Source organism: Bufo bufo, chromosome 3, assembly GCF_905171765.1.
Source record: "Bufo bufo chromosome 3, aBufBuf1.1, whole genome shotgun sequence".
NCBI lineage: Eukaryota > Metazoa > Chordata > Amphibia > Anura > Bufonidae > Bufo > Bufo bufo.
Window position 1 is genome coordinate 704479895 of NC_053391.1, and position 72089 is coordinate 704551983.

The 72089-nt window shown below is 47.2% G+C and overlaps 1 protein-coding gene across 2 annotated transcripts; it reads right to left on the reverse strand.

The window, feature by feature from the left end:
- Positions 1–6316: 6316 nt before the first annotated feature.
- On the reverse strand, positions 6317–44201 carry APBB1 (amyloid beta precursor protein binding family B member 1). 2 transcript variants are annotated; one of them, XM_040426693.1, is made up of 15 exons: positions 44087–44200; positions 33440–33484; positions 32322–32968; positions 31864–32054; positions 21625–21707; positions 18324–18381; positions 18092–18217; positions 16007–16134; positions 15901–15906; positions 15672–15786; positions 15508–15592; positions 14346–14429; positions 10701–10813; positions 9674–9850; positions 6317–6515 (listed from the first exon to the last, which is right to left on the reverse strand). In XM_040426693.1, the coding sequence occupies exons 3-15, from the start codon at positions 32953–32955 to the stop codon at positions 6354–6356; spliced, it is 1962 nt and encodes a 653-aa protein (XP_040282627.1). In that variant the 5' UTR covers positions 32956–32968; positions 33440–33484; positions 44087–44200; the 3' UTR covers positions 6317–6353. The 2 variants fall into 2 exon arrangements, with proteins under 2 accessions (XP_040282627.1, XP_040282628.1); XM_040426694.1 differs by lacking the exon at positions 15901–15906 and having other exon boundaries at positions 6354–6515; positions 44087–44201.
- Positions 44202–72089: the final 27888 nt, after the last annotated feature.

Below are 72089 nucleotides of genomic sequence, written 5' to 3' on the forward strand. Positions count from 1 at the left end.
GCTGTACAGACATTCTCATCCCTTATATATCACTGACATATTCCACAGCTCTGTACAGACATTCTCATCACTGATATATCACTGACATATTCCACAGCGCTGTACAGACATTCTCATCACTTATATATCACTGACATATTCCACAGCACTGTACAGACATTCTCATCACTTATATATCACTGACATATTCCACAGCTCTGTACAGACATTCTCATCACTTATATATCACTGACATATTCCACAGCGCTGTACAGACATTCTCATCCCTTATATATCACTGACATATTCCACAGCGCTGTACAGACATTCTCATCACTTATATATCACTGACATATTCCACAGCGCTGTACAGACATTCTCATCACTTATATATCACTGACATATTCCACAGCGCTGTACAGACATTCTCATCCCTTATATATCACTGACATATTCCACAGCGCTGTACAGACATTCTCATCACTTATATATCACTGACATATTCCACAGCGCTGTACAGACATTCTCATCTCTTATATATCACTGACATATTCCACAGCGCTGTACAGACATTGTCATCACTTATATATCACTGACATATTCCACAGCGCTGTACAGACATTCTCATCACTTATATATCCCTGACATATTCCACAGCTCTGTACAGACATTCTCATCCCTTATATATCACTGACATATTCCACAGCGCTGTACAGACATTCTCATCCCTTATATATCACTGACATATTCCACAGCGCTGTACAGACATTCTCATCACTTATATATCACTGACATATTCCACAGCGCTGTACAGACATTCTCATCACTTATATATCACTGACATATTCCACAGCGCTGTACAGACATTCTCATCCCTTATATATCACTGACATATTCCACAGCTCTGTACAGACATTCTCATCCCTTATATATCACTGACATATTCCACAGCGCTGTACAGACATTCTCATCACTTATATATCACTGACATATTCCACAGCACTGTACAGACATTCTCATCACTTATATATCACTGACATATTCCACAGCTCTGTACAGACATTCTCATCACTTATATATCACTGACATATTCCACAGCGCTGTACAGACATTCTCATCCCTTATATATCACTGACATATTCCACAGCGCTGTACAGACATTCTCATCACTTATATATCACTGACATATTCCACAGCGCTGTACAGACATTCTCATCACTTATATATCACTGACATATTCCACAGCGCTGTACAGACATTCTCATCTCTTATATATCACTGACATATCCCACAGCGCTGTACAGACATTCTCATCACTTATATATCACTGACATATTCCACAGCGCTGTACAGACATTCTCATCACTTATATATCACTGACATATTCCACAGCGCTGTACAGACATTCTCATCACTTATATATCACTGACATATTCCACAGCGCTGTACAGACATTCCCATCACTTATATATCACTGACATATTCCACAGCGCTGTACAGACATTCTCATCACTTATATATCACTGACATATTCCACAGCGCTGTACAGACATTCTCATCACTTATATATCACTGACATATTCCACAGCGCTGTACAGACATTCTCATCACTTATATATCACTGACATATTCCACAGCGCTGTACAGACATTCTCATCACTTATATATCACTGACATATTCCACAACTGTACAGACACTCATCACTTATATATCACTGACATATTCCACAGCGCTGTACAGACATTCTCATCACTTATATATCACTGACATATTCCACAGCACTGTACAGACATTCTCATCACTAATCCAACAAAGGTGGTTCCACAGCACCAGTCACCAGACATGGGGTTCAGGATTCTAATCCCACAAAGCATGTGAGGCTGCCAATCATTCACACCAGTTGTCAGGTCACATTATCAGTCGCAGATTTCCCTATAGAAATGCTGTTTCATTTTAAAAACAGTAACTAAAATTACAGCAAATTCAAAGCATCCCAGCAAGGGAACAGCATGTGTGAACACGAAGCTGCCAGCATCCTGTTTTGGGACTGTTTCCTGCCATAACTAATTGCACCAGAAGAAAGCTGTCCCTTCATGAACCAAATCTAAAGAGGAAATCCAGCAAGTCGAGGACTAATCCTAATGTGTCACCTTTGTCCTGTTGGGACGCTGGTACAGGACACTGATCACAGCCAAGATGAGAAGCCGTGCTACAAGGAGGTCCCCAGTATGGTCCTCTGTGTGGTGATGTGAGGACCAGTCAATTATTGGCAAGGGCAGATACTGCATCCTCATGGATCTCATCATCCTCTCAAACATTAGCACTATCGAATAGACTTCCTTGTGGCACAGTGATGATCACGGCAAGGACTGCACCTGAAAATGTCTTCACTAGCCACACACACTACATATCAGGCACCCTAATGGTAGCGGTCAGGGAAAAGAAGGATCAGGCGGCCTCACGTGCTTGTACCCAAGGAAGAGGCATCTGTAGGGGACAGGAGTGTCTAGATGTGACTTATTCTCCTCATCCTACTCCATATATACATGCATGCTCGACCACACAGAGGACGAGGTGTGAAACGTGAAGGCTGGAATAGTCACAGAACTGAAATCTCTTCTGCTAGATGAAAAGCCAGTGTCAAAGACAAACCTAATGTGGAACTTCTGGAAATAACGGGCGCTGACAGACTGCTGCCCTCCTGCCCCATCTAGGCAGCCTTTCTAGCTTAGGACAGATATAGGATTATCCCCTCCAGGTTTATAGGAGATTTATCAAAGATGGTGAAAAGGAAAACTGGCTTAGTGGTCGTAGCTCTAAAAAATTACAAGGTGGAATCCGATTGGTTTCTAGGGGCAAATAAGCCAGTTTTTCTTTACACCAGTTTTGATAAATATCCCCCACTGACAGTGGATTCCCTTCCATGCATCTACTACCCTTTCAGTAAGACGACAGGCTTCGAGGACATGCTCGATTAACTGGACTATAAAGAAGGGACTTCCATCTTCATGCTCTGCTCTTCCTCCTCAGCTCCTTTCTTTCTCAGCCCCTGCCGTCCCTCCTCAGCCCCTGCCCTCCCTCATCTGCTGCCTTTCTCAGCCCCTGCCCTCCCTCCTCATCTGCTGCCTTTCTCAGCCCCTGCCCTCCCTCCTCATCTGCTGCCTTTCCCAGCCCCTGCCCTCCCTCCTCATCTGCTGCCTTTCCCAGCCCCTGCCCTCCCTCCTCATCTGCTGCCTTTCCCAGCCCCTGCCCTCCCTCCTCATCTGCTGCCTTTCCCAGCCCCTGCCCTTCTTTCTTAGCATCTGCCCTTCCTCCCCAGCCCTTGCCCTTCTCCTCAGCCCTTGCCCTCCCCTCCTCAGATGCTCTCTCAGCCCCTGCCATCCCTCCTCAGCCGCTTTCTTTCTCAGCCTCTGCCCTTCTTGCTCAGCATCTGCCCTTCCTCCTCAGCCCTTGCCCTCCTCAGATGCTCTTTCTCAGCCCCTGCCGTCCCTCCTCAGCCCCTGCCCTCCCTCATCTGCTGCCTTTCTCAGCCCCTTCAACTGCTGCCTTTCTCAGCCCCTGCCCTCCCTCCTCATCTGCTGCCTTTCTCAGCCCCTGCCCTCCCTCCTCATCTGCTGCCTTTCTCAGCCCCTGCCCTCCCTCCTCATCTGCTGCCTTTCTCAGCCCCTGCCCTCCCTCCTCATCTGCTGCCTTTCTCAGCCCCTGCCCTCCCTCATCATCTGCTGCCTTTCTCAGCCCCTGCCCTCCCTCCTCATCTGCTGCCTTTCTCAGCCCCTGCCCTCCCTCCTCATCTGCTGCCTTTCTCAGCCCCTGCCCTCCCTCATCTGCTGCCTTTCTCAGCCCCTGCCCTCCCTCCTCATCTGCTGCCTTTCTCAGCCCCTGCCCTCCCTCCTCATCTGCTGCATTTCTCAGCCCCTGCCCTCCCTCCTCATCTGCTGCCTTTCTCAGCCCCTGCCCTCCCTCCTCATCTGCTGCCTCTCAGCCCCTGCCCTCCCTCATCAACTGCTGCCTTTCTCAGCCCCTGCCCTCCCTCATCATCTGCTGCCTTTCTCAGCCCCTGCCCTCCCTCATCAACTGCTGCCTTTCTCAGCCCCTGCCCTCCCTCCTCATCTGCTGCCTTTCTCAGCCCGTGCCCTCCCTCCTCATCTGCTGCCTTTCTCAGCCCCTGCCCTCCCTCCTCATCTGCTGCCTTTCTCAGACCCTGCCCTTCCGTCTCAGACCCTGCCTTTCTCAGCCCCTGCCCTCCCTCCTCATCTGCTGCCTTTCTCAGCCCCTGCCCTCCCTCCTCATCTGCTGCCTTTCTCAGCCCCTGCCCTCCCTCCTCATCTGCTGCCTTTCTCAGCCCCTGCCCTCCCTCATCTGCCTTTCTCAGCCCCTGCCCTCCCTCATCTGCTGCCTTTCTCAGCCCCTGCCCTCCCTCCTCATCTGCTGCCTTTCTCAGCCCCTGCCCTCCCTCCTCAGATGCTGCCCTGCCTGCCCTTCCGTCTCAGACCCTGCCCTTCCGTCTCAGACCCTGCCCTTCCGCCTCAGACCCTGCCCTTCCGCCTCAGACCCTGCCCTTCCGCCTCAGACCCTGCCCTTCCGCCTCAGACCCTGCCCTTCCGCCTCAGACCCTGCCCTTCCGCCTCAGACCCTGCCCTTCCGCCTCAGACCCTGCCCTTCCGCCTCAGACCCTGCCCTTCCGCCTCAGACCCTGCCCTTCCGTCTCAGACCCTGCCCTTCCGTCTCAGACCCTGCCCTTCCGTCTCAGACCCTGCCCTTCCGCCTCAGACCCTGCCTTTCCGCCTCAGACCCTGCCTTTCCGCCTCAGACCCTGCCCTTCCGCCTCAGACCCTGCCCTTCCGTCTCAGACCCTGCCCTTCCGTCTCAGACCCTGCCCTTCCGTCTCAGACCCTGCCCCTCTTTCTTAGCTTCTAACCTTGCATGTTTCAGGGGGTTTATTTTATGCTGAACTCTTGTAGAGACATCTGGTGGTAAGTAGAGGGCGCCACTATAACAGCAGGTGGAAGCTGCAGGCAGAGAAGACACGCACGCGCCCGATCTGTCAGGTTAGGCTTTTATTTCATTAGATTGGATATAACAGAGGATTTTAGTGTTAACAATGACAGTACTGCACAAACAGGGGTCCAGCTGCCACTCGGGTGCGTGTTCCAGGACACCGCACACACCATTCATACACTGGCATGCTCTGGTATACCAGCTCATCACATAGACCAGTCATACATCAGTGTGTTCCAGAACTAGGGTATATCAGCGTTTCACGCACAGCAGCTTCTATATGACACATGTCTGATCGCTCACATACATGGTCTAAGCAAACATGGGAGAGAGGGTCAGCTGGATCAGAAACCGTTTCCAAACCTCAATCTCACAATGTATTAAATTATATAAAGAGAAAAGGTGCAATAAATACAACTACAACTGTAAATAACCTTATGGGGCTCTCAGATGTTACCCTCTGCCGCGGGAACCTTCCGCTGGCTGAATTCTAGAGGCGTAGAGTTATAGTAATTCTGGAGAAACATCTCCATCCTGCTTTCATCCAAGGAACACGCAACATGAACAGAGACCAGGGTTTGCTTCGATGTAGTGTTATCACACACAGAGCAGCAGCTACATGGTTTAGTGCCGCGTTATCCTCCAACCGCGGCGAGGTGACTGCACGCTGGGGGTGTTAATGACGCACCACCACTGTACCAAGGTGCAAACCCAGGTCACAGCTGCATGGGTTCACACCAAGTAGAGTGGGGTCGCATCACAAATGTCTTGATGCTAAGAACGGCAACGTCAAGATCAGCACCAGTAAGGGACTCATTGGGACTGCAGAATGAAGTCAGATTTTGGTCATCACTGGCAGGTTCCCACATCAGGCCACTATTGAAATCTGCTATGCTAGTGGCTTTTAAGATGCGGGGCAATAGAGCCCCCATTCTGCTCTGCATGGCGTGCTGAAGAACTACACGTCATCCACCAGAAGAGGGACGGCTCTGCCCCAGGCCAGAGGTCATCGATGGAAGGTGGACACTGTGCTATCAAAACTACGAGGTCATGACTGCTCCAATAGATGCCATGTGGGAGCAGTCCGAAAACTGAGTTTTCAGGCTGCACACGCGTGATATTAATGTGTTAGACGTTACACCACACAGACACATTATCTACACAAGCACAATAACAACCTCCCAAAGACAAGGTCCCGGCAGATTTCGGTCGCCTTATTGCTCTTCAGAAGGCCTCATACAGGGTCCTGGTATTCCAGAGGTAACCCCATCACTAGAGTGTCTTTCTGCCCTTACAATAGCGGGATACAAGACTAAAGAACATACATGCTGCACCCAGCAGACCGCGCAGGGCGGGGGCAGATGTCACAGAAGAGTCAAGGTGTCTGTCCTCCAGGACGCTTGGTTTTGAAGGAGCCGATCAGGGACTGCACTCCTCTTCGGACACTGGAGCCGACGCGGCGGGCAACTGAGTCAGGAGGAGCGGGCAGACAGGAGACGCTCTGAGGCCGCGCGTCCAAGCACTTCTGATATCGCAGCTGAGGAAAACAGAGAGAAGGTTAGAGCGAGGAGGGAGCAGAGACTGAGAACGACCCTGGGAGGCAGAGATGATGAGGATTGTAATCCTATAATGATTACTACAAGGCCGGAGCGGGGACAGCCAGAAATGATGAGGATTGTAATCCTATAATGATTACTACAAGGCCGGAGCGGGGACAGCCAGAGATGATGAGGATTGTAATCCTATAATGATTACTACAAGGCCGGAGCGGGGACAGCCAGAAATGATGAGGATTGTAATCCTATAATGATTACTACAAGGCAGGAGCAGGGACAGCCAGAAATGATGAGGATTGTAATCCTATAATGATTACTACAAGGCCGGAGCGGGGACAGCCAGAGATGATGAGGATTGTAATCCTATAATGATTACTACAAGGCCGGAGCGGGGACAGCCAGAAATGATGAGGATTGTAATCCTATCATGATTACTACAAGGCAGGAGCGGGGACAGCAGCGGATACAGCCAGAAATGATGAGGATTGTAATCCTATAATGATTACTACAAGGCCGGAGCGGGGACAGCCAGAGATGATGAGGATTGTAATCCTATAATGATTACTACAAGGCCGGAGCGGGGACAGCCAGAAATGATGAGGATTGTAATCCTATAATGATTACTACAAGGCAGGAGCGGGGACAGCCAGAGATGATGAGGATTGTAATCCTATAATGATTACTACAAGGCAGCAGCGGATACAGCCAGAAATGATGAGGATTGTAATCCTATAATGATTACTACAAGGCCGGAGCGGGGACAGCAGCGGGGACAGCCAGAAATGATGAGGATTGTAATCCTATAATGATTACTACAAGGCAGGAGCGGGGACAGCAGCGGGGACAGCCAGAAATGATGAGGATTGTAATCCTATAATGATTACTACAAGGCAGGAGCGGGGACAGCAGCGGGGACAGCCAGAAATGATGAGGATTGTAATCCTATAATGATTACTACAAGGCAGGAGCGGGGACAGCAGCGGGGACAGCCAGAAATGATGAGGATTGTAATCCTATAATGATTACTACAAGGCAGGAGCGGGGACAGCAGCGGATACAGCCAGAAATGATGAGGATTGTAATCCTATAATCATTACTACAAGGCAGGAGCGGGGACAGCAGCGGGGACAGCCAGAAATGATGAGGATTGTAATCCTATAATGATTACTACAAAGCAGGAGCAGGGACAGCAGCGGATACAGCCAGAAATGATGAGGATTGTAATCCTATAATGATTACTACAAGGCAGGAGCGGGGACAGCAGCGGATACAGACAGAAATGATGAGGATTGTAATCCTATAATGATTACTACAAGGCCGGAGCGGGGACAGACAGAAATGATGAGGATTGTAATCCTATAATGATTACTACAAGGCAGGAGCGGGGACAGCAGCGGGGACAGCCAGAAATGATGAGGATTGTAATCCTATAATGATTACTACAAGGCCGGAGCGGGGACAGCAGCGGATACAGACAGAAATGATGAGGATTTTAATCCTATAATGATTACTACAAGGCCGGAGCGGGGACAGCAGCGGGGACAGCCAGAAATGATGAGGATTGTAATCCTATAATGATTACTACAGTGGATTAAAGAGGATCTTTCTCCGCTCCTGACATTAGCATATAAACACCTGGCTGTGTTTTTTTATAAATTTTTATTGTTTTCAACAAAATTCACCAGGAAGAAAAGGAGATTATTCCGGATATAATAACCCTCATGTAGAGGGATGTGGCCCTTCTCTAGCACACCATTCTGTACAGTGAAAAGCTTGCCTGAGGGACACACGGTCAGCTTGTGGTGTACGTCTGCTAATGAGCGTCGTCCATCCACGGAAGAAACCAGCAGTCTTTTTATCTTTTTGTGTCTAGACATGTCATCAGATATCAGTGTAACAGTTGGCTTCAACCAATGTACGAGACCCCTCGTGTCTACCAACAAGGCCGCTATCAGAGGGGGTTTATGATCCTCAGCAAAGATATGGAAGAGTATCACCTCCGGAGAGAAGGATATCCCTTGCCCCTGTGTATCAGAAATCCAATCTACCACTTCTCTCCAAAATGTCTGCGTCTAATGGAGCAGATCGGCCTCTGCCAGCCCACATCGAGATGACTGGGGTTCTTAGAAACGCTGGGAATGTTAAAGGGATAGAAATGAAAGCGGGATTTCCTCCACCTGTCCCTGCTCTACACACCCTGCTCCATTCCTTTAAGATGTCTGCTGTTCTTGATATTTTGTGACCAGGATAGTCTCGCGTATTTCCCGTTTCCCTAAGTGTAGGTGCTGCCCTCTTATGGACATCTCCTCTGCGTCGCCATCTCTCAGTTTATTCTGCGCCTCCTATCACTTAATCCAGCTGTTTTACGGACTTCGCTCCATGCTATCACGGTATCTCCTGTAATTACTGAGGACTGCGATGGTATGGCGGATCTCCGCGTCTAACAGGTTTACCAGTGACCATGGGGGTGCTAGAGTAATAATCCAATCTAAGCCGTGTCTATATAAACAGGCTGAGCGTTGGCACGTTTAGTCCCCCAACATAAGTTTAGTCAGGGCTAAAGACAAAAAGCTGAGTGAAGCGCGTTAATACCCCGGTGCGCTCACACCACAGGTAGCGTCTGGAGAGGGTAACGTAGCTCCGGGAAACATAAGTGACATCTTCCCATAGGGGACAGCGAAGATTCTGCCATCTCTTTAGCTATAGTTTTTGTAAGGCATATCGATGACATGAGATATCGCTTATTTTCTTTCCGGATGGGCTGCTCCGTTCCCTCGCTGTGCCCCCCGTTCTGGTTTCCCACCCTGTATGTAAATCCATATCATCGGTACAGGGAGGAGGAGACGGCTAGGTTTCTCAGCTGCGATTGGCCAGCTCACAGCCATGGAGAAGGACACGCCCCCTGAGAAACTCGGCTGTCTCCTCCTCCCTGTACGGATGGTATGGATTTACAGAACGGGGGGCACCGCGAGGGAACGGAGCAGCCCATCGGAGAAAATAAATAGTAAATAAGCAGTATCACATGTGTCATCCATATGCCCTCCACGGCCAGGTAATGTCAGGAGCGGTGAAGTGATGACTATGGGGAGAGGCTGGGACGTGACAGCAGCCATCGTCCCGTCTCACGACCTCCTCTTACCATGCAGGCAGCCTGAACAGCCTCCGACAGATGTGCAGCGTTGGGTTCGCACCAGAACATGTGACAGATGAAGATTCCCGGGGCTTCTGCCATGATGAAAGCAAATGTGTGGACGTCACGTCCGACCCCCATGAAAGAAAGGAATCGGACGCGGCATTCACTGAGAGTCGCCTCCGTCTGAAAGAAAATGCACAATATGTAAGAATTCCCGCAGTGACTGGTGGAGTCATGTGACCTACGGCTAAGGATCCTGACACCATCATATCCGTGGTGCGACAGGTAGCTCCGACCCGACGCCGATATACAGCCCAATTACCCATATACTCCCCATTAACCCCTTAACGACAGCCCATTGTTTTTTTAATGGAGGGCGGTCCAGCTGCTCGCTCAGCAGCGACATCTTCTGGGTTACAGCTTCCTATTCCATAGCAGGGACCAAAGGGAACCCTTAGACTGGGTCACCGATTGAGACCAGGGGACCTCGCCACAGTTCACCTGGGCACATAGGTGTGGAAAGGCCAGAACTGGGGTTAATAAGGTATTCACACCTTAGACATCGCTGCCATCTCCTGTAAATGTCTGATAGGACGGGTCCCTATCTTGGTGGGACGGAGGCAAGAAGACCCCTATTCTGGAGATAGGATAGTACCTTAGATGGGTGCACCATCCTGTCAGATGCCATAATGTTTATGATGACAATACCCCTTTAAGGACAGCGGGCAGGATACATATTGAGATGCTGGTGGAGGGCACAGCTACCGCCTACGAGTACACGAGTCCTCATCTGTGAGCCGGCAGCCAGAACTGTCTGCAGTAGAACACCCATCATCCTCTCAATCCGGCCGCACTAGGCAGCTCTCTAAAAGCCTCCTGTCTGGGCGCTTCTACAATGGCAGACAAATCTCAGACGCACTCATTGATGAAATCAGACTGAAGGCATACACGAGGCTGGAGTATGTCTTAGAGGCCTCCATGCATTAGAGGGGCCACAGTCATCGAATACACTGCTGACCAGAGAGGCTCTTACCTGCTGGTGTAAGACGGTTACGGTCGCTGAGGCCACATTAACAATGACGGGGGTCCAGTCAGCGCGGTCGGTGCTCAGTGCAGTCTGCAGGGTGTTGTTTATCAGGTCCATTCCTACAGGAACAGAGGTACGCTGTCAATAGCCCCTGCCCCCGGGATGATGAATGTGATCAAAATACCCCCTGCCCCCGGGATGATGGGTATGGTCAGTACACCTCCTGCCCCCGGGATGATGGATGTGGTCAGTACACCCCCTGCCCCCGGGATGATGGATACGGTCAGTACACCCCCTGCCCCCGGGATGATGGATACGGTCAGTACACCCCCTGCCCCCAGGATGATGGATACGGTCAGTACACCCCCTGCCCCCGGGATGATGGATACGGTCAGTACACCGCCTGCCCCCGAGATGATGGGTATGGTCAGAATACCTCCTGCCCCCGGGATGATGAATGTGATCAGAATACCTCCTGCCCCCGGGAAGATGGATATGGTCAGTACACCCCCTGCCCCCGGGATGATGGGTAAGGTCAGTACACCCCCTGCCCCCGGGATGATGGGTAAGGTCAGTACACCCCCTGCCCCCGGGATGATGGGTAAGGTCAGTACACCCCCTGCCCCCGGGATGATGGATGTGGTCAGTACACCCCCTGCCCCCGGGATGATGGATGTGGTGAGTACACCCCCTGCCCCCGGGATGATGGATAGGGTCAGTACACCCCCTGCCCCCGGGATGATGGATACGGTCAGTACACTCCCTGCCCCCGGGATGATGGATAGGGTCAGTACACTCCCTGCCCCAGGGATGATGGATAGGGTCAGTACACTCCCTGCCCCAGGGATGAAGGATACGGTCAGTACACTCCCTGCCCCCGGGATGATGGATGTGGTCAGTACACCCCCTGCCCCCGGGATGATGGAAATGGTCAGTACACCCCCTGCCCCCGGGATGATTGATATGGTCAGTAAACACCCTGCCCCCGGGATGATGGAAATGGTCAGTAAACACCCTGCCCCCGGGATGATGGAAATGGTCAGTAAACACCCTGCCCCAGGGATGATGGAAATGGTCAGTAAACACCCTGCCCCCGGGATGATGGAAATGGTCAGTAAACACCCTGCCCCCGGGATGATGGAAATGGTCAGTAAACACCCTGCCCCCGGGATGATGGATACGGTCAGTACACCCCCTGCCCCAGGGATGATGGATATGGTCAGTACACCCCCTGCCCCAGGGATGATGGATATGGTCAGTAAACCCCCTGCCCCAGGGATGATGGATATGGTCAGTAAACCCCCTGCCCCAGGGATGATGGAAATGGTCAGTAAACACCCTGCCCCCGGGATGATGGATATGGTCAGTATACCCCCTGCCCCAGGGATGATGGATATGGTCAGTACATCCCCTGCCCTTGGGATGATGGATATGGTTAGTACACTCCCTGCCCCTGGCATGATGGATGTGGTCAGTACACCCCCTGCCCCCGGGATGATGGATATGGTTAGTACACTCCCTGCCCCCGGCATGATGGATGTGGTCAGTATACCCCCTTCCCTCGGGATGATGGATGTGGTCAGTATACCCCCTTCCCTCGGGATGATGGATGTGGTCAGTACACCCCCTTCCCTCGGGATGATGGATGTGGTCAGTATACCCCCTTCCCTCGGGATGATGGATGTGGTCAGTATACCCCCTTCCCACGGGATGATGGATGTGGTCAGTATACCCCCTTCCCTCGGGATGATGGATGTGGTCAGTACACCCCCTTCCCTCGGGATGATGGATGTGGTCAGTATACCCCCTTCCCTCGGGATGATGGATGTGGTCAGTACACCCCCTTCCCTCGGGATGATGGATGTGGTCAGTACACCCCCTTCCCTCGGGATGATGGATGTGGTCAGTATACCTCCTTCCCTCGGGATGATGGATGTGGTCAGTATACCCCCTTCCCTCGGGATGATAGATGTGGTCAGTATACCCCCTTCCTTCGGGATGATGGATGTGGTCAGTATACCCCCTTCCTTCGGGATGATGGATGTGGTCAGTATACCCCCTTCCCTCGGGATGATGGATGTGGTCAGTATACCGCCTTCCCTCGGGATGATGGATGTGGTCAGTATACCCTCTCCCTCGGGATGATGGATGTGGTCAGTATACCCCCTTCCCTCGGGTTGATATCATTACACCCCCTGTAGAGTTGCTCCAGAGACTCCCAAGCCAAGTTGCGATTCCCAGTTGCTGTGCATCTCTTACAAGAGCTAGTAGTGATATAGCTGTTCCCTACAACACGAGACGAGGCTGCGAGTTGAGGGTAAGAAGAACAACATTTATTGGTGCCACCCTTGGCCTTATATACAAGTCTCCATGGAAGGGGCCCTCCCCCGTGGACCTGATTGAGAACTGCGTGACAACCACACAGACCAATGGAAATAACCACACAATCCGGGACAGTCCCACACAATGTCTCCCCTTTGTCATAACTAGGTCAGACACTGTATGTAACCCAATCATCTCCAGACAGGAAAACCACATTGTTTATAAAAACTCCCGTACAGGACACACAATGCCTCCCCTCTGCCTGGGAGATAATCAGGTCAGAAACTGTATGTAACCCAATCATCTCAACAGACAAACAGAGGGCTTCTGTTACAGGGTCAGTACCCTCCTCCCTGCCCCCGAGATGATGGAGGCGTCATGGGGTCAGTACCCTCCTCCCTGCCCCCGAGATGATGGAGGCGTCATGGGGTCAGTATGTGGACAGTAGCCTCCTACCTGCCCCTGGGATGATGGAGACATCATTGGGTCAGTATGTGGACAGTACCCTCCTCTCTGCCCCCGGGATTATTGATTTGTCATGGGGTCAGTCTGTGGACAGTAGCCTCCTCCCTGCCCCTGGGATGATAGAGGCATCATGGGGTCAGTCTGTGGACAGTAGCCTCCTCCCTGCACCTGGGATGATAGAGGCATCATGGGGTCAGTCTGTGGACAGTAGCCTCCTCCCTGCCCCTGGGATGATGGAGACATCATGGAGTCAGTCTGTGGACAGTACCCTCCTCCCTGCCCCCGGGATGATGGAGACATCATGGAGTCAGTATGTGGACAGTACCCTCCTCCCTGCCCCCGGGATGATGGAGGCGTCATGGGCTCAGTATGTGGACAGTACCCTCCTACCTGCCCCTGGGATGAAGGAGACATCATGGAGTCAGTATGTGGACAGTACCCTCCTCCCTGCCTCCGGGATGATGGAGGCGTCATGGGGTCCGTATGTGAACAGTACCCTCCTCCCTGCCCCTGGGATGATGGAGACATCATGGAGTCAGTATGTGGACAGTACCCTCCTCCCTGCCCCTGGGATGATGGAGGCATCATGGGGTCAGTATGTGGACAGTACCCTCCTCCCTGCCCCTGGGATGATGGAGGCATCATGGGGTCAGTATGTGGACAGTAGCCTCTTCCCTGCCCCTGGGATGATGGAGGCATCATGGGGTCAGTATGTGGACAGTACCCTCTTCCCTGCCCCTGGGATGATGGAGGCATCATGGAGTCAGTATGTGGACAGTACCCTCCTCCCTGCCCCTGGGATGATGGCTGCCAGCACTAGGCTTTTAGCTCACAGTAATGGCTCCTGATCCAGACAGAACTTACCCGCAGGTTTATGGACAGAGACGTTCCCCAAGTAGAATACCTGGAAACGCTGAACAAGTTCATTCTTTGGAGCTGGAAACTCAACTGGAAGAAAACGAGAGAACAAACCTGGAATCAGAGACAGAGCTAATGAGCATTCCCCTCTGGTCACACACCTTTCCCCTCTGGTCACACCCCTTTCCCCTCTGGTCACACCCCTTTCCCCTCTGGTCACACCCCTTTCCCCTCCTCTGGTCACACCTTTCCCCTCCTCTGGTCACACACCTTTCCCCTCCTCTGGTCACACACCTTTCCCCTCTGGTCACACCCCTTTCCCCTCTGGTCACACCTTTCCCCTCCTCTGGTCACACCTTTCCCCTCTGGTCACACACCTTTCCCCTCTGGTCACACACCTTTCCCCTCTGGTCACACCCCTTTCCCCTCTGGTCACACCCCTTTCCCCTCTGGTCACACCCCTTTCCCCTCTGGTCACACCCCTTTCCCCTCTGGTCACACACCTTTCCCCTCTGGTCACACACCTTTCCCCTCTGGTCACACACCTTTCCCCTCTGGTCACACACCTTTCCCCTCTGGTCACACACCTTTCCCCTCTGGTCACACACCTTTCCCCTCTGGTCACACACCTTTCCCCTCTGGTCACACACCTTTCCCCTCTGGTCACACACCTTTCCCCTCTGGTCACACACCTTTCCCCTCTGGTCACACCTTTCCCCTCTGGTCAGACGTTTCTTCTTCGGACCACCATTACATGGGTATTCTGGTAATCTGAAGTTCTCCCACCAGGTCAAGCCTGCGCTCTGCAGCTCTATTCATCTCTATGGGACCTGATGGACACAAATGCTGTACTCGGCTATGCTATAGAAGTGAATGGAGGGCTACTGTGCATGCTGGACTTGCCACTCCATTCATGTCCGAGCCCAGAGAGGTTTGGGTTGCTGGGTAGGAACTACACAGATCGAATAGTTATCCCCATCATGTGGGTAGGGGATGACTTCAAATTACCAGAATGTCCTTTTAAATCTGCGTACACATCTGCTGCAGACGGAACCTGAAATATTTCTGAGGATTTTTATTCCAGGGCACAGAAATGATGCGGGGTGATGACTCTGGGGTCAGCACAAGGACCTCACACTGACTTAGGGGGTCAACCAGGGATCCTGACCTTGGAAAGGGACGTCCACCAGCCGAGATTGGTCCAGTAACAGCCCGTCCATGAGGGATCGAGTGGTTCTTCTTTCAGCCATTATCTGTAGGAAACAATGAGAGTTATAGCACATTCTGGTGATGAGTGGTGGTCGGAAGACCCTCTGTAGCACTCGGACGTACCCGGGAGCAGACGCTGTGCAGACCTGTCGCTATAGCCTTGGCCGGCATCTCACATCGGAACACATGACACTTCAGCAGCTGCGTCAGCTTGTCTCTCGCTACGTAAGCAAAGTCCCTGAGACGAGGAAGAAAGGCGGGCTCAATACGGTCAGACATCACTACAATCTACACTACCCCATAGACACATCATCATGCCTCCAGCATCACACGGGCTCCATAGATTCCATACCTCTCTCTGTGTCCATCAGCAGCAGAGCAAGAAAAAGCAGAGGGGAAGAGGTTTAGTCAAGAGAAAAGTGCTGGTCAAGGGGTTAAAGGAAGAGAGGGGCCCTCACCTGCCATCATCTCGCCCCACGCCCCACACACGGATGCTGACAATGGGCTGTGAGTGCAGCAGTGTCTGTCCAGAGGAGTCATAGAGCTTCAGGGAGTCATCATCCAGCACCAGCAGCATGTCTTTCCCCTGCAGGACACAAGGAAGGACATAAGGGATTCACCTCCTACAATCAAACATCTAACGCAACATCTCCTTTCGGGAATCACAGAATCTCTGCGTTTCCTCCAACCTCCACTAGATTTATGGCCCACAGCATCATCAAGGGCAGTTACTACTACAGTAAAGACCTCACCTACTCAAAGACTCTGGGCCAGAACTTACTTCTGAAACCATCTGGACTGGAGTGCTGAGAAGACTTTAGCTACCTCCAGATGGACAGTACAAAGATCTGTGGAGAACAGAGCTGATTCCATGTGGACTGTACAGAGGGTGAGGAGATCTAAGCTGCCCTTAGGTGGACAGCACGAAGATCTGTGGAGACCAGAGCTGATTCCTTGTGGACTAAACAGAGGGTGAGGAGATCTAAGCTGACCTTAGGTGGACAGCACTAAGATCTGTGGAGACCAGAGCTGATTCCATGTGGGCTGTACAGAGGGTGAGGAGATCTAAGCTGCCCTTAGGTGGACAGCACTAAGATCTGTGGAGACCAGAGCTGATTCCATGTGGGCTGTAGAGAGGGTGAGGAGATCTAAGCTGCCCTTAGGTGGACAGCACTAAGATCTGTGGAGACCAGAGCTGATTCCATGTGGACTGTACAGAGGGTGAGGAGATCTAAGCTGCCCTTAGGTGGACAGCACAAAGATCTGTGGAGACCAGAGCTGATTCCATTTGGGCTGTAGAGAGGGTGAGGAGATCTAAGCTGCCCTTAGGTGGACAGCACTAAGATCTGTGGAGACCAGAGCTGATTCCATGTGGACTGTACAGAGGGTGAGGAGATCTAAGCTGCCCTTAGGTGGACAGCACAAAGATCTGTGGAGACCAGAGCTAATTCCATGTGGGCTGTAGAGAGAGTGAGGAGATCTAAGCTGCCCTTAGGTGGACAGCACTAAGATCTGTGGAGACCAGAGCTGATTCCATGTGGGCTGTACAGAGGGTGAGGAGATCTAAGCTGCCCTTAGGTGGACAGCACAAAGATCTGTGGAGACCAGAGCCAATTCCATGTGGGCTGTACAGAGGGTGAGGAGATCTAAGCTGCCCTTAGGTGGACAGCACTTAGATCTGTGGAGACCAGAGCTGATTTCATGTGGGCTGTACAGAGGGTGAGGAGATCTAAGCTGCCCTTAGGTGGACAGCCCTAAGATCTGTGGAGACCAGAGGTGATTCCATGTGGGCTGTAGAGAGGGTGAGGAGACCTAAGCTGCCTTTAGGTGGACAGCACTAAGATCTGTGGAGACCAGAGCTGATTCCATGTGGGCTGTACAGAGGGTGAGGAGACCTAAGCTGCCCTTAGGTGGACAGCACTAAGATCTGTGGAGTCCAGAGCTGATTCCATGTGGGCTGTAGAGAGGGTGAGGAGATCTAAGCTACCCTTAGGTGGACAGCACTAAGATCTGTGAAGTCCAGAGCTGATTCCATGTGGGCTGTACAGAGGGTGAGGAGACCTAAGCTGCCCTTAGGTGGACAGCACTAAGATCTGTGGAGTCCAGAGCTGATTCCATGTGGGCTGTACAGAGGGTGAGGAGATCTAAGCTGCCCTTAGGTGGACAGCACTAAGATCTGTGGAGTCCAGAGCTGATTCCATGTGGGCTGTACAGAGGGTGAGGAGACCTAAGCTGCCATTAGGTGGACAGCACTAAGATCTGTGAAGTCCAGAGCTGATTCCATGTGGGCTGTACAGAGGGTGAGGAGATCTAAGCTGCCCTTAGGTGGACAGCACTAAGATCTGTGGAGGAGTCCAGAGCTGATTCCATGTGGGCTGTACAGTATGGGGGTCTGAGGAGATGAATATTACAGAGGGTGGCTCTAAAGAGACAGTCACTGAGGTCGGAAGCAGAATGGTTGATATCATTGCTTTTGTCTAATATTACAAAGTGTTTGGTGTGGTAAATGACTTCTGGCGGGAGGTGCTGCTGAGGGGACCTACCTGCCTTAGGCTCTGGTTGTGAAGAGAAAGCTGTCGAATGCAGCTATTCACGGCCACACTACTCCGTCCTGGGGCCAAGTCCTCCTCTGTCATTTCAACCCAACCCAGAGAGCAAACCGGGAACCTCTGTAAGAGACCATGAGCAAGATTCAGAGACTGTCAACAAGAGATTCACAGAGGAGGAGACCTCACAACAGTACACGGCAAAAGAAGCTGCACCTGTGATACATACCTGTGGCCCCGAGTCCGAGATCAGAAGTGGCCCTTTCTCTTCTTCTAAATGAACAGAGCTGAGGAGTAATAGCATATAATTAATGATCTCAAGACATCACTACATCAGGTCAACCCCAAGACTCGCCTGAACATAAGAGGGGTATAATACAAAGTGTGTGTGCTCCTCCCACTGCAGGGTGACCCATACACAAGGAGAATGGATCATAGGGTGTGTGCTCCTCCCACTGCAGGGTGACCCATACACAAGGAGAACGGATCATAGGGTGTGTGCTCCTCCCACTGCAGGGTGACCCATACACAAGGAGGATAGAATATAGGGTGTGTGCCCCTCCTACTGCAGGGTGACCCATACACAATGAGGATAGAATATAGGGTGTGTGCTCCTCCCACTGCAGGGTGACCCATACACAAGGAGAACAGAATATAGGGTGTGTGCTCCGCCCACTGCAGGGTGACCCATACACAAGGAGAACAGAATATAGGGTGTGTGCTCCTCCCACTGCAGGGTGACCCATACACAAGGAGAACGGAATATAGGGTGTGTGCTCCTCCCACTGCAGGGTTACCATACACAAGGAGAACGGATCATAGGGTGTGTGCTCCTCCCACTGCAGGGTGACCCATACACAAGGAGAACAGAATATAGGGTGTGTGCTCCTCCCACTGCAGGGTGACCCATACACAATGAGGATAGAATATAGGGTGTGTGCTCCTCCCACTGCAGGGTGACCCATACACAATGAGGATAGAATATAGGGTGTGTGCTCCTCCCACTGCAGGGTGACCCACACACAAGGAGGATAGATGATAGGGTGTGTGCTCCTCCCACTGCAGGGTGACCCATACACAATGAGGATAGAATATAGGGTGTGTGCTCCTCCCACTGCAGGGTGACCCATACACAATGAGGATAGAATATAGGGTGTGTGCTCCTCCCACTGCAGGGTGACCCATACACAAGGAGAACAGAATATAGGGTGTGTGCTCCTCCCACTGCAGGGTTACCATACACAAGGAGAACGGATCATAGGGTGTGTGCTCCTCCCACTGCAGGGTGACCCATACACAAGGAGAACAGAATATAGGGTGTGTGCTCCTCCCACTGCAGGGTGACCCATACACAATGAGGATAGAATATAGGGTGTGTGCTCCTCCCACTGCAGGGTGACCCATACACAAGGAGAACAGAATATAGGGTGTGTGCTCCTCCCACTGCAGGGTGACCCATACACAAGGAGAACAGAATATAGGGTGTGTGCTCCTCCCACTGCAGGGTGACCCATACACAAGGAGAACAGAATATAGGGTGTGTGCTCCTCCCACTGCAGGGTGACCCATACACAAGGAGAACAGAATATAGGGTGTGTGCTCCTCCCACTGCAGGGTGACCCATACACAAGGAGAACAGAATATAGGGTGTGTGCTCCTCCCACTGCAGGGTGACCCATACACAAGGAGAACAGAATATAGGGTGTGTGCTCCTCAAAACTGCAGGGTGACCCATACACAAGGAGAACAGAATATAGGGTGTGTGCTCCTCCCACTGCAGGGTGACCCATACACAAGGAGAACAGAATATAGGGTGTGTGCTCCTCCCACTGCAGGGTGACCCATACACAAGGAGAACAGAATATAGGGTGTGTGCTCCTTCCACTGCAGGGTGACCCACACACAATGAGGATAGAATATAGGGTGTGTGCTCCTCCCACTGCAGGGTGACCCATACACAAGGAGAACAGAATATAGGGTGTGTGCTCCTCCCACTGCAGGGTGACCCATACACAAGGAGAACAGAATATAGGGTGTGTGCTCCTCCCACTGCAGGGTGACCCATACACAAGGAGAACAGAATATAGGGTGTGTGTTCCTCCCACTGCAGGGTGACCCATACACAAAGAGAACAGAATATAGGGTGTGTGCTCCTCCCACTGCAGGGTAACCCATACACAATGAGGATAGAATATAGGGTGTGTGCTCCTCCCACTGCAGGGTGACCCACACACAAGGAGGATAGAATATAGGGTGTGTGCTCCTCCCACTGCAGGGTGACCCATACACAAGGAGAACGGAATATAGGGTGTGTGCTCCTCCCACTGCAGGGTGACCCATACACAATGAGGATAGAATATAGGGTGTGTGCTCCTCCCACTGCAGGGTGACCCATACACAATGAGGATAGAATATAGGGTGTGTGCTCCTCCTACTGCAGGGTGACCCATACACAAGGAGAACAGAATATAGGGTGTGTGCTCCTCCTACTGCAGGGTGACCCATACACAAGGAGAACGGATCATAGGGTGTGTGCTCCTCCCACTGCAGGGTGACCCATACACAAGGAGAACGGATCATAGGGTGTGTGCTCCTCCCACTGCAGGGTGACCCATACACAATGAGGATAGAATATAGGGTGTGTGCTCCTCCCACTGCAGGGTGACCCATACACAAGGAGAACAGAATATAGGGTGTGTGCTCCTCCCACTGCAGGGTGACCCATACACAAGGAGAACAGAATATAGGGTGTGTGCTCCTCCCACTGCAGGGTGACCCACACACAAGGAGGATAGAATATAGGGTGTGTGCTCCTCCCACTGCAGGGTGACCCATACACAAGGAGAACGGAATATAGGGTGTGTGCTCCTCCTACTGCAGGGTGACCCATACACAAGGAGAACAGAATATAGGGTGTGTGCTCCTCCCACTGCAGGGTGACCCATACACAAGGAGAACAGAATATAGGGTGTGTGCTCCTCCCACTGCAGGGTGACCCATACACAAGGAGAACAGAATATAGGGTGTGTGCTCCTCCTACTGCAGGGTGACCCATACACAAGGAGAACGGATCATAGGGTGTGTGCTCCTCCCACTGCAGGGTGACCCATACACAATGAGGATAGAATATAGGGTGTGTGCTCCTCCCACTGCAGGGTGACCCATACACAAGGAGAACAGAATATAGGGTGTGTGCTCCTCCCACTGCAGGGTGACCCATACATAATGAGGATAGAATATAGGGTGTGTGCTCCTCCCACTGCAGGGTGACCCATACATAATGAGGATAGAATATAGGGTGTGTGCTCCTCCCACTGCAGGGTGACCCATACATAATGAGGATAGAATATAGGGTGTGTGCTCCTCCCACTGCAGGGTGACCCATACACAATGAGGATAGAATATAGGGTGTGTGCTCCTCCCACTGCAGGGTGACCCATACACAATGAGGATAGAATATAGGGTGTGTGCTCCTCCCACTGCAGGGTGAGACAGATAGCAGGCATCCATAGCTATGTCTGGGGCGTCACCTGAGATTTAGGGTGTTGATGTGGCAGGTGACGTCTTCGGCCTCGTGGTGACTGATGTCTGATAACTCCTCCTGCGAGAACTCCTAGAGAAGAAGACAGAATATTTCCTGTTATTCAGACCACCAATGCCAGCTGCTGCCGGCCCTTCTTATGAGCTGCTGGCGGCTCCTCTTACACCCACATGACAACAGATAAAATAAGGAACATGAGTCACCTACAACATGAACATGCAACCTGACCAAAACTACATGGACTTCTGGAGAGCGTCAAGAAGCCGGAAGCACCTAATGGAAGAAATCTACAGGGAGGCGTCAAGGTGACAACGCGTTTCAGAAAGTCCTCAGTCCAGGAAAGAAAAGAACATCAGGGAAATGAGGGCAAAAAGTGGATTTTTTGTACTCACTGTAAAACCCTTTTCTCGTAGTAGGCATAGGGGGACACAGCACCATGGGTATATGTCCAACTACCACTAGGAGGCGACACTAGACAAAGTGTTGGCTCCTCCCCGTTGGGCTATACCCTCTCCACAGACACTAGGCAGATCAGTTTGTACCAAAAGCAGTAGGAGAGAGAAGAAAGGCAAGGAACCAACAACCCCGTACCGGGAAAGATCAAGAGACCAGCCCGGAGAAGCGGAAGTAAAAAACATGGGATCTGTGTCCCCCAATGCCTACTACGAGAAAAGGATTTCACGGTGAGTACAAAAAATCCAATTTTCTTGTGCATGGCATTGGGGGACACAGCACCATGGGACGTCCCAAAGCAGTCCCCGAGGGTGGGAAAAGAACAGCCATGCCACCGATTGGGCATACAGGTGCGGAAGAACCATGTGACCCAACAGGAGAAAAGCACGGAATAGGCAGGAAGCCTCATAAGAAGGGAGAAACCCCAAGGAAGCCACAGTGACGACTGCCAGCACCCCAGGACAAATACCTGGGAGAACGACCCAAATGCAAGAAGAAGGCAAAGTGGAACACCGAGCTCAGCCGAAGGCTGGAGAGAAAGTAGGACAGCACCGCGTATCGGAGATACCTAACATTCTAATAGTCTCAGGTGAAAGCACAAACACCCTGAGGCCAACCCCTGATGGGCCAGGGGAGCAAGGGAACATGGAATCACTGAAGGCCAAACGAGTGAGGGAAGCCATAGCAAGGTTCACATGTGAAGGGAGCAGGTCTCCCCTCACCGCGAAGCAGTTGAAGAAGTTAAGTGTCCTATTGAAAGGTGAAAACCCCAAAGGCGCTAAGGGAAACTGCCAACCCTTGGAAGGGGAGGGGGTTGTAAGTAAAGGCCAGGAAAAAAGAAAAGATAAGATAAGACCTGCATCCCAAAACCAGGAGACGAGGAACGAGCCTCTGAAAACAAAATATTGCTGAGAAGCGCAAGACCGGAGAAACTCTGGCCAAACGAAGTATCAGGGAGATGCAGGCCTAGGAAAACTCAGCAGGGACACACCGGACTGAGAGACATGGGAGGAGAAGGAGAGCACTCCCAACAGACTAATGAGGAAGGTCTAATGAGACCATAAGGTGGAAATGCAGACCGTAGCACTAAACCACTCAATACCAGGTACTTGACGTGGGAGGACGGGAAGATAGACACGAAAACCAAGAGGTCCACAAGGCTATTGGACCCACAAGGGGAACAATCAACCCAGGCCCCTCCCAAACAACGATAATCCTACAGAATCTGTGTGGTCAAATGAACGGGGACAGGGAATCCAGAAAGGAGAACCCGCTATGGGCTCACAAGGAACCAGGAACTGAACCACCAGAGGACAACAAAAACCAGAATATCCAAGAAAAAAATGAAAAGAACCACCATATGGGAAGGGATTGGCCATGGACAACTAGCCATTCTAAGAATAGTGGCTAGCAATCTGCATACATTGTCCCGGGGAGGGCAAGTACAGCGGCTTGGGTTGTACCACTAAAACAACAGACACCCATACACATAAGGAAAGACGAAGTCGCCATAAAAGAAACGGGAGTGACTACACGAAATGTAGAAACCAGCTGCGACCGACATACAGAAGACTCACAGGGGGAGAGAGTACCAGACGGGCGCAGACAATAGCAAGGTCCCAGGGGACTGCCCTCTGTTAGATAGCACAACTGAGCAGAGAATATAAGGGAACACCCGGACCCAGAAGGAACTACGGGACCCTGTCCGATGCCAGAGCAATCAGCAGGAAATTCACCTGCCAGGCAGGAGTGTGGCGCTCAGTGGTCCTGTCCCTGACTCATCAGGGAGGACATCCAGCGAGGATAACGTCGCTGACCCCAGGAGGATTCCGTGTGGCAGAGGACATCCAGTGATGGCCGAAAACTGCTGCAGCGGCCGGTGCACACCAAGCCACGTACCCCAACACGGAGAAGATCCAGTGGAGATCACTGCACTCCACCAGGAATGGTCCGCCCTGTAATAGAAAACAATGCGGGTACTCCTCTATAACATGGGGGACGCGGAGTGCAGCAGACAGCAGTATATAGGGATGGCAAGAGCAACCCTAGCACAAAAGCCAACAACCACCTGGCCATGGTGTAGGGAGCGTGGTTGTATGTGGACCACCCACCAGATCAGCCCTATACTGGGCAATAGACCGACCATGTGGAGGTGGGGGTTGGGCTGGCCCACCCCTGCCAGATATGGTTACCGTGTACATGCTGAACCAGGATGGGGGTTGTGGACAGTGCCTTGAGAAGTAGAAGGAGCACGACAGTAACACAGTGGCAGATGTATGGAAGAACCAAAAAGGGAAGTAACCAACATCCGCAGCTTAGAGCCCGGGGAAGGAAGCACCCAGTAATACAGAAACTGTATGGGCCACAGATTGCACCATAGGGCCCAGCACGTGGGTACTAAAAATACACGCCTAAAACCGAGGTAAAGCGGCTGCATGTTGCACTCTAAGGAGGGTGGAAACAAAGCCACAGCATCCGGGAATGCGACCGCATTTGGAGGGAGCAGGTCCTCGACCTGTAAGGTAGAAATACGGCTGTGTAGTGCAGAGATACAACCAGACAGGTGCAATGGTACGGCATCTGGAGATGGTAGAGGTACTAGGTCTAAGATTAGAGCGATGTGGCCGCATGGGGCACCCTAGGACCAGAGAAGTGCAATGGTACGGCATCTGGAGATGGCAGAGGTACTAGGTCTAAGATTAGAGCGATGTGGCCGCATGGTGCACCCTAGGACCAGAGAAGTGCAACGGCTGCCACGTTAGCAATGGTACCTATATTCCGCTCGGGAAGGGGAAAATAGGGCCGCGCGGTACCACAAAGAACGGCAGGTGCACACCACTATTAAGTAAGTGCAATGGCAACTGAAGGAGGCCCTCTATTTCACCAGAGGGAAACAGGGCCGCATAGTACACCATAAAGCCCGACAGGTGTAACGGCTGCAGCATCGGAGACGGTGCAGGAACTCTACCTAAGAAGGGAGTAAGATGGCTGTTTGGTGCACACTATGATGAGGTAGGTGCAGTGGCCACGGCAATACAAGGTGGCCTCAATATCTCGTCCGGTGAGGGAGAAATAGTGCCGCAAGGTACACCATAAGGCCAGACAGGAGCAACGGCAACAGCCTCTGGAGACAGTGAAGGCACTCTACCATGAAGGGAACAAGGTGGCAGCCTGGTGCCCACTAGAACCAAACAGAGGCAACTGCTACAGCAATTGAGCGTGGCCTCTATATCTCGCCGGGAAGGGAGAAATAGTGCCGCACGGAACACAATAGAGCCCGCCAGGGACATTGGATACAGCATCAGGAGATGGTGTAGGGACTCTACCCATGAAGGGAGCAAGGTGGCTGGAAACAGACAGGTGCAATTGCTACGGCAATTGAAGGCGGCCTGTATATCTCGCCCGGTAGGGGGAAATAGTGCCGCATGGAACACAATAGAGCCCGCCAGGAGTAATGGCTACCGCATCTGGAGTAGGTGTAGGAACTCTACCTATGGAAGTAACAAGTCGGCTGGAAAAGGACAGATGTAATCGCCACGGCATAGAAGCCGGCCTGTATTCTCTGGTACAGGCACTACAAAAGAACCTTTAGAGGCCGAGAAGGGTGGCCGACCCTACAAGTGGCGTCTGCCAGAATTATCAGCTTGCCCAGAACATAGCCCCTGGATAGGGGAACCAGGAAGGTCTGTCGTGTACAGCCTACGAGGGCGTACGTACCAGAGACACCGCGTAGGTGTCCCAGTTGCTAAGCACGGTGACGGCTGCCTTACCTGTGCGGTAATTACCTGTGCAGGGAGGAGAGCGCCATCCGAAAGTCCACTAGAGGGCACCAAACCTGGTAGGGTAGGTACCACCATGCACGTTTGACTTGACCTCACAGAGGGATTCTGCATGGTGGAAGACCGCCTGATGCTCTGTTCCGAGGGAATCGGTGCAGAGGTGTCCCCAGAGGCAACTGACAGAGAAGGCTTCGTCACCAGCCTCAGGCCTGTCCTGGGGCGACCCGAGGATGCCGAGGAGGGGTGGAAGCTAGTTGAGACCACCCGAGGTTGGTCCGTGGACTACTCCTTGCGTGAGAGGAGACCGCAATTTGTAGGTAGCGCTCCAGCGACTCCGCCAGGGATTGGGCGAGTCAGGCATGGTTCCCATGGGTCGACATGGAGGGAGCCCATTCAGGGGGGACCTACACACAAAAGGGTGGGAGGGGGGACAAGGCGACCACATTTAAAGCTCTGTAGACAACGGACGCACGTGAAATACGTGGCGATCCGATAGGGAGGCTAGGAGAGGAGGCCCTCATAGAGCAGCAGGGCTGTCCTATCTGTCCCCGGATGCCACGTTCCCAAGAGGTGCTGCAGCAGCTATAGAGCAGGTGGCAGGGCTGCAGGAGAATGCAGCAATCGAGAGGGGAGGGGGGGGAAGGAGCCTGCGGAGAAATTCAGCCAGAGGCTGCCTACCAGACCCCAGGAGCTGTGCAGCGCACCCCAAGCAGGAGAGCAGAAGATGGCGACCGGAGAGAGCAGGAGCCGACAGCCGGAGGAAGAACCGCCCCTCAGAGAGAGCAGGGAACATGGGGCTGGACTGGCAGGCAGGAGAGGCCCCTCCCAGGCTCCCCCACGGAGGGGAGGTGACGGAGTAAGCCCGGGAAGGTCAGAAAGTGGGTGGGGAGTTTCAGCCTAGTAGGCCCGAAAAGCCGGGGCCTAAATTAGTGGAGCGCGGCCGGGGGGGAACGGCCGCGATCGCGGAAGTGCCCCAGAGCTGCCGCGACGAACGGGGGCCAGGTGGGGGAGAGAACTGAAGAAGCGACCCCCAGAGAGTGAAAAACGGAAGGCCAGGATACAGCTGAGAGATGTAGGTATCCGGGAAAGGAGGAGAGGGGAGAACGCGCCCAGGCCGGGGGAGGAGGGGGGGGACCCTAATCTCACATACTCACCCTCAGACGTCTTCAGGCGCAGCAGTAACCACCCCCTCGGCGGACTCAACACGGGAACCGTGGGACTGCCGGAATTCCACTGCGGAAGCAGATTTGGGGACTGGGTGGCTGCCAGGTACCTGAGTACGCGCCCGCAGGGGGGCAACTAAAGTGGAACACGATGGAGCCACCCCTGCCGCAGGCCGGAACCTGCAGAGAAGAGAAAGAAAAATGATTGAAGAAAAAATAAAATAAAAAAAGTAGCAGGATGACCTGCACAAAAAGCAGGTCGGGTCTGCCTCCTACGGACACTAGAACAAGACTGGGAGAGGGTATAGCCCAACGGGGAGGAGCCAACACTTTTATGTCTAGTGTCGCCTCCTAGTGGTAGTTGGACATATACCATGGTGCTGTGTCCCCCAATGCCTAATGCGAGAAATAGAACTCACCGGAGAGGATTACGTCTACAGCAGACACGTCATCACACTGACGCCACGAGGTGGGTTTGGGAGCATTATGTGGTCACCAATTTCAGGATGTAAAAATGTAGATTATTGCAGTCCTGGTTAGTGCAGGTATTTTGGGTCAGGTTACATATTGGTGCTGTAGGTGTCTCTGTAAATGTAGATTATTGCAGTCCTGGTTAGTGCAGGTATTTTGGGTCAGGTTACATATTGGTGCTGTAGGTGTCTCTGTAAATGTAGATTATTTCAGTCCTGGTTAGTGCTCTAGTAGTGCAGGTATTTTTGGTCAGGTTATATATTGGTGCTGTAGGTGTCTCTGTAAATGTGGATTATTGCAGTCCTGGTTAGTGCTCTAGTAGTGCAGGTATTTTTGGTCAGGTTACATATTGGTGCTGTAGGTGTCTGTAAATGTGGATTATTGCAGTCCTGGTTAGTGCTCTAGTAGTGCAGGTATTTTTGGTCAGGTTACATATTGGTGCTGTAGGTGTCTCTGTAAATGTAGATTATTGCAGTCCTGGTCAGTGCTCTAGTAGTGCAGGTATTTTTGGTCAGGTTACATATTGGTGCTGTAGGTGTCTCTGTAAATGTGGATTACTGCAGTTCTGGTTAGTGCTCTAGTAGTGCAGGTATTTTTTGGTCAGGTTACATATTGGTGCTGTAGGTGTCTCTGTAAATGTGGATTATTGCAGTCCTGGTTAGTGCTCTGGTAGTGCAGGTATTTTTTGGTCAGGTTACATATTGGTGCTGTAGGTGTCTCTGTAAATGTAGATTATTGCAGTCCTGGTCAGTGCTCTAGTAGTGCAGGTATTTTTTGGTCAGGTTACATATTGGTGCTGTAGGTGTCTCTGTAAATGTGGATTATTGCAGTTCTGGTTAGTGCTCTAGTAGTGCAGGTATTTTTGGTCAGGTTATATATTGGTGCTGTAGGTGTCTCTGTAAATGTGGATTATTGCAGTCCTGGTTAGTGCTCTAGTAGTGCAGGTATTTTTGGTCAGGTTACATATTGGTGCTGTAGGTGTCTCTGTAAATGTAGATTATTGCAGTCCTGGTCAGTGCTCTGGTAGTGCAGGTATTTTTGGTCAGGTTATATATTGGTGCTGTAGGTGTCTCTGTAAATGTAGATTATTGCAGTCCTGGTTAGTGCTCTAGTAGTGCAGGTATTTTTGGTCAGGTTACATATTGGTGCTGTAGGTGTCTCTGTAAATGTAGATTATTGCAGTCCTGGTTAGTGCTCTAGTAGTGCAGGTATTTTTGGTCAGGTTACATATTGTTGCTCTAGGTGTCTCTGTAAATGTAGATTATTGCAGTCCTGGTCAGTGCTCTAGTAGTGCAGGTATTTTTGGTCAGGTTACATATTGGTGCTGTAGGTGTCTCTGTAAATGTGGATTACTGCAGTTCTGGTTAGTGCAGGTATTTTTGGTCAGGTTACATATTGGTGCTGTAGGTGTCTGTAAATGTAGATTATTGCAGTCCTGGTTAGTGCTCTAGTAGTGCAGGTATTTTTGGTCAGGTTACATATTGGTGCTGTAGGTGTCTCTGTAAATGTGGATTATTGCAGTCCTGGTCAGTGCTCTAGTAGTGCAGGTATTTTGGGTCAGGTTACATATTGGTGCTGTAGGTGTCTCTGTAAATGTGGATTATTGCAGTCCTGGTCAGTGCTCTAGTAGTGCAGGTATTTTGGGTCAGGTTACATATTGGTGCTGTAGGTGTCTCTGTAAATGTAGATTATTGCAGTCCTGGTTAGTGCAGGTATTTTGGGTCAGGTTACATATTGGTGCTGTAGGTGTCTCTGTAAATGTAGATTATTTCAGTCCTGGTTAGTGCTCTAGTAGTGCAGGTATTTTTGGTCAGGTTATATATTGGTGCTGTAGGTGTCTCTGTAAATGTGGATTATTGCAGTCCTGGTTAGTGCTCTAGTAGTGCAGGTATTTTTGGTCAGGTTACATATTGGTGCTGTAGGTGTCTGTAAATGTGGATTATTGCAGTCCTGGTTAGTGCTCTAGTAGTGCAGGTATTTTTGGTCAGGTTACATATTGGTGCTGTAGGTGTCTCTGTAAATGTGGATTATTGCAGTCCTGGTTAGTGCTCTGGTAGTGCAGGTATTTTTTGGTCAGGTTACATATTGGTGCTGTAGGTGTCTCTGTAAATGTAGATTATTGCAGTCCTGGTCAGTGCTCTAGTAGTGCAGGTATTTTTTGGTCAGGTTACATATTGGTGCTGTAGGTGTCTCTGTAAATGTGGATTATTGCAGTTCTGGTTAGTGCTCTAGTAGTGCAGGTATTTTTGGTCAGGTTATATATTGGTGCTGTAGGTGTCTCTGTAAATGTGGATTATTGCAGTCCTGGTTAGTGCTCTAGTAGTGCAGGTATTTTTTGGTCAGGTTACATATTGGTGCTGTAGGTGTCTCTGTAAATGTAGATTATTGCAGTCCTGGTCAGTGCTCTAGTAGTGCAGGTATTTTTGGTCAGGTTACATATTGGTGCTGTAGGTGTCTCTGTAAATGTGGATTACTGCAGTTCTGGTTAGTGCAGGTATTTTTGGTCAGGTTACATATTGGTGCTGTAGGTGTCTGTAAATGTAGATTATTGCAGTCCTGGTTAGTGCTCTAGTAGTGCAGGTATTTTTGGTCAGGTTACATATTGGTGCTGTAGGTGTCTCTGTAAATGTGGATTATTGCAGTCCTGGTCAGTGCTCTAGTAGTGCAGGTATTTTGGGTCAGGTTACATATTGGTGCTGTAGGTGTCTCTGTAAATGTAGATTATTGCAGTCCTGGTCAGTGCTCTAGTAGTGCATGTATTTTTGGTCAGGTTACATATTGGTGCTGTAGGTGTCTCTGTAAATGTAGATTATTGCAGTCCTGGTCAGTGCTCTAGTAGTGCAGGTATTTTTGGTCAGGTTACATATTGGTGCTGTAGGTGTCTCTGTAAATGTAGATTATTGCAGTCCTGGTCAGTGCTCTAGTAGTGCATGTATTTTTGGTCAGGTTACATATTGGTGCTGTAGGTGTCTCTGTAAATGTAGATTATTGCAGTCCTGGTTAGTGCTCTAGTAGTGCAGGTATTTTTTGGTCAGGTTATATATTGGTGCTGTAGGTGTCTCTGTAAATGTGGATTATTGCAGTCCTGGTCAGTGCTCTAGTAGTGCAGGTATTTTTGGTCAGGTTACATATTGGTGCTGTAGGTGTCTCTGTAAATGTAGATTATTGCAGTCCTGGTTAGTGCTCTAGTAGTGCAGGCATTTTTGGTCAGGTTATATATTGGTGCTGTAGGTGTCTCTGTAAATGTAGATTATTGCAGTCCTGGTTAGTGCTCTAGTAGTGCAGGTATTTTTGGTCAGGTTATATATTGGTGCTGTAGGTGTCTCTGTAAATGTGGATTATTGCAGTCCTGGTCAGTGCTCTAGTAGTGCAGGTATTTTTGGTCAGGTTACATATTGGTGCTGTAGGTGTCTCTGTAAATGTAGATTATTGCAGTCCTGGTTAGTGCTCTAGTAGTGCAGGTATTTTTTGGTCAGGTTACATATTGGTGCTGTAAATGTCTCTGTAAATATAGATTATTGCAGTCCTGGTTAGTGCTCTAGTAGTGCAGGTATTTTTTGGTCAGGTTACATATTGGTGCTGTAGGTGTCTCTGTAAATGTAGATTATTGCAGTCCTGGTTAGTGCTCTAGTAGTGCAGGCATTTTTGGTCAGGTTATATATTGGTGCTGTAGGTGTCTCTGTAAATGTAGATTATTGCAGTCCTGGTTAGTGCTCTAGTAGTGCAGGTATTTTTGGTCAGGTTATATATTGGTGCTGTAGGTGTCTCTGTAAATGTAGATTATTGCAGTCCTGGTTAGTGCTCTAGTAGTGCAGGCATTTTTGGTCAGGTTATATATTGGTGCTGTAGGTGTCTCTGTAAATGTAGATTATTGCAGTCCTGGTTAGTGCTCTAGTAGTGCAGGTATTTTTGGTCAGGTTATATATTGGTGCTGTAGGTGTCTCTGTAAATGTGGATTATTGCAGTCCTGGTCAGTGCTCTATTAGTGCAGGTATTTTTGGTCAGGTTACATATTGGTGCTGTAGGTGTCTCTGTAAATGTAGATTATTGCAGTCCTGGTTAGTGCTCTAGTAGTGCAGGTATTTTTTGGTCAGGTTACATATTGGTGCTGTAGGTGTCTCTGTAAATATAGATTATTGCAGTCCTGGTTAGTGCTCTAGTAGTGCAGGTATTTTTTGGTCAGGTTACATATTGGTGCTGTAGGTGTCTCTGTAAATGTGGATTACTGCAGTCCTGGTTAGTGCAGGTATTTTGGATCAGGTTGACTATTGGTGCTGTAGGTGTCTCTGGTATATCGTTTCATTGTCCTTTATTTCCCTTTATTTATGTGGCATTCAGGATAAAGTGCATACGTATGTATACCTCCGTGGGGGTCTGCTCGGTGGACGGAGAGTACATCCTTGGCTCCTCACTGCCCAGATCTGACGGTGGCTCCCACTGCGTGGTGCCAGTGGGTACATGCCAGTAGTAAGTTCCTGAGGTGTCCTGCACACGCATCCAACCAGAGGGCAAATCGGAGTCCGTGTCCAGAGAGTTACGTTGCCAGAAGCAATCTATAAAGAATGGATATATTTGTCACATGGAGCAGAGGAGTCAGCGAGCCAACTCACATCAATCACTCCACCCTCCACACCTCCAGTCAAGAGAAATCAGCTCCTAGACCACAGTGCTACATCAGACCTTACCACCAGGAACACTTGGCCTAAGTGGAAGGGAACGACCATTCATGGACAGAGTAGAGATCAAAATGAAAGGAGGACAACCCCGCCCCTTTTAAGTAACGCCCCGAGCTACATGGCATTAACGAGAGGGCATCATACCTGTGTCATCAGGGGAACCATAGGACGGGCTTCCTTGGGAAAGCGTTGCCCAGCTGGAGTCCTCATCACTTCCACCAGTATTTCGCATGCCAAAAAGGAGACTGGCACTGCGCCCATTCTCTCTGCCCTTTCCATTTTCCTGCATAACCTCAGAACTGAGCTCGGAGGTCTCAGTAGTAATGGGGTCAGTGACCTCGCTCTGGGCAGGAGTCAGATCATCATCCTCGTCATCTCCATCCTGGATGAGCAGTGGAGGAGACGAGTTCATGCTGCTGCGGTTCACACAGTTCAGTGCGGACACTTCCAGCTCCTCCGTTCTCCTCTCCTCTTTCTCTTGGTTGCAGTTGGTCCAGTCTTTGTTCATGCACTCAGGCTCAGGGTTGCAGTTCTGGTCTTCCTTCTCATGTTCGGCCGCTTTACGTAGCTGGTTCTGCCCTTCCTTAAGCCATTTTGGGTTGGTGCGGTCTGATGGGGCCCCGCACCCCAGCTCTGCAGTCATTAACCCCATGGCGCTCTGCAGATCAGTGTGGGCATAGATCTGACGACTCTTGGAAGACAGGAGGTCGTTGTGAGAAGTGAGGAGGCTGAGGGTGAGGGCAGACATGGAGGTCTTCTCAGTCAGTGGTCCTGACATAGTCACTAGGAAACTAAGAGGAACCAAAGAGTAGACAACGGGAAGATGAGCCTCTGAACAAACCATCACCAGTTACAAATATACAAGCAGTCAGAACCGAGATCCGTCTACTGGTCATTATACTGAGGACTAGAACCAGAGGTCAGCACAGAGATCTGTCTACTGGTCATTATACTGAGGACTAGATCCAGAGGTCAGCACAGAGATCCGTCTACTGGTCATTATACTCAGGACTAGAACCAGAGGTCAGAACCAAGATACGTCTACTGGTCATTATACTGAGGACCAGAACCAGAGGTCAGCACAGAGATCCATCTACTGGTCATGACATGTCCGCAGTCTTCTCGTCCTGTAGGTCAGAGGAGGTCTGTACATTATGATGTAGGACACCTCCCTAGTCAGGAATAATCACCGCCTGTTCACACAAGGCTGATATTTCCACCTCCTGACCAGTGCAGACGTCTGTCACCCGACTCCTCCTTACCTGGGATATCTGTAGGACGTCAATCATTCTCTGTCAAGACCGATCCTGCAATCAGATGAAGAAGATTACAGATCCATGTATATAATGTATAGGAAACAACATCAGGTCATAAGACTTAAAGACATATTATAATACACAGTGTAGTCCCATTATCCTGCAGCTAATCTCCAAACTAACCGCTGGGTGCAGCACGGACAGCAGCTAGACGGGTTGGGGGGGGGGGGTGGGACCACTCCATAAGGTCCTGGTTGGTTGTCACAGGTATCTGGAGCCATGCTGACTGAAGTGCTTCCTAAAGCTGCTGGAGATGGGGATCCATAGAGCAAAGATGACCATTGAGGAGGTCCCACATCTGCTGGAGGGGTTACATAGAGAGAACAGGACCATCAAGGTGGTTCCATAGCTACTGGAGGAGGCATGGGGGAGGATCAATAGAGCAGACATGACCATTAAGGTGGTCCCACATCTGCAGGAGGGGACATGGAGGGATCCACAGAGCGAACACAACCATCGAGGTGGCCCCACAGATGATCAATTGGGTTCAAGTCTGGGAAATTAGGGGGCCAGGGTAGTACTTGGCCGTCTTGGTCATGCTCTTCCAACCAACGGTGGACATTTCTAGCTGTGTGAAATGTCGCATTGTCTTGCTGAAAGATCCCATCCACCCCAGGGGAGACCATCGGCATATATGGGTGTACATGATCTGCAAGGATGGATTCCTACCCAAATCGGTGTTAAGTGCCCACATGGATGAATGGCTCAGAGAAAGCCAGGAAGACCTTCCCCAGACCATAACGCTGCCACCACCAGCTTGTGTTCCTCCAGCAATGGTTGCAGGGTGCTTGTCCTCTGATCTTTTGCGCCTGACATGCCAACGTCCATTTGTTCCACGAAGCAGTAAACGTGACTCATCGGAGAAGACAACCGTTTACCAATCAGTGGAGGTTCAATTCCAATACTGACGCAAAAACGGAAGCTTTGTTATCGGCGGTGCAGAGACCGTCTGTCTGTTCCAGAGCCCCATACGCAGTACGGTTCTCTGAACTGTTGGGTTAGACGCAGGTCTGGTGAGCTGCTCCACAGTAGGCCGTCAGTCCGCCCTTGCTCAGCTTCATAGCCGGTGTTCACCTGTCACCTCATTAGCACATGGTCTCTGCATGTGTGCAGACAGCCTATCACACCTTATATACCCACCGAGGGATATGTGTGCAGACAGCCTATCACACCCCTTATATACCCACCGAGGGATATGTGTGCAGATAGCCTATCACACCTTATATACCCACCGAGGGATATGTGTGCAGACAGCCTATCACACCTTATATACCCACCGAGGGATATGTGTGCAGACAGCCTATCACACACCTTATATACCCACCGAGGGATATGTGTGCAGACAGCCTATCACACCTTATATACCCACTGAGGGATATGTGTGCAGACAGCCTATCACACCTTATATACCCACCGAGGGATATGTGTGCAGACAGCCTATCACACACCTTATATACCCACCGAGGGATATGTGTGCAGACAGCCTAGCCCTATCCCACCCCTTATATACCCATCGAGGGATATGTGTGCAGACAGCCTATCACACCCCTTATATACCCACCGAGGGATATGTGTGCAGACAGCCTATCACACACCTTATATACCCACTGAGGGATATGTGTGCAGACAGCCTATCACACCCCTTATATACCCACCGAGGGATATGTGTGCAGACAGCCTATCACACCTTATATACCCACCGAGGGATATGTGTGCAGACAGCCTATCACACACCTTATATACCTACCGAGGGATATGTGTGCAGACAGCCTAGCCCTATCCCACCCCTTATATACCCATCGAGGGATATGTGTGCAGACAGCCTATCACACCCCTTATATACCCACCGAGGGATATGTGTGCAGACAGCCTATCACACCTTATATACCCACCGAGGGATATGTGTGCAGACAGCCTATCACACCTTATATACCCACCGAGGGATATGTGTGCAGACAGCCTATCACACACCTTATATACCCACCGAGGGATATGTGTGCAGACAGCCTAGCCCTATCCCACCCCTTATATACCCACCGAGGGATATGTGTGCAGACAGCCTATCACACCCCTTATATACCCACCGAGGGATATGTGTGCAGACAGCCTATCACACCTTATATACCCACCGAGGGATATGTGTGCAGACAGCCTATCACACCTTATATACCCACCGAGGGATATGTGTGCAGACAGCCTATCACACACCTTATATACCCACCGAGGGATATGTGTGCAGACAGCCTAGCCCTATCCCACCCCTTATATACCCATCGAGGGATATGTGTGCAGACAGCCTATCACACCCCTTATATACCCACCGAGGGATATGTGTGCAGACAGCCTATCACACACCTTATATACCCACCGAGGGATATGTGTGCAGACAGCCTATCACACCTTATATACCCACCGAGGGATATGTGTGCAGACAGCCTATCACACCTTATATACCCACCGAGGGATATGTGTGCAGACAGCCTATCACACCCCTTATATACCCACCGAGGGATATGTGTGCAGATAGCCTATCACACCTTATATACCCACCGAGGGATATGTGTGCAGACAGCCTATCACACCTTATATACCCACTGAGGGATATGTGTGCAGACAGCCTATCACACCTTATATACCCACTGAGGGATATGTGTGCAGACAGCCTATCACACACCTTATATACCCACTGAGGGATATGTGTGCAGACAGCCTATCACACCTTATATACCCACCGAGGGATATGTGTGCAGACAGCCTATCACACCTTATATACCCACCGAGGGATATGTGTGCAGACAGCCTATCACACACCTTATATACCCACCGAGGGATATGTGTGCAGACAGCCTATCACACCTTATATACCCACCGAGGGATATGTGTGCAGACAGCCTATCACACCTTATATACCCACTGAGGGATATGTGTGCAGACAGCCTATCACACCTTATATACCCACCGAGGGATATGTGTGCAGACAGCCTATCACACACCTTATATACCCACCGAGGGATATGTGTGCAGACAGCCTATCACACCTTATATACCCACTGAGGGATATGTGTGCAGACAGCCTATCACACCTTATATACCCACCGAGGGATATGTGTGCAGACAGCCTATCACACACCTTATATACCCACCGAGGGATATGTGTGCAGACAGCCTAGCCCTATCCCACCCCTTATATACCCATCGAGGGATATGTGTGCAGACAGCCTATCACACCCCTTATATACCCACCGAGGGATATGTGTGCAGACAGCCTATCACACACCTTATATACCCACTGAGGGATATGTGTGCAGACAGCCTATCACACCCCTTATATACCCACCGAGGGATATGTGTGCAGACAGCCTATCACACCTTATATACCCACCGAGGGATATGTGTGCAGACAGCCTATCACACACCTTATATACCCACCGAGGGATATGTGTGCAGACAGCCTAGCCCTATCCCACCCCTTATATACCCACCGAGGGATATGTGTGCAGACAGCCTATCACACCCCTTATATACCCACCGAGGGATATGTGTGCAGACAGCCTATCACACCTTATATACCCACCGAGGGATATGTGTGCAGACAGCCTATCACACCTTATATACCCACCGAGGGATATGTGTGCAGACAGCCTATCACACACCTTATATACCCACCGAGGGATATGTGTGCAGACAGCCTAGCCCTATCCCACCCCTTATATACCCATCGAGGGATATGTGTGCAGACAGCCTATCACACCCCTTATATACCCACCGAGGGATATGTGTGCAGACAGCCTATCACACCTTATATACCCACCGAGGGATATGTGTGCAGACAGCCTATCACACCTTATATACCCACTGAGGGATATGTGTGCAGACAGCCTATCACACACCTTATATACCCACCGAGGGATATGTGTGCAGACAGCCTAGCCCTATCCCACCCCTTATATACCCATCGAGGGATATGTGTGCAGACAGCCTATCACACCCCTTATATACCCACCGAGGGATATGTGTGCAGACAGCCTATCACACACCTTATATACCCACCGAGGGATATGTGTGCAGACAGCCTATCACACCTTATATACCCACCGAGGGATGTGTGTGCAGACAGCCTATCACACCTTATATACCCACCGAGGGATATGTGTGCAGACAGCCTATCACACCCCTTATATACCCACCGAGGGATATGTGTGCAGATAGCCTATCACACCTTATATACCCACCGAGGGATATGTGTGCAGACAGCCTATCACACCTTATATACCCACTGAGGGATATGTGTGCAGACAGCCTATCACACCTTATATACCCACTGAGGGATATGTGTGCAGACAGCCTATCACACACCTTATATACCCACTGAGGGATATGTGTGCAGACAGCCTATCACACCTTATATACCCACCGAGGGATATGTGTGCAGACAGCCTATCACACCTTATATACCCACCGAGGGATATGTGTGCAGACAGCCTATCACACCTTATATACCCACCGAGGGATATGTGTGCAGACAGCCTATCACACCTTATATACCCACTGAGGGATATGTGTGCAGACAGCCTATCACACCTTATATACCCACCGAGGGATATGTGTGCAGACAGCCTATCACACACCTTATATACCCACCGAGGGATATGTGTGCAGACAGCCTATCACACCTTATATACCCACCGAGGGATATGTGTGCAGACAGCCTATCACACACCTTATATACCCACCGAGGGATATGTGTGCAGACAGCCTAGCCCTATCCCACCCCTTATATACCCATCGAGGGATATGTGTGCAGACAGCCTATCACACCCCTTATATACCCACCGAGGGATATGTGTGCAGACAGCCTATCACACACCTTATATACCCACTGAGGGATATGTGTGCAGACAGCCTATCACACCCCTTATATACCCACCGAGGGATATGTGTGCAGACAGCCTATCACACCTTATATACCCACCGAGGGATATGTGTGCAGACAGCCTATCACACCCCTTATATACCCACCGAGGGATATGTGTGCAGACAGCCTATCACACCTTATATACCCACCGAGGGATATGTGTGCAGACAGCCTATCACACCTTATATACCCACCGAGGGATATGTGTGCAGACAGCCTATCACACACCTTATATACCCACCGAGGGATATGTGTGCAGACAGCCTAGCCCTATCCCACCCCTTATATACCCATCGAGGGATATGTGTGCAGACAGCCTATCACACCCCTTATATACCCACCGAGGGATATGTGTGCAGACAGCCTATCACACCTTATATACCCACCGAGGGATATGTGTGCAGACAGCCTATCACACCTTATATACCCACCGAGGGATATGTGTGCAGACAGCCTATCACACACCTTATATACCCACCGAGGGATATGTGTGCAGACAGCCTAGCCCTATCCCACCCCTTATATACCCACCGAGGGATATGTGTGCAGACATCCTATCACACCTTACATACCCACCGAGGGATATGTGTGCAGACAGCCTATCACACCTTATATACCCACTGAGGGATATGTGTGCAGACAGCCTATCACACCTTATATACCCACCGAGGGATATGTGTGCAGACAGCCTATCACACACCTTATATACCCACCGAGGGATATGTGTGCAGACAGCCTATCACACACCTTATATACCCACTGAGGGATATGTGTGCAGACAGCCTATCACACACCTTATATACCCACTGAGGGATATGTGTGCAGACAGCCTATCACACCTTATATACCCACCGAGGGATATGTGTGCAGACAGCCTATCACACCTTATATACCCACTGAGGGATATGTGTGCAGACAGCCTATCACACCTTATATACCCACTGAGGGATATGTGTGCAGACAGCCTATCACACCTTATATACCCACCGAGGGATATGTGTGCAGACAGCCTATCACACACCTTATATACCCACCGAGGGATATGTGTGCAGACAGCCTATCACACACCTTATATACCCACCGAGGGATATGTGTGCAGACAGCCTATCACATACCTTATATACCCACCGAGGGATATGTGTGCAGACAGCCTATCACACACCTTATATACCCACTGAGGGATATGTGTGCAGACAGCCTATCACACACCTTATATACCCACTGAGGGATATGTGTGCAGACAGCCTATCACACCTTATATACCCACCGAGGGATATGTGTGCAGACAGCCTATCACACCTTATATACCCACTGAGGGATATGTGTGCAGACAGCCTATCACACCTTATATACCCACTGAGGGATATGTGTGCAGACAGCCTATCACACCTTATATACCCACCGAGGGATATGTGTGCAGACAGCCTATCACACACCTTATATACCCACCGAGGGATATGTGTGCAGACAGCCTATCACACACCTTATATACCCACCGAGGGATATGTGTGCAGACAGCCTATCACATACCTTATATACCCACCGAGGGATATGTGTGCAGACAGCCTATCACACACCTTATATACCCACCGAGGGATATGTGTGCAGACAGCCTATCACACACCTTATATACCCACCGAGGGATATGTGTGCAGACAGCCTATCACACCTTATATACCCACCGAGGTATATGTGTGCAGACAGCCTATCACACCTTATATACTCACCGAGGGATATGTGGGCAGACAGCCTATCACACCTTATATACTCACCAAGCTAGGTTAGGATACTGGACTTCCTGCCAACGTCGAGAGTAGCAAGTGGTCAAAATAATGAGAGCGTACTGTGTATCTATCTACTGCTGTGGGTTTCTACTCACTTTTATCTCTCTCTCTAATATATATATATAGAAGGATGTGTATATATGTAAGTTCCGCGATCACTCAAAAACGTACCCATATATTTCAACGACACTTGGTATACACATCCCTTGCTACCTGGAAAGACATCTTGTGGGGGTCCTCCGCCCCTACACAGCAGCTGCATGCAGTGTGTATGCTCCGACTGTTTTTGCTGCACACATATTGCTCGGTAACTCAAAAACGCAGTGACCAGTTCCTACTAAACTTGGTCCACATATCACTATCTGGGAAAGATTACTGTGGAGGCGACATGCCGGTACACAATGAGTCTGTGTCTGTTCTTTATGCGCGACCAAACGACTGGACCGATCTTAACCAAATTTGGCACACGGGTCCATCAGGTGTCCGGGAAGGTTTTAGACCGGGTCTCAGCTCTCTAGGACGTACTGTTCCTGAGATATTCCCAAAAAATTACCTGCATTAGCCAATACAAGCCTGCAAGCCTTTCTCTTTAAATCCCAACTGCCATATACACGGTCACATGACCCTTATCAGCCAATAGAAGCTCTCAGTCCCTTGGTCTCCACATACACACAGTTTTACTCCAGGTTTCCATAACAACCCGGCCATTTTTCTTCACTGCTGTAGGTCAGCTTTAGGCTCGGGCTACAGGACGACAACACGTCGCACGACACATAGGGCACAACTACGCTGCTCCATGTGTCGCACCAAGGTTATAATGATTGTCTATGGTGTTGCACTGCGCCGTGTGACATGCTGCGACAGTCACAGAAAAATCCACTATATACTGTCCATATCTTTCATAGAAACATTACATGAAATAGATGAAATATACCGGTGCGAAGCCGCGTCCTTCTGCTAGTATATATGTATGGGGAACATTTATCAATCTGCTGTAAAGTAGAACCGGCCTAGTCGCCCATAGCAACCAATCAGATTCCAGCTTTCATTCTGGACAGCTTCTTTGGAAAATTAAAGCTGGATTCTGATTGGCTGCTATGGGCGACCCGGCCAGTTCTGCTTTACAGCAGTTTGATAAATGACCCCTATATATCTAGCGCTCGATGTACATATACCTCTTTTATATAGACCCCGATAAATGTTAGGTTTATGTAAACCCGATTTTTAGGCCTATAGAACCTGGGAGGGCAGATAATGAAGTATCGGTACTATTCGCCAGATACATATGTGGACGGCTGTACATATTCACCTATATATCTCCTGCACACCCCTATATATTAGCGCACCCCTACATCTGCCTGGGACAAGGAGGAGTGGATTGGTTTTAGGCGACAGTACCCTAGAGTGTACCACTGTGGGCGGGGTCCTTTGGAGACGGTTTTGTGACCTGTTCCAGGCTGATGAGCATCAACAACTCTTCATCTGAGGTCCTCATAGCTCTGCTTTCTCCCTGCCACGGTCCACAGACAGATCAGACGGTTCTTTACATAACACCATTCGCCGGCTCACACCGCCACACTGTCTGCTCATCATAAGGCCTCTTTCACACGGGCGAGATTTCCTCGTGGGTGCGATGCGTGAGGTGAACGCATTGCACCCGCACCGAATCCGGACCTATTCATTTCTATGGGGCTGTGCACACGAGCGGTGATTTTAACGCATCACTTGAGCGTTGTGTCAAAATCGCAGCATGCTCTACTTTGTACGTTTTTCACGCAACGCAGGCCCCATAGAAGTGAACGGGGCTGCGTGAAAATCGCAAGCAAGTGCGGATGCGGTGCGATTTTCACGCACGGTTGCTAGGAGACGATCGGGATGGAGACTCGATCATTATTATTTTCCCTTATAACATGGTTATAAGGGAAAATAATAGCGTTCTGAATACAGAATGCATAGTACAATAGGGCTGGAGGGGTTAAAAAAAAATAAAAAATAATATAACTCACCTTAATCCACTTGATCGCGCAGCCGGCATCTCTTCTGTCGTCTTCTTTGCTGTGCACTAGGAAAAGGACCTGTGGTGACGTCACTATGCTCATCACATGGTCCGTCACATGATCCACCACCATGGTGACGGACCATGTGATGAGCGAAGTGACGTCACCACAGGTCCTTTAACCAGGTCCTGAAGAAAGAAGCCAGAAGAGATGCCGGCTGCGCAAACAAGTGGATTAAGGTGAGTTAAATTATTTTTTATTTTTTTAACCCCTCCAGCCCTATTGTACTATGTATTCTGTATTCAGAATGCTATTATTTTCCCTTATAACCATGTTATAAGGGGAAATAATACAATCTGCACAACCTTGAACCCAAACCTGAACTTCTGTGAAGAACTCCAGGTACGGGTACCAAACATGCCGATTTTTCTTACGCGCGTGCAAAACGCATTAAAATCTTTTGCAATCGCGCATTTTTCCGCAACGCACCCGCATCTTATCCGGGCCAAAAACATGATGCCCGTGTGAAAGAGGCCTAAGGGCACCTGCGCAGGATGCGGATTATGCTGAAACAGCAAAGTGCACGGATCAGACACATCTCACGGAGACTTCACTAACTTCCTACAGAACGTCAACCGTTATTGTGTTTTTCTTGTGTAGATTTAACCCTTTTAACCAAATACATATAAAAACACACAAAAATCAGCATACATGGAGGTATGTATAAATATATAGGGGTGTGTATACATATACAGCAGACACATAGGGGTGTGTATACATATACAGCAGACACAGAGGTGTGTATACATAGACAGCAGACACATAGGGGTGTGTATACATAGACAGCAGACAGATAGGGGTGTGTATACATAGACAGCAGACACATAGGGGTGTGTATACATATACAGCAGACACATAGGGGTGTGTATACATATACAGCAGACAGATAGGGGTGTGTATACATAGACAGCAGACACATAGGGGTGTGTATACATATACAGCAGACACATAGGGGTGTGTATACATATACAGCAGACACAGGGGTGTGTATACATATACAGCAGACACAGGGGTGTGTATACATATACAGCAGACACAGGGGTGTGTATACATATACAGCAGACACATAGGGGTGTGTATACATATACAGCAGACACATAGGGGTGTGTATACATATACAGCAGACACATAGGGGTGTGTATACATATACAGCAGACACATAGGGGTGTGTATACATATACAGCAGACACACAGGGGTGTGTATACATATACAGCAGACACAGGGGTGTGTATACATATACAGCAGACACACAGGGGTGTGTATACATATACAGCACATACACAGGGGTGTGTATACATATACAGCACATACATAGGGGTGTGTATACATATACAGCACATACCTAGGGGTGTGTATACATATACAGCAGACACATAGAGGTGTGTATACATATACAGCACATACACAGGGGTGTGTATACATATACAGCAGACACATAGAGGTGTGTATACATATACAGCACATACACAGGGGTGTGTATACATATACAGCAGACACATAGGGGTGTGTATACATATACAGCAGACACATAGGGGTGTGTATACATATACAGCAGACACATAGGGGTGTGTATACATATACAGCAGACACATAGGGGTGTGTACACATATACAGCACATACACAGGGGTGTGTATACATATATAGCAGACACACAGGGGTGTGTATACATATACAGAAGACACAGGGGTGTGTATACATATACAGCAGACACATAGGGGTGTGTATACATATACAGCAGGTGCAGAACTCCTCATATGCCATGTACACACCCCGGCTGAGGAGAGGACACCGGGCACAACTCTAAAGGCCATTGCTGTGTAGAATTTACTGCTCACCTCAGCACTTCCGCTTCTCCGGTCCCGTTATACACACGGTCGCCGCCCTGACGGTCTACGCCGCACTTCCGGTCCCTGATGGCGCATTTCCGGTTATCGACCTGCGGCCGCCATATTGGGAAGGGCAGAGAAGTGAACTGTCTGGAGAAGGGAGGTTGTCTGCTCTGCCTCATCTGTGCATCACTGACCCCGCAGATGATCTGTATACGAACTATACCTGACACCATATATATAACGTATACTCCTCAGTATCTACCTCCTCCGCCCCTATATAATGTATATTCCTCAGTATCTACCTTCTCCACCCCTATATCCCTCACATCATCCCTATATAATGTATACTCCTCAGTATCTACCTTCTCCGCCCCTATATCCCTCACATTATCCCTATATAATGTATATTCCTCAGTATCTACCTTCTCCACCCCTATATCCCTCACATTATCCCTATATAATGTATATTCCTCAGTATCTACCTTCTCCACCCCTATATCCCTCACATTATCCCTATATAATGTATACTCCTCAGTATCTACCTCCTCCGCCCCTATATCCCTCACATCAAACCTATATAACGTATATTCCTCAGTATCTACCTCCTCCGCCCCTATATCCCTCACATCATCCCTATATAATGTATACTCCTCAGTATCTACCTTCTCCGCCCCTATATCCCTCACATTATCCCTATATAATGTATATTCCTCATTATCTACCTCCTCCGCCCCTATATCCCTCACATTATCCCTATATAATGTATATTCCTCAGTATCTACCTCCTCCGCCCCTATATCCCTCACATTATCCCTATATAATGTATATTCCTCAGTATCTACCTCCTCCGCCCCTATATCCCTCACATTATCCCTATATAATGTATATTCCTCAGTATCTACCTTCTCCACCCCTATATCCCTCACATTATCCCTATATAATGTATACGCCTCAGTATCTACCTCCTCCGCCCCTATATCCCTCACATTATCCCTATATAACGTATATTCCTCAGTATCTACCTCCTCCGCCCCTATATCCCTCACATCATCCCTATATAATGTATACTCCTCAGTATCTACCTTCTCCGCCCCTATATCCCTCACATTATCCCTATATAATGTATATTCCTCAGTATCTACCTTCTCCACCCCTATATCCCTCACATTATCCCTATATAATGTATACTCCTCAGTATCTACCTCCTCCGCCCCTATATCCCTCACATTATCCCTATATAATGTATACTCCTCAGTATCTACCTTCTCCGCCCCTATATCCCTCACATTATCCCTATATAATGTATATTCCTCAGTATCTACCTCCTCCGCCCCTATATCCCTCACATTATCCCTATATAACGTATATTCCTCAGTATCTACCTTCTCCGCCCCTATATCCCTCACATTATCCCTATATAATGTATACTCCTCAGTATCTACCTCCTCCGCCCCTATATCCCTCACATTATCCCTATATAATGTATACTCCTCAGTATCTACCTTCTCCGCCCCTATATCCCTCACATTATCCCTATATAATGTATATTCCTCAGTATCTACCTCCTCCGCCCCTATATCCCTCACATTATCCCTATATAATGTATATTCCTCAGTATCTACCTCCTCCGCCCCTATATCCCTCACATTATCCCTATATAATGTATACTCCTCAGTATCTACCTTCTCCGCCCCTATATCCCTCACATTATCCCTATATAATGTATATTCCTCAGTATCTACCTCCTCCGCCCCTATATCCCTCACATTATCCCTATATAATGTATATTCCTCAGTATCTACCTCCTCCGCCCCTATATCCCTCACATTATCCCTATATAATGTATATTCCTCAGTATCTACCTCCTCCGCCCCTATATCCCTCACATTATCCCTATATAATGTATATTCCTCAGTATCTACCTCCTCCGCCCCTATATCCCTCACATTATCCCTATATACCGTATATTCCTCAGTATCTACCTCCTCCGCCCCTATATCCCTCACATTATCCCTATATAATGTATATTCCTCAGTATCTACCTCCTCCGCCCCTATATCCCTCACATTATCCCTATATAATGTATATTCCTCAGTATCTTCCTTCTCCACCCCTATATCCCTCACATTATCCCTATATAACGTATATTCCTCAGTATATACCTTCTCCGCCCCTATATCCCTCACATTATTCCTATATAATGTATATTCATCAGTATCTACCTCCTACACCCCTATATCCCTCACATCATCCCGATATAATGTATATTCCTCAGTATCTACCTCCTCCGCCCCTATATCCCTCACATTATCCCTATATAATGTATATTCCTCAGTATCTACCTCCTCCGCCCCTATATCCCTCACATTATCCCTATATAATGTATATTCCTCAGTATCTTCCTCCTCCGCCCCTATATCCCTCACATTATCCCTATATACCGTATATTCCTCAGTATCTACCTCCTCCGCCCCTATATCCCTCACATTATCCCTATATAATGTATATTCCTCAGTATCTTCCTCCTCCGCCCCTATATCCCTCACATTATCCCTATATAATGTATATTCCTCAGTATCTACCTCCTCCGCCCCTATATCCCTCACATTATCCCTATATAATGTATATTCCTCAGTATCTACCTCCTCCGCCCCTATATCCCTCACATTATCCGTATATACCGTATATTCCTCAGTATCTACCTTCTCCGCCCCTATATTCCTCACATTATCCCTATATAATGTATATTCCTCAGTATCTACCTCCTCCGCCCCTATAACCCTCAGATTATCCCTATATAATGTATATTCCTCATTATCTACCTCCTCCGCCCCTATATCCCTCACATTATCCCTATATACCGTATATTCCTCAGTATCTACCTTCTCCGCCCCTATATCCCTCACATTATCCCTATATAATGTATATTCCTCAGTATCTACCTTCTCCGCCCCTATATCCCTCACATTATCCCTATATAATGTATATTCCTCAGTATTTACCTTCTCCGCCCTTATAACCCTCAGATTATCCCTATATAATGTATACTCCTCAGTATCTACCTTCTCCGCCCCTATATCCCTCACATTATCCCTATATAATGTATATTCCTCAGTATCTACCTCCTCCGCCCCTATATCCCTCACATTATCCCTATATAATGTATATTCCTCAGTATCTACCTCCTCCGCCCCTATATCCCTCACATTATCCCTATATAATGTATATTCCTCAGTATCTACCTCCTCCGCCCCTATATCCCTCACATTATCCCTATATACCGTATATTCCTCAGTATCTACCTCCTCCGCCCCTATATCCCTCACATTATCCCTATATACCGTATATTCCTCAGTATCTACCTTCTCCGCCCCTATATCCCTCACATTATCCCTATATAATGTATATTCCTCAGTATCTACCTTCTCCGCCCCTATATCCCTCACATTATCCCTATATAATGTATATTCCTCAGTATCTACCTTCTCCACCCCTATATCCCTCACATTATCCCTATATAACGTATATTCCTCAGTATCTACCTCCTCCGCCCCTATATCCCTCACATTATCCCTATATAATGTATATTCCTCAGTATCTACCTCCTCCGCCCCTATATCCCTCAGATTATCCCTATATACCGTATATTCCTCAGTATCTACCTCCTCCGCCCCTATATCCCTCACATTATCCCTATATAATGTATACTCCTCAGTATTTGCCTTCTCCACCCCTATATCCCTCACATTATTCCTATATAATGTATATTCCTCAGTATCTACCTCCTCCGCCCCTATATCCCTCACATTATCCCTATATAATGTATATTCCTCAGTATCTACCTCCTCCGCCCCTATATCCCTCACATTATCCCTATATACCGTATATTCCTCAGTATCTACCTCCTCCGCCCCTATATCCCTCACATTATCCCTATATACCGTATATTCCTCAGTATCTACCTTCTCCGCCCCTATATCCCTCACATTATCCCTATATAATGTATATTCCTCAGTATCTACCTTCTCCGCCCCTATATCCCTCACATTATCCCTATATAATGTATATTCCTCAGTATCTACCTTCTCCACCCCTATATCCCTCACATTATCCCTATATAACGTATATTCCTCAGTATCTACCTCCTCCGCCCCTATATCCCTCACATTATCCCTATATAATGTATATTCCTCAGTATCTACCTCCTCCGCCCCTATATCCCTCACATTATCCCTATATACCGTATATTCCTCAGTATCTACCTCCTCCGCCCCTATATCCCTCACATTATCCCTATATAATGTATATTCCTCAGTATCTACCTTCTCCACCCCTATATCCCTCACTTTATCCCTATATAACGTATATTCCTCAGTATCTACCTCCTACGCCCCTATATCCCTCACATTATCCCTATATAATATATATTCCTCATTATCTACCTCCTACGCCCCTATATCCCTCACATTATCCCTATATAACATATATTCCTCATTATCTACCTCCTACGCCCCTATATCCCTCACATTATCCCTATATAACGTATATTCCTCAGTATCTACCTTCTCCGCCCCTATATCCCTCAGATTATCCCTATATAATGTATACTCCTCAGTATCTACCTCCTCCACCCCTATATCCCTCACATTATCCCTATATAACGTATATTCCTCAGTATCTACCTCCTACGCCCCTATATCCCTCACATTATCCCTATATCCCTCACATTATCCCTATATAACGTATATTCCTCAGTATCTACCTCCTACGCCCCTATATCCCTCACATTATCCCTATATAACGTATATTCCTCAGTATCTACCTCTTCCGCCCCTATATCCCTCACATTATCCCTATATAATGTATATTCCTCAGTATCTACCTCCTCCACCCCTATATCCCTCACATTATCCCTATATAATGTATATTCCTCAGTATCTACCTCCTCCGCCCCTATATCCCTCACATTATCCCTATATAATGTATATTCCTCAGTATCTACCTCCTCCGCCCCTATATCCCTCACATTATCCCTATATAATGTATATTCCTCAGTATCTACCTCCTCCGCCCCTATATCCCTCAGATTATCCCTATATAATGTATACTCCACAGTATTTGCCTTCTCCACCCCTATATCCCTCACATTATCCCTATATAATGTATATTCCTCAGTATCTACCTTCTCCGCCCCTATACCCCTCACATTATCCCTATATAACGTATATTCCTCAGTATCTACCTCCTACGCCCCTATATCCCTCACATTATCCCTATATAATATATATTCCTCATTATCTACCTCCTACGCCCCTATATCCCTCATGTTATTATCACTATATAACATATATTCCTCATTATCTACCTCCTACGCCCCTATATCCCTCACATTATCCCTATATAACGTATATTCCTCAGTATCTACCTTCTCCGCCCCTATATCCCTCAGATTATCCCTATATAATGTATACTCCTCAGTATCTACCTCCTCCACCCCTATATCCCTCACATTATCCCTATATAACGTATATTCCTCAGTATCTACCTCCTACGCCCCTATATCCCTCACATTATCCCTATATCCCTCACATTATCCCTATATAACGTATATTCCTCAGTATCTACCTCCTACGCCCCTATATCCCTCACATTATCCCTATATAACGTATATTCCTCAGTATCTACCTCCTCCGCCCCTATATCCCTCACATCATCCCTATATTATGTATATTCCTCAGTATCTACCTCCTCCACCCCTATATCCCTCACATTATCCCTATATAATGTATATTCCTCAGTATCTACCTCCTCCGCCCCTATATCCCTCACATTATCCCTATATAATGTATATTCCTCAGTATCTACCTCCTCCGCCCCTATATCCCTCACATTATCCCTATATAATGTATATTCCTCAGTATCTACCTCCTCCGCCCCTATATCCCTCACATTATCCCTATATAATGTATATTCCTCAGTATCTACCTCCTCCGCCCCTATATCCCTCACATTATCCCTATATAATGTATACTCCTCAGTATTTGCCTTCTCCACCCCTATATCCCTCACATTATCCCTATATAATGTATATTCCTCAGTATCTACCTTCTCCGCCCCTATACCCCTCACATTATCCCTATATAATGTATATTCATCAGTATCTACCTTCTCCGCCCCTATATCCCTCACATTATCCGTATATAACGTATATTCCTCAGTATCTACCTTCTCCGCCCCTATATCCCTCACATTATCCCTATATAATGTATATTCCTCAGTATCTACCTCCTCCGCCCCTATATCCCTCACATTATCCCTATATAATGTATATTCCTCAGTATCTACCTTCTCCGCCCCTATATCCCTCACATTATCCCTATATAATGTATATTCCTCAGTATCTACCTTCTCCGCCCCTATATCCCTCAGATTATCCCTATATAATGTATACTCCTCAGTATCTACCTCCTCCGCCCCTATATCCCTCACATCAAACCTATATAACGTATATTCCTCAGTATCTACCTCCTCCGCCCCTATATCCCTCACATCATCCCTATATAATGTATACTCCTCAGTATCTACCTTCTCCGCCCCTATATCCCTCACATTATCCCTATATAATGTATATTCCTCATTATCTACCTCCTCCGCCCCTATATCCCTCACATTATCCCTATATAATGTATATTCCTCAGTATCTACCTCCTCCGCCCCTATATCCCTCACATTATCCCTATATAATGTATATTCCTCAGTATCTACCTCCTCCGCCCCTATATCCCTCACATTATCCCTATATAATGTATATTCCTCAGTATCTACCTTCTCCACCCCTATATCCCTCACATTATCCCTATATAATGTATACGCCTCAGTATCTACCTCCTCCGCCCCTATATCCCTCACATTATCCCTATATAACGTATATTCCTCAGTATCTACCTCCTCCGCCCCTATATCCCTCACATCATCCCTATATAATGTATACTCCTCAGTATCTACCTTCTCCGCCCCTATATCCCTCACATTATCCCTATATAATGTATATTCCTCAGTATCTACCTTCTCCACCCCTATATCCCTCACATTATCCCTATATAATGTATACTCCTCAGTATCTACCTCCTCCGCCCCTATATCCCTCACATTATCCCTATATAATGTATACTCCTCAGTATCTACCTTCTCCGCCCCTATATCCCTCACATTATCCCTATATAATGTATATTCCTCAGTATCTACCTCCTCCGCCCCTATATCCCTCACATTATCCCTATATAACGTATATTCCTCAGTATCTACCTTCTCCGCCCCTATATCCCTCACATTATCCCTATATAATGTATACTCCTCAGTATCTACCTCCTCCGCCCCTATATCCCTCACATTATCCCTATATAATGTATACTCCTCAGTATCTACCTTCTCCGCCCCTATATCCCTCACATTATCCCTATATAATGTATATTCCTCAGTATCTACCTCCTCCGCCCCTATATCCCTCACATTATCCCTATATAATGTATATTCCTCAGTATCTACCTCCTCCGCCCCTATATCCCTCACATTATCCCTATATAATGTATACTCCTCAGTATCTACCTTCTCCGCCCCTATATCCCTCACATTATCCCTATATAATGTATATTCCTCAGTATCTACCTCCTCCGCCCCTATATCCCTCACATTATCCCTATATAATGTATATTCCTCAGTATCTACCTCCTCCGCCCCTATATCCCTCACATTATCCCTATATAATGTATATTCCTCAGTATCTACCTCCTCCGCCCCTATATCCCTCACATTATCCCTATATAATGTATATTCCTCAGTATCTACCTCCTCCGCCCCTATATCCCTCACATTATCCCTATATACCGTATATTCCTCAGTATCTACCTCCTCCGCCCCTATATCCCTCACATTATCCCTATATAATGTATATTCCTCAGTATCTACCTCCTACGCCCCTATATCCCTCACATTATCCCTATATAATGTATATTCCTCAGTATCTTCCTTCTCCACCCCTATATCCCTCACATTATCCCTATATAACGTATATTCCTCAGTATATACCTTCTCCGCCCCTATATCCCTCACATTATTCCTATATAATGTATATTCATCAGTATCTACCTCCTACACCCCTATATCCCTCACATCATCCCGATATAATGTATATTCCTCAGTATCTACCTCCTCCGCCCCTATATCCCTCACATTATCCCTATATAATGTATATTCCTCAGTATCTACCTCCTCCGCCCCTATATCCCTCACATTATCCCTATATAATGTATATTCCTCAGTATCTTCCTCCTCCGCCCCTATATCCCTCACATTATCCCTATATACCGTATATTCCTCAGTATCTACCTCCTCCGCCCCTATATCCCTCACATTATCCCTATATAATGTATATTCCTCAGTATCTTCCTCCTCCGCCCCTATATCCCTCACATTATCCCTATATAATGTATATTCCTCAGTATCTACCTCCTCCGCCCCTATATCCCTCACATTATCCCTATATAATGTATATTCCTCAGTATCTACCTCCTCCGCCCCTATATCCCTCACATTATCCGTATATACCGTATATTCCTCAGTATCTACCTTCTCCGCCCCTATATTCCTCACATTATCCCTATATAATGTATATTCCTCAGTATCTACCTCCTCCGCCCCTATAACCCTCAGATTATCCCTATATAATGTATATTCCTCATTATCTACCTCCTCCGCCCCTATATCCCTCACATTATCCCTATATACCGTATATTCCTCAGTATCTACCTTCTCCGCCCCTATATCCCTCACATTATCCCTATATAATGTATATTCCTCATTATCTACCTTCTCCGCCCCTATATCCCTCACATTATCCCTATATAATGTATATTCCTCAGTATTTACCTTCTCCGCCCTTATAACCCTCAGATTATCCCTATATAATGTATACTCCTCAGTATCTACCTTCTCCGCCCCTATATCCCTCACATTATCCCTATATAATGTATATTCCTCAGTATCTACCTCCTCCGCCCCTATATCCCTCACATTATCCCTATATAATGTATATTCCTCAGTATCTACCTCCTCCGCCCCTATATCCCTCACATTATCCCTATATAATGTATATTCCTCAGTATCTACCTCCTCCGCCCCTATATCCCTCACATTATCCCTATATACCGTATATTCCTCAGTATCTACCTCCTCCGCCCCTATATCCCTCACATTATCCCTATATACCGTATATTCCTCAGTATCTACCTTCTCCGCCCCTATATCCCTCACATTATCCCTATATAATGTATATTCCTCAGTATCTACCTTCTCCGCCCCTATATCCCTCACATTATCCCTATATAATGTATATTCCTCAGTATCTACCTTCTCCACCCCTATATCCCTCACATTATCCCTATATAACGTATATTCCTCAGTATCTACCTCCTCCGCCCCTATATCCCTCACATTATCCCTATATAATGTATATTCCTCAGTATCTACCTCCTCCGCCCCTATATCCCTCAGATTATCCCTATATACCGTATATTCCTCAGTATCTACCTCCTCCGCCCCTATATCCCTCACATTATCCCTATATAATGTATACTCCTCAGTATTTGCCTTCTCCACCCCTATATCCCTTACATTATTCCTATATAATGTATATTCCTCAGTATCTACCTCCTCCGCCCCTATATCCCTCACATTATCCCTATATAATGTATATTCCTCAGTATCTACCTCCTCCGCCCCTATATCCCTCACATTATCCCTATATACCGTATATTCCTCAGTATCTACCTCCTCCGCCCCTATATCCCTCACATTATCCCTATATACCGTATATTCCTCAGTATCTACCTTCTCCGCCCCTATATCCCTCACATTATCCCTATATAATGTATATTCCTCAGTATCTACCTTCTCCGCCCCTATATCCCTCACATTATCCCTATATAATGTATATTCCTCAGTATCTACCTTCTCCACCCCTATATCCCTCACATTATCCCTATATAACGTATATTCCTCAGTATCTACCTCCTCCGCCCCTATATCCCTCACATTATCCCTATATAATGTATATTCCTCAGTATCTACCTCCTCCGCCCCTATATCCCTCAGATTATCCCTATATACCGTATATTCCTCAGTATCTACCTCCTCCGCCCCTATATCCCTCACATTATCCCTATATAATGTATATTCCTCAGTATCTACCTTCTCCACCCCTATATCCCTCACTTTATCCCTATATAACGTATATTCCTCAGTATCTACCTCCTACGCCCCTATATCCCTCACATTATCCCTATATAATATATATTCCTCATTATCTACCTCCTACGCCCCTATATCCCTCACATTATCCCTATATAACATATATTCCTCATTATCTACCTCCTACGCCCCTATATCCCTCACATTATCCCTATATAACGTATATTCCTCAGTATCTACCTTCTCCGCCCCTATATCCCTCAGATTATCCCTATATAATGTATACTCCTTAGTATCTACCTCCTCCACCCCTATATCCCTCACATTATCCCTATATAACGTATATTCCTCAGTATCTACCTCCTACGCCCCTATATCCCTCACATTATCCCTATATCCCTCACATTATCCCTATATAACGTATATTCCTCAGTATCTACCTCCTACGCCCCTATATCCCTCACATTATCCCTATATAACGTATATTCCTCAGTATCTACCTCTTCCGCCCCTATATCCCTCACATTATCCCTATATTATGTATATTCCTCAGTATCTACCTCCTCCACCCCTATATCCCTCACATTATCCCTATATAATGTATATTCCTCAGTATCTACCTCCTCCGCCCCTATATCCCTCACATTATCCCTATATAATGTATATTCCTCAGTATCTACCTCCTCCGCCCCTATATCCCTCACATTATCCCTATATAATGTATATTCCTCAGTATCTACCTCCTCCGCCCCTATATCCCTCAGATTATCCCTATATAATGTATACTCCACAGTATTTGCCTTCTCCACCCCTATATCCCTCACATTATCCCTATATAATGTATATTCCTCAGTATCTACCTTCTCCGCCCCTATACCCCTCACATTATCCCTATATAACGTATATTCCTCAGTATCTACCTCCTACGCCCCTATATCCCTCACATTATCCCTATATAATATATATTCCTCATTATCTACCTCCTACGCCCCTATATCCCTCATGTTATTATCACTATATAACATATATTCCTCATTATCTACCTCCTACGCCCCTATATCCCTCACATTATCCCTATATAACGTATATTCCTCAGTATCTACCTTCTCCGCCCCTATATCCCTCAGATTATCCCTATATAATGTATACTCCTCAGTATCTACCTCCTCCACCCCTATATCCCTCACATTATCCCTATATAACGTATATTCCTCAGTATCTACCTCCTACGCCCCTATATCCCTCACATTATCCCTATATCCCTCACATTATCCCTATATAACGTATATTCCTCAGTATCTACCTCCTACGCCCCTATATCCCTCACATTATCCCTATATAACGTATATTCCTCAGTATCTACCTCTTCCGCCCCTATATCCCTCACATCATCCCTATATTATGTATATTCCTCAGTATCTACCTCCTCCACCCCTATATCCCTCACATTATCCCTATATAATGTATATTCCTCAGTATCTACCTCCTCCGCCCCTATATCCCTCACATTATCCCTATATAATGTATATTCCTCAGTATCTACCTCCTCCGCCCCTATATCCCTCACATTATCCCTATATAATGTATATTCCTCAGTATCTACCTCCTCCGCCCCTATATCCCTCACATTATCCCTATATAATGTATATTCCTCAGTATCTACCTCCTCCGCCCCTATATCCCTCACATTATCCCTATATAATGTATACTCCTCAGTATTTGCCTTCTCCACCCCTATATCCCTCACATTATCCCTATATAATGTATATTCCTCAGTATCTACCTTCTCCGCCCCTATACCCCTCACATTATCCCTATATAATGTATATTCATCAGTATCTACCTTCTCCGCCCCTATATCCCTCACATTATCCCTATATAACGTATATTCCTCAGTATCTACCTTCTCCGCCCCTATATCCCTCACATTATCCCTATATAATGTATATTCCTCAGTATCTACCTCCTCCGCCCCTATATCCCTCACATTATCCCTATATAATGTATATTCCTCAGTATCTACCTTCTCCGCCCCTATATCCCTCACATTATCCCTATATAATGTATATTCCTCAGTATCTACCTTCTCCGCCCCTATATCCCTCAGATTATCCCTATATAATGTATACTCCTCAGTATCTACCTCCTCCGCCCCTATATCCCTCACATTATCCCTATATAAAGTATACTCCTCAGTATTTACCTTCTCCACCCCTATATTCCTCACATTATACGTATATAACGTATATTCCTCAGTATCTACCTCCTACGCCCCTATATCCCTCACATTATCCCTATATAATGTATATTCCTCAGTATATACCTCCTCTGCCCCTATAACCCTCACATTATCCCTATATACTGTATATTCCTCAGTATCTACCTTCTCCGCCCCTATAGCCCTCACATTACCCTATATAATGTACACTCCTCATTATCTACCTTCTCCGCTCCTATACCCCTCACATTATCCCTATATAATGTATATTCCTCAGAATCTACCTTCTCCGCCCCTATATCCCTCACATTATCCCTATATAATGTATATTTATCAGTATCTACCTCCTCCGCCCCTATATCCCTCACATTATCCCTATATAATGTATATTTATCAGTATCTACCTCCTACGCCCCTATAACCCTTACATTATCCCTATATAATGTATATTCCTCAGAATCTACCTCCTCCGCCCTATATCCCTCACATTATTCCTATATAATGTATATTCCTCAGTATCTACCTTCTCCACCCCATATCCCTCACATTATCCCTATATATCGTATATTCCTCAGTATCTACCTCCTCCGCCCCTATAACCCTCACATTATCCCTATATACCGTATATTCCTCAGTATCTACCTTCTCCACCCCTATTTCCCTCACATTATCCCTATATAATGTATATTCCTTATTATCTACCTCCTCCGCCCCTATATCCCTCACATTATCCCTATATAATGTATACTCCTCAGTATCTACCTTCTCCGCCCCTATATCCCTCACATTATCCCTATATAATGTATATTCCTCAGTATCTACCTCCTCCGCCCCTATATCCCTCACATTATCCCTATATAATGTATACTCCTCAGTATCTACCTTCTCCGCCCCTATATCCCTCACATTATCCCTATATAATGTATATTCCTCAGTATCTACCTCCTCCGCCCCTATATCCCTCACATTATCCCTATATAATGTATATTCCTCAGTATCTACCTCCTCCGCCCCTATATCCCTCACATTATCCCTATATAATGTATATTCCTCAGTATCTACCTCCTCCGCCCCTATATCCCTCACATTATCCCTATATAATGTATATTCCTCAGTATCTACCTCCTCCGCCCCTATATCCCTCACATTATCCCTATATACCGTATATTCCTCAGTATCTACCTCCTCCGCCCCTATATCCCTCACATTATCCCTATATAATGTATATTCCTCAGTATCTACCTCCTACGCCCCTATATCCCTCACATTATCCCTATATAATGTATATTCCTCAGTATCTTCCTTCTCCACCCCTATATCCCTCACATTATCCCTATATAACGTATATTCCTCAGTATATACCTTCTCCGCCCCTATATCCCTCACATTATTCCTATATAATGTATATTCATCAGTATCTACCTCCTACACCCCTATATCCCTCACATCATCCCGATATAATGTATATTCCTCAGTATCTACCTCCTCCGCCCCTATATCCCTCACATTATCCCTATATAATGTATATTCCTCAGTATCTACCTCCTCCGCCCCTATATCCCTCACATTATCCCTATATAATGTATATTCCTCAGTATCTTCCTCCTCCGCCCCTATATCCCTCACATTATCCCTATATACCGTATATTCCTCAGTATCTACCTCCTCCGCCCCTATATCCCTCACATTATCCCTATATAATGTATATTCCTCAGTATCTTCCTCCTCCGCCCCTATATCCCTCACATTATCCCTATATAATGTATATTCCTCAGTATCTACCTCCTCCGCCCCTATATCCCTCACATTATCCCTATATAATGTATATTCCTCAGTATCTACCTCCTCCGCCCCTATATCCCTCACATTATCCGTATATACCGTATATTCCTCAGTATCTACCTTCTCCGCCCCTATATTCCTCACATTATCCCTATATAATGTATATTCCTCAGTATCTACCTCCTCCGCCCCTATAACCCTCAGATTATCCCTATATAATGTATATTCCTCATTATCTACCTCCTCCGCCCCTATATCCCTCACATTATCCCTATATACCGTATATTCCTCAGTATCTACCTTCTCCGCCCCTATATCCCTCACATTATCCCTATATAATGTATATTCCTCATTATCTACCTTCTCCGCCCCTATATCCCTCACATTATCCCTATATAATGTATATTCCTCAGTATTTACCTTCTCCGCCCTTATAACCCTCAGATTATCCCTATATAATGTATACTCCTCAGTATCTACCTTCTCCGCCCCTATATCCCTCACATTATCCCTATATAATGTATATTCCTCAGTATCTACCTCCTCCGCCCCTATATCCCTCACATTATCCCTATATAATGTATATTCCTCAGTATCTACCTCCTCCGCCCCTATATCCCTCACATTATCCCTATATAATGTATATTCCTCAGTATCTACCTCCTCCGCCCCTATATCCCTCACATTATCCCTATATACCGTATATTCCTCAGTATCTACCTCCTCCGCCCCTATATCCCTCACATTATCCCTATATACCGTATATTCCTCAGTATCTACCTTCTCCGCCCCTATATCCCTCACATTATCCCTATATAATGTATATTCCTCAGTATCTACCTTCTCCGCCCCTATATCCCTCACATTATCCCTATATAATGTATATTCCTCAGTATCTACCTTCTCCACCCCTATATCCCTCACATTATCCCTATATAACGTATATTCCTCAGTATCTACCTCCTCCGCCCCTATATCCCTCACATTATCCCTATATAATGTATATTCCTCAGTATCTACCTCCTCCGCCCCTATATCCCTCAGATTATCCCTATATACCGTATATTCCTCAGTATCTACCTCCTCCGCCCCTATATCCCTCACATTATCCCTATATAATGTATACTCCTCAGTATTTGCCTTCTCCACCCCTATATCCCTTACATTATTCCTATATAATGTATATTCCTCAGTATCTACCTCCTCCGCCCCTATATCCCTCACATTATCCCTATATAATGTATATTCCTCAGTATCTACCTCCTCCGCCCCTATATCCCTCACATTATCCCTATATACCGTATATTCCTCAGTATCTACCTCCTCCGCCCCTATATCCCTCACATTATCCCTATATACCGTATATTCCTCAGTATCTACCTTCTCCGCCCCTATATCCCTCACATTATCCCTATATAATGTATATTCCTCAGTATCTACCTTCTCCGCCCCTATATCCCTCACATTATCCCTATATAATGTATATTCCTCAGTATCTACCTTCTCCACCCCTATATCCCTCACATTATCCCTATATAACGTATATTCCTCAGTATCTACCTCCTCCGCCCCTATATCCCTCACATTATCCCTATATAATGTATATTCCTCAGTATCTACCTCCTCCGCCCCTATATCCCTCAGATTATCCCTATATACCGTATATTCCTCAGTATCTACCTCCTCCGCCCCTATATCCCTCACATTATCCCTATATAATGTATATTCCTCAGTATCTACCTTCTCCACCCCTATATCCCTCACTTTATCCCTATATAACGTATATTCCTCAGTATCTACCTCCTACGCCCCTATATCCCTCACATTATCCCTATATAATATATATTCCTCATTATCTACCTCCTACGCCCCTATATCCCTCACATTATCCCTATATAACATATATTCCTCATTATCTACCTCCTACGCCCCTATATCCCTCACATTATCCCTATATAACGTATATTCCTCAGTATCTACCTTCTCCGCCCCTATATCCCTCAGATTATCCCTATATAATGTATACTCCTTAGTATCTACCTCCTCCACCCCTATATCCCTCACATTATCCCTATATAACGTATATTCCTCAGTATCTACCTCCTACGCCCCTATATCCCTCACATTATCCCTATATCCCTCACATTATCCCTATATAACGTATATTCCTCAGTATCTACCTCCTACGCCCCTATATCCCTCACATTATCCCTATATAACGTATATTCCTCAGTATCTACCTCTTCCGCCCCTATATCCCTCACATCATCCCTATATTATGTATATTCCTCAGTATCTACCTCCTCCACCCCTATATCCCTCACATTATCCCTATATAATGTATATTCCTCAGTATCTACCTCCTCCGCCCCTATATCCCTCACATTATCCCTATATAATGTATATTCCTCAGTATCTACCTCCTCCGCCCCTATATCCCTCACATTATCCCTATATAATGTATATTCCTCAGTATCTACCTCCTCCGCCCCTATATCCCTCAGATTATCCCTATATAATGTATACTCCACAGTATTTGCCTTCTCCACCCCTATATCCCTCACATTATCCCTATATAATGTATATTCCTCAGTATCTACCTTCTCCGCCCCTATATCCCTCACATTATCCCTATATAACGTATATTCCTCAGTATCTACCTCCTACGCCCCTATATCCCTCACATTATCCCTATATAATATATATTCCTCATTATCTACCTCCTACGCCCCTATATCCCTCATGTTATTATCACTATATAACATATATTCCTCATTATCTACCTCCTACGCCCCTATATCCCTCACATTATCCCTATATAACGTATATTCCTCAGTATCTACCTTCTCCGCCCCTATATCCCTCAGATTATCCCTATATAATGTATACTCCTCAGTATCTACCTCCTCCACCCCTATATCCCTCACATTATCCCTATATAACGTATATTCCTCAGTATCTACCTCCTACGCCCCTATATCCCTCACATTATCCCTATATCCCTCACATTATCCCTATATAACGTATATTCCTCAGTATCTACCTCCTACGCCCCTATATCCCTCACATTATCCCTATATAACGTATATTCCTCAGTATCTACCTCTTCCGCCCCTATATCCCTCACATCATCCCTATATTATGTATATTCCTCAGTATCTACCTCCTCCACCCCTATATCCCTCACATTATCCCTATATAATGTATATTCCTCAGTATCTACCTCCTCCGCCCCTATATCCCTCACATTATCCCTATATAATGTATATTCCTCAGTATCTACCTCCTCCGCCCCTATATCCCTCACATTATCCCTATATAATGTATATTCCTCAGTATCTACCTCCTCCGCCCCTATATCCCTCACATTATCCCTATATAATGTATATTCCTCAGTATCTACCTCCTCCGCCCCTATATCCCTCACATTATCCCTATATAATGTATACTCCTCAGTATTTGCCTTCTCCACCCCTATATCCCTCACATTATCCCTATATAATGTATATTCCTCAGTATCTACCTTCTCCGCCCCTATACCCCTCACATTATCCCTATATAATGTATATTCATCAGTATCTACCTTCTCCGCCCCTATATCCCTCACATTATCCGTATATAACGTATATTCCTCAGTATCTACCTTCTCCGCCCCTATATCCCTCACATTATCCCTATATAATGTATATTCCTCAGTATCTACCTCCTCCGCCCCTATATCCCTCACATTATCCCTATATAATGTATATTCCTCAGTATCTACCTTCTCCGCCCCTATATCCCTCACATTATCCCTATATAATGTATATTCCTCAGTATCTACCTTCTCCGCCCCTATATCCCTCAGATTATCCCTATATAATGTATACTCCTCAGTATCTACCTCCTCCGCCCCTATATCCCTCACATTATCCCTATATAAAGTATACTCCTCAGTATTTACCTTCTCCACCCCTATATTCCTCACATTATACGTATATAACGTATATTCCTCAGTATCTACCTCCTACGCCCCTATATCCCTCACATTATCCCTATATAATGTATATTCCTCAGTATATACCTCCTCTGCCCCTATAACCCTCACATTATCCCTATATACTGTATATTCCTCAGTATCTACCTTCTCCGCCCCTATAGCCCTCACATTACCCTATATAATGTACACTCCTCATTATCTACCTTCTCCGCTCCTATACCCCTCACATTATCCCTATATAATGTATATTCCTCAGAATCTACCTTCTCCGCCCCTATATCCCTCACATTATCCCTATATAATGTATATTTATCAGTATCTACCTCCTCCGCCCCTATATCCCTCACATTATCCCTATATAATGTATATTTATCAGTATCTACCTCCTACGCCCCTATAACCCTTACATTATCCCTATATAATGTATATTCCTCAGAATCTACCTCCTCCGCCCTATATCCCTCACATTATTCCTATATAATGTATATTCCTCAGTATCTACCTTCTCCACCCCATATCCCTCACATTATCCCTATATATCGTATATTCCTCAGTATCTACCTCCTCCGCCCCTATAACCCTCACATTATCCCTATATACCGTATATTCCTCAGTATCTACCTTCTCCACCCCTATTTCCCTCACATTATCCCTATATAATGTATATTCCTTATTATCTACCTCCTCCGCCCCTATATCCCTCACATTATCCCTATATAATGTATATTTGTCACGAGGGTGTCGAGGACCACGCCTGACTCCGTTATACCCGGGGTCAGGAAGTCGCAGCGGTTGGCTGCACGCTCTATTTAAGATAGGGCTGTTTTCCTTATGGTAGCTTTCTGGGTTTGCTTAGCAAACCCTTTTGGCTCACTCAGGGATCCGTAGCTCCTTCTCCTCAGCTGTTCCTTGTCCAGCACTCCCAGACCTCCTTATATTCCTCTCTCACACTTCTCTGGTTGCCAGAGATAGAGCTTCCTGCCTGGACATCTATTCTGACCTTCTGGAGCTGTGTTGCTGCGTTCGCTGGTAGTTGGTCCAGTACGCTACCCTCCGGATCCCTGTTGGACCTTTTTGGTCTATTGTGGTCGCCCACCTGGGATTATATGTTTGTCTGTATTGTCTGTCCTCTCCTTGGTGTTTCCCTCTTAGTGATAGTGGTGTGGACTAGCGATCCCACCGGCCTGTTCACTATCCAGGGCTCATATTAGGGAAAGCCAGGGTTTAGGCACGCGATCGCCGCACGGGTGAGGAACCCGTCTAGGGACGTCAGGGCAGTCAGGTGCCAGCCGCAAGGTGAGTTAGGGGTCACCACCTTTCCCTCTCCCTTGGGCAGGGCTTTCCCTGTTTTCCTCCCTGTGCGTGTCGTCGGTCGTTACAATATTCCTCAGTATATACCTACTCCGCCCCTATACCCCTCACATTATCCCTATATAATGTATATTCCTCAGTATCTACCTCCTCCACCCCTATTTCCCTCACATTATCCCTATATAATGTATATTCCTCAGTATCTACCTTCTCCACCCCTATATCCCTCACATTATCCCGATATAATGTATATTCCTCAGTATCTACCTCCTCCGCCCCTATATCCCTCACATTATCCCTATATAATATATATTCCTCATTATCTACCTCCTCCGCCCCTATACCCCTCACATTATCCCTATATAACATATATTCCTCATTATCTACCTCCTACGCCCCTATATCCCTCACATTATCCCTATATAACGTATATTCCTCAGTATCTACCTTCTCCGCCCCTATATCCCTCACATTATTCCTATATACTGTATATTCCTCAGTATCTACCTCCTCCGCCCCTATATCCCTCACATTATCCCTATATAACGTATATTCCTCAGTATCTACCTTCTCCGCCCCTATATCCCTCACATTATCCCTATATAATGTATATTCCTCAGTATCTACCTTCTCCGCCCCTATATCCCTCAGATTATCCCTATATAATGTATACGCCTCAGTATCTACCTCCTCCGCCCCTATAACCCTCACATTATCCCTATATAACGTATATTCCTCAGTATCTACCTTCTCCACCCCTATATCCCTCACATTATCCCTATATAATGTATACTACTCAGTATCTACCTTCTCCACCCCCATATCCCTCACATTATCCCTATATAATTTATATGTCAGGGCCATATTTTTGTTGGACCGTGACGTTCTTGCTGTGCAGACTGGTTGCTGGTGGCAACGTGTTGTTGTCGGTTTGCACGTGCATTTCCCCTGTAAGCTGTGTCTCCCTGCAGTTTGGTGAGCGAGGGGTTATTCTTCTAGCTAGTGGGGATTTAGGTGTGTCCTGGTTGTGGCCACTAGCTTGGCTTTATCTGTGGCTTCCTTGCTGGGGGTAGTGGTACTCCAGCCTTGTTTGGTGTTGGAGCTCTGCTCCTTTCCTGGGTGATTCTGCCCAGTCCTTGAGGGCCACCTTGTTGGACATAAATTGTCTTCCTTTTGTATGCTCCTTATACCCTACCTAACTTGTTGTATGTTAGGTGTGGGTTTATGTTCAGGATGAGTTGTTCGTCTTGATTGTTGTTACATGTCTGGGCTGTTGGTGTTTGTCCCTGCATGTATGTAAGACATTTTCCCTGTGTGTTGTGTCCTCCGGAAGGGGGTTGGTTTTCCAGAGGGGTAAACCACTAGCCTGTATGCAGTGCTGCCTGGGGCTGCCATGCACCTTGCAGCATGTGGGTCCTGGCGGAGTCTGATGTGCTGGATTCCTGTGTGAGTTGCTGGTACGGCGTCCTGTTTAGTGTTAGGGCTCCTGTACGTATGCACGGGTTCCAGTCGTGGAGACTTTGGCAGGTAAGTGTGTTGTCTTGTGTTCTTACCTGCCGGTCCTCTTGCTGTGTATGGTCTCTCCTTTTTCCTGCAGTTAGGTCTTTAGAGACCCCTGTTTTTCCATGTCTTGGATGAACAGGATGTCTCTCCCCTGCTCCTATGTGAGGGGTTATCAGGGCGACTTAGGGTCCCAGGTTTCCAGGGTATGAGCCGTACTACCATTGGGGTCTGCTCATACGGTGAGGAGTTAGGGAGAGGATTAGGGATGCTATAGGAGTTGACCTGCTTCCCTTTTCCTGGCTTCTTGGTCTAGCAGCTGTCCCTTTATCCAGTTATATTGTACGGTGGGGGGTTTCTCTACTCTTTACTGTGACAGTATGTCCAACAAGGTGGCCCTCAAGGACTGGGCAGAATCACCCAGGAAAGGAGCAGATCTCCAACACCAAACAAGGCTGGAGTACCACTGCCCCCATCCAGGAAGCCACAGATAAAGTCAAGCTAGTGGCCACACCCAGGACACACATAAGTGTCCACTAGCTAGAAGAATAACCCCTCGCTCACCAAACCGCAGGGAGACACACCTTAAAGGGGAAATGCACGTGCAAACTGACAACACGTTGCCACTGGCAACCAGTCTGCACGGCAACCGCGTCACGGTCAAACAACAATATGACCGTGACAGTACACTCCTCAGTATCTACCTTCTCTGCCTCTATATCCCTCACATTATCCCTATGTAAATTATATTGCTTATCATTTGCTGCCTGCGTCCTATATCTCTTATTTTATCGCCCTATATTGACCTTATACTATAGTGTAATTCCTGTTACATAATATTTATAATTTATTTATAATTTGCAAAAAGTGAAGCAGCGCTCCCATTGTGGGGAAAGGGCGAGGACCCATTTATTCCCAAGGCAACGTTTCAGCCCGGCACAATGAGGCCTTTGTCAGGCAATGTCGTAGTGATAAGTGCATCTTTAAAGGATAACTGTCAGATTTCTTTTTTATTTGCTAGTTTATTAGAGCGAGTTAGATACAAAATCGGTTACACAAGGAAATGCGTGAAGCAACAACGTGGCAAAAACAGCCCCTCAGCAAGGAAAGCTAACTCAGAAATGACTAGAAAAACCTATAAACTGAGAGTTGATAAGCTATAAAAAATATTATTTATTGAAGTACATGATTAAAATATACAAAGAGGGATGACAAACAAATCCATAATTGAAAAAAGTGCGGTACAGTCCTGGGAGAGTATATGAAATACAAAGGAGCCTACAGACAAAATACTACTGCATAAAAGATATATGTGTACATATAGATGTCTTAATGAATGAGAGTAAAAGGTGCCGTCAATTATAAAGTGCAAACTGCGGTAATAAGCAGTAAGGAATAGCAGATGTACGAGTACATAAATCATTGATTAAATGCAGCACATACCATAATAAAGTGGCAAAAAAGCATGGTAAAAACTTTATTCAAAAGGCTCAACAAAAGTGGTATATACCAGGTAAGTAGAAAAGGTCACATACCGTAATTTTAAAGTAATGAATCCACAGGAAGTCCGCACACCCCAACGCGCGTTTTGGTAGAAACCTTTCTCTGGGGGTACAGTCTTCCTACTAGAGAGGCTATATTTAAATAGGTACTCCTCCGATCAATGTAAAGTATAGGCATCTGGTATCATTAGGACCCTCTGCCCTATCGCCGTCCTTCTGAGGGGTGGAAACACAGGTGGACCGTGTGGTGGCCAATCGCACGGATTCAGCTGCGTCCACCAGTCAAGGACCTTCGATGACGTCATAATCCCGCAAGATGTTTGGCGGCCACGTGATGGCCTGTCACGCGGCCGGCGAAGTCAGGGGGATTGGTCACATGATCGCTAGTCACAATCACATGATCCGCACCGGCGCTCGGACCAGAAGATAGAACGCAAGAGGAAGGGATCACATGATCGCGAATCGCGATCAAATGAACACAATAGTTCGAATGGTGAAAGTGTTCCCCATAAGGGAATAAAATCCGTATGTGAGTGATAGTGATGTGTGAAATAATATATAAGTAAATCGGAGATCAAACAGGTGAATGAGTGAAACATAATAGGATATAAGTAAATCAATCGCAAATATATGCACAGTAACATAAGCAAAGCAGTATCTTCTGACGTGTGTTGGTGAGGATGGTGTGTAAGTACAATATACAAGTGTGAAGGGAAGAAGGGCTATATAATATACTGTGTCATGAATAAAACCATAATTGGTAAAACGTGATATTGCATTTCCATCTTTGATTTTGATCTGGATGACACAAATGGTCCAGAAAGGTGTACCCGAGGTCCATATAGAGAGGTGAAAGCAGATATGTTAACCTGTATGCAGAAAAACAGCGTTAATAAAGAGTCTCTAGTAGAAATACGCAGGAAAAATAGATGAACATGAAACCTGTTAAAAAATCTGAAGAAAGTTATTTTATATTCATTAAAAGTATATCTACATGTTCACTGCAAGAAGGGGGCGTAAGACAGGGCGTCATTGAGGCCTTTAGGTTGTGTGGTGTCCAAGGTCCAAATCCCCTTTGTCTCTAATTGGGCCAGGCGTTTCATCAGGTTACCCCCGCGCATCCCCAGGTCTATGTGGTCTATCCCACAGACCTTCAAAAGTGAGGGATCGCTATCATGAAAGTTCCTAAAGTGTCTAGCAATAGGTTTGAGGTCATTTGCGTCAGTGGAATCTTTTGATTTCACAATGTCTCGGACATGTTCACGGACTCGTATTTTTAATTCCCTACTTGTCAAGCCAACATACATTTTTGGGCATGGACAAGTGGTAAATTACCCCTTTGGTGGTGCATGAAATACAATGCGTGATTTTGTATGTTTTAGTCTGCATGGAATTCATGAACTCAGTGGTCCTCAAGATGTTGTCACAGGCCACACATTTGCCACAAGGGGAACAACCCCATTTTGGCCCCTTTTTTTATGCAGTAGTATTTTGTCTGTAGGCTCCATTGTTAGGTCACTTGTTTTATCATACCTTTGTATTTCATATACTCTCCCAGGACTGTACCGCACTTTTTTCAATTATGGATTTGTTTGTCATCCCTCTTTGTATATTTTAATCATGTACTTCAATAAATAATATTTTTTATAGCTTATCAACTCTCAGTGTTCGTTTATAGGTTTTTCTAGTTTATTAGAGCTATGTCTCCCTGAGTTAGTCTGTCAATGATTTCCAAACTATCTGTAATCACCTTATAATAACAGCTGTCATTAATGTCCTCTGTCCCTTTCCACTGCTCCCTTAAAAGACCGTTGCTCGGGCTCATCTGTCTCCGGCTAGGAAGACGGAGGGGCGGTCCTTCACACTGCAGGCCTGCATTAGGCTTCAGAGTGAGGAGGCGTGTCTCTCAGTAATCCAATCTGATTGGCTGGCAGGAAGCTGCTGGCTACAGCAAGTTTGTATGTGACCTGAGGGAATGCAGTTTTGGCCTCAGAGAACTGGCAGAGGAGCCATCTTGAGAAGATCCTCATAATGTAGGATTCAAAACAGCCGTAACTAAGGGGAAAACTCAAGGAAAACAGCGGTAAGTGAAGAAACTAAAGATGGCATTATGCAGAATGCTGCTGCAGAAGTAACATGTGCTAAAATAGTTAACCTTTTAATACCCCTCTACATCATTAACTAGTAATTAGTGACATGGCTATTAAATACCTAATCAATTATCAGAATAACTTCGTAGTTCATATAAAACATGATTCTTAGACCTAAATGTGACATACTATGTATACTCAGTGATCATAATCATGATTCAAAGTTCATATATCGTACAGTATCAAATATACTATTAATACATAAAGTGGCCAGTTCATCGTGAGTTAAAAACATGATTAATATTTCATCCATTAACACAGTCGCATGTATATTCAATCATGCCTCATATTGCCTCAGCTCACCATTGGTGGTTCCAGTGGGTACATTGTGTAGTGGCGTCCCGACCAGCTTACTGCGCAGGTGCCGATCCACCCCCCCCCACCCCCACATGGGACGCCGCGCTCTCCCTCAACACGCCCTGACTAAACAGGAGGCATAATGATGAAGGATGCGCTGACGCCACGAAGGGGAGGGTCATGTGATCCCTCAGCTCGCCGGTTGGCAGGGAATCGAATTCTTACATAGCGATCTCCATGGAAACAACAAGCGCCACGTTTCCATGTGATCACAGTAGTTAAACCACAATAAATGACAGTGTGGGTATGTCAGTGGTGGGGATATCATGACAAAACAGCTTTAATGTCTTAAAAATAATTGCTTAATAAAACTAAATATCACCCCCCTCTGATAGTGTGCGCAGCGCGACAAGACATCCCCATACACGGCTGTCCAGGCACCAGATGCAAAGCTGCGCCCACAACCAGACGGGAGAGCAAACATAGTATAATTGTAAGGCATCAAGTATATAATAGTGTCATCCTCATTTCAGTCACTATCTCCTCTTAGGAGTAGGTGCAGCACGAACAGAAAGCCATGGTTGGTGCCCCCCCGTTTCACGCTATTACGCATTCTGGTGATGGGGCACTATCAATGTCTCAGCTCCAGGTGCAAATTCACACCATATTCATATGAGGTGACCAAGGTCTACGGCCTTCTCAATTCAGAGGTTTCTATTTGATGGACAAAAAGAAAAGTAATTAAGAAATAATAATATAATACGAGTAAACCCCATCCACGAAGGTCCCTTCTGTCACTTCATGTGGAGCTTCAATGTTGAATCGGTGACTTTAAAAGGTAGATTCATAAAGGAACCATTCTGGTGATGCTGAGCAAGACAGACAAAGAAAATCCATTCTAGAATAAAAAAAGAAAAAGAGAAAACAGTCACTCTCACAATGACTGTGTAATGTGACCAAATATATCTCGACACTAATCGAATTCCCTACTGTAAGGTCAAAGACTCTGAAAAATGACTTTAGTATGTCTGAGGAGAACTTCTACAATATTTTATCCATATAACTCCCATCTAAACTCAGCGTTTAAACCCTTTGGTTTGAGCGTTTGTAGCCGGTAGATTCATTGTAATTCTCGTTGGTTAAGAATTATTTCCCTATTTCCACCTCTTTTCGGGGTTTGGGGGGGATATGGTCAATAATTCTGAACTTCAAATCTTTTTCTCTATGCCCAACTTCAGCAAAATGCTTTGAAACCGGGAGATCTTTTCTTTTTTTCACGATCGAAATGTCACAATGGACAGGATACAAGATGCACAGAATATAAACAAACCAGTGTCTAGGCAAGAAGCTGGGGATGAAGGTCACCTCCTGACAAATCCCTACCAGCTCTCCCTAGACTTCTATGCCCACATTCAGACCCTGAAGGTGGGAATGACCGTGTCCCCGTGCCTAGGCTGAAGATACCCTAAGATGGTGAAAGGGGGAAAGAGGCAGCCTGCTCCCTCAGACCTGGAGGGGGCAGGCGTCTCTCTAACAGCCTAGACAGTCAACCACAAGAGAGCATCACCAACTTATCTTTCTGAGCAGGAACAGCTAATTCTTCCTTCCTTCCTCTGAGCCAGACAAAAGCTATAACCCGCACAGGACACTGGTAGTGGGCGTAATTTAAACTCAAACCAACAACCCCACCCAGTGCACCTGAAGGGAGGCGGATATAGCTCAACTCCAAACAAAAACAAAAGGCTACACACGTTCTGCTAATCTGGCAGACCTCCGCACATAGCCTAAGCAGGGCATGACAGTACCCCCCCTTCTACGGGTGACCTCCGGACACCCTGGCCCAACTTTAACCAGGTGGGTTCTGTGAAAAGCCCTCACCAGTTGGCTGGCACTAACATCCACAGCCGGAACCCACATCCTCTCCTCAGGGCCGTATCCCCTCCAGTGTACCAGGTACTGAAGGGAACCCCGAAGAACTCTTGAGTCGAGAACCCTGGAGATCTCGAACTCTAAATTTCCATCAACCAAAACAGGGGGAGGAGGGAATGGCGATGGTTCCACCGGTTTCGCATATTTCTTCAGTAAAGACTTGTGGAACACATCATGGATCCTCCAAGTCTGCGGAAGATCCAGACGAAACGCTACTGGATTGACCACCGCAGATATTTTGTACGGACCAATAAATCTTGGACCCAGTTTCCAAGATGGTGCTGTCAGTTTAATATTTTTAGTAGACAACCACACCAGATCACCCACACACAGGTCACACGTCTCTTGTCAAGCCAAGAGCAGAACGCCCTCCAAAACCTGGAGACAAACTGCGTGCCCCTATCAGAAACCACATCCGAAGGAATGCCATGCAATTTCACGATATTATCAACAAATATCTGAGCAAGAGTCTTGGCATTGGGCAGACTGGCTAATGATACAAAGTGAGCCATTTTACTAAAACGGTCAACAACCACCAAAATTACTGTTTTCCCGGAGGAACTCGGCAGATCCGTAATAAAGTCCATAGACAAGTGCGTCCAAGGACGAGACGGAATAGACAAAGGAAGAAGTGAACCAGCAGGTCGAGTATGAGCAACCTTTGACCGTGCACAGGTTTCACAGGCTGCCACGTAATCCTCAACACTCTTACGTAACTCGGGCCACCAGAACCTCCGGGACACAAGGTCACAGGTGGACTTACCACCAGGATGTCCAGCAAGGACAGTATTGTGATGTTCCTTGAATACCTTGTATCGCAGTCCATCCGGAACAAACAACCTCCCTGGGGGACAAGAACCAGGAGCCCCCTCCTGGGCTCCCAACACCTCCATCTCCAATTCGGTGTACAGAGCGGAGACCACCACCCCATCAGCCAAAATCGGAGCAGGATCCTCTGAATCACATCCCCCAGGAAAACTGCGAGACAACGCATCAGCCTTGACACTTTTAACCCCCGGGCGAAAATTAACCACAAAATTGAACCTGGTAAAGAACAGTGACCATCTGGCCTGTCTAGGATTCAGACGCTTGGCAG

Coding starts and splice junctions, on each gene's coding strand:
- APBB1 (XM_040426693.1), bottom strand. CDS start 32,955: ATGTCAGGACCACTGACTGAGAAGACCTCCATGTCTGCCCTCACCCTC. Junction 18,218..18,323: donor TCTCGGACTCGGGGCCACAG/GTATGTATCACA, acceptor GGTCTCTTACAG/AGGTTCCCGGTTTGCTCTCT. Junction 15,593..15,671: donor TGCACAGCGTCTGCTCCCGG/GTACGTCCGAGT, acceptor TGTTTCCTACAG/ATAATGGCTGAAAGAAGAAC.